General features: G+C 48.8%; 1 protein-coding gene across 2 annotated transcripts; it reads right to left on the reverse strand.

The window, feature by feature from the left end:
• Window positions 1–3470: 3470 nt before the first annotated feature.
• Window positions 3471–44063, reverse strand: RHCG (Rh family C glycoprotein). Of its 2 annotated transcripts, XM_030814999.1 has the most exons (11): window positions 43811–44063; window positions 34274–34460; window positions 30571–30721; window positions 27818–27965; window positions 26822–26988; window positions 25352–25489; window positions 25014–25150; window positions 24579–24703; window positions 24252–24325; window positions 20691–20843; window positions 19378–19827 (listed from the first exon to the last, which is right to left on the reverse strand). In XM_030814999.1, the coding sequence occupies exons 1-10, from the start codon at window positions 43992–43994 to the stop codon at window positions 20715–20717; spliced, it is 1440 nt and encodes a 479-aa protein (XP_030670859.1). In that variant the 5' UTR covers window positions 43995–44063; the 3' UTR covers window positions 19378–19827; window positions 20691–20714. The 2 variants fall into 2 exon arrangements, with proteins under 2 accessions (XP_030670858.1, XP_030670859.1); XM_030814998.1 differs by lacking the exons at window positions 19378–19827; window positions 20691–20843 and adding an exon at window positions 3471–3871.
• Window positions 44064–51216: the final 7153 nt, after the last annotated feature.

Here is a 51216-nt window from a genome sequence, read left to right on the forward strand (position 1 = left end):
TACAGGCAGGCGCCACCACGCCCGGCTAATTTTTGTATTTTTAGTAGAGACGGGGTTTCACCATGCTGGCCAGGCTGGTCTCAAACTCCTGACCTCAGGTGATCTGCCTGCCTTGGCCTCCCAACGTGCTGGGATTACAGGCATGAGCCACCGCGCCTGGCTGGTGGGAGGATCTTTTGTGCCCAGGCATTTGAGGTTGTAGTGAGCTATGATCACACCACTGCACTCCAGCCTAGGCAACAGAGCTCTCGCTCTGTCTCAAAAAATATAAATAAATAAGTTAATTAGAGCAATAGATCTCAAACTTGAGCACATATCAGGATCACCCAGAGGCCCGCTAAAACACAGATGGTCAGGCCCATTCTCAGTGCTTCTGAGTCAACAGGTTCGGAGGCATTCATTCAAGTGTTTGTAGCAAGTAAGTTCCCAGATGATGGTGATGCTGATGGTCCAGACCACACCTGAGAGCCACTGAATTAGAGAATGTTCTAAAACTGATAGAAACACAAGGAGGGTAAGCTGTAAAATTAACATTTTTCAAAAAACAAAAAAAAGACTCTAGAACTAAAATGAAGTCAACATATATATATTTATAGATATAAAATATATATTTATATATAAAAATATATATAAATATCTATAAATATATATAATATATATAAAATATATATATATATATAATATATAAAATTATATATTATATATAATATATAAATATATATAATATATAAATATATATATATATAAATATATAAATATATATATAAATATATATTTATATATATAAATATATATATAAATTCTGCATCAGAATATATATATTTATATATAAATATATGTAAATATATAAAATTATATATTATATATAAAAATATATAAAATTATATGTTATAATTATATATATTTTATATATATAATATATATTATATTATATATATTTATAGATAAATATATTTATATATAAATATATATGTTTATTTATATATAAATATATTTATATATAAATATATATGTTTATTTATATATAAATATATTTATATATAAATATATATGTTTATTTATATATAAATAAATATATTTATATATAAATATATATTATTTTTATATTTATATATAATATACATAAATTTTTATATATATAAAAATATATATATATTCTGCATCAGAATATATATATTTTATATATAAATATATATAAATTCTGCATCAGAATATATATATAAATATATGTAAATATATAAAATTATATATTATATATATATATATAATATATAAAATTATATATAATATATAATATATAAAATTATATATTACATATAAATATATAAATAAATATATATATTTATAATATAAATATATTTATATTATAAATATATTATAAATAAATAAATATATATATTTATATATAAATAAATATATAAAAATATATATAAATATATATAAATATATATAAGTATATTTATATATAAATATATATAATATATTTATATATAAATATATATTTATATATATATATATATTTATTTATATATATAAATATTTATATATATAAATATAAATATATATTACTTATATATTTATATATAATATACATAAATTTATATATAAGATATATATAAATATAATATAAATATATTATATATAAATATAAATATATATCTATATAAATATATAGATATATAAATATATATAAATATATATATAAATATAAATATATATATTTATATATTTATAAATATAAATATATATATTTATATATTTATAGGTATAAATATATATATTTATATATTTATAGGTATAAATATATATATATTTATATATATATATATATTTATAGGTATAAATATATATATATTTATATATTTATAGGTATAAATATATATATATTTATATATTTATAGGTATAAATATATATATATTTATATATTTATAGGTATAAATATATATATATTTATATATAAATATTATATATTTATAGGTATAAATATATATATATATTTATATATTTATAGGTATAAATATATATATATTTATATATTTATAGGTATAAATATATATATATTTATATATTTATAGGTATAAATATATATATTTATATATTTATAGGTATAAATATATATATTATTTATATATTTATAGGTATAAATATATATATTTTATTTTTATATATATATTTATATATTTATAGGTATAAATATATATATATTTATATATTTATAGGTATAAATATATATATATTTATATTTATAGGTATAAATATATATATATTTATATATTTATAGGTATAAATATATATATATTTATATATTTATAGGTATAAATATATATATTTATATATTTATAGGTATAAATATATATATATTTATATATTTATAGGTATAAATATATATATATTTATATATTTATAGGTATAAATATATATATTTATATATTTATATATATAAAATATATAATTTCACTGAAAAACATGTCTGAAAAGAAGAAAGTACACAAAAGGAAGAGATGGTTATTCCTCGTCCCCTGAGCATTGCTAGGTCTGCATGTGATGCCCAGAGCTGCTCACCACCTTTATACTGACCTCAGGTTGAAGCCAATGGCAAGAGGTGTGGAGCCGTAAGACTCACAGGAAAGCAAAACTGTATGGACTCATGAGGCTGGAATGTCCCTGGGGAGATTCTTATAGGAATTCATAAATCCTTTTATGATTTAAGCCATTTTATTGGGCTTTCCCAATAATAATAGTCAAAACTGTCTAACTCATGCAATAATGATTATGCAGGATTGTTTGTAAAGATCAAATAAGGTCATATAAGTGAATGCTCTTTGGGGACCTTTACACATAGTAAGGCTCTCACATGCAGTCACCATTTACTATACTTATTCTGGAAACACCTTCAGAGCTGGGCCATATAGGGACATTATGTGGAAGTTGGCAGATGCTCTGAGCTCCAGGAGCTCAGGGAACACAAGGGGAGCCAGGACAAGCAAACAGAGGAATTTAATGGCTCATGCACCTGGGATATCTAGGGCTGGGCTGGCCTCAGGTGTGGCAGTCTCTGCTAATCACATTATGGCAACCAGCCTTTTTCAATGTGTCTCAGGGCTCCTCTTTGTGAGCCAGTTTTATTCTTTCCTGCTGTGTAGAGTTTCCTCCACGCAGTAGTAGAAGAACATGAATTTCACAACCATAAACTTACTTCATACCATCTGAGCAAGCCCAGAGGAAAGACAAGGCTCCTTTTTCTCTGCCTTTGTTTACAAAATCCCAGGGAAGAAGGCTGATTGGCCTAGCTTTGTCAAGTGCCCTTATCTGTGCCAATCACTGTGGTCAGAGGGATGGGATACCATGCTTGGCCAAACAAATGTGTGATATGTGGTTGTTTACATACATCATTTATGATAGCTAGATATAGATATCTGCAGAACAATATTATCACAAATTCAGAGGCAGGCGATGCACATATGTATTATCTCAGCTTCTGTGGGTCAAGAATCTTGGAATGGCTGAGCTGGGCCCTCTGCAAGCCTGCAATCAAGGTGTGGGTCAGGACTGGGTCCTTATCTGGAAGCTTGACTGAGGAAGGATCTACTTCCAAGCTCATGTAGCTGTTGGCAGAATTCAGTTCCTTGCATTTACAGGACTGAAGGCTCGTTTTCTTGCTGGCTGTCAGCTGCCCTCAGTTTTATAGGCCACTCTCAGTTGGGCCTCAAATGGCCACCTGCTTCATCAAAGCCAGCAAGAGTGTGAAACACTCCAGCAAGACAGGTGCTACAATCTTATCTGACTATTTAATTACGTAACCATGTACACAGAATCACCTCCATCCCATACCTTTGCTGTATTCTGTTGATTAGGAGCAAGTTCCAGGTCCTGCCAAACAAAAAGGAGAAAAGGTTACACAAGGGCAAGAATACCAGAAGGTGGGGGTCATCTATTTTTTTATACCTACGTATTCATAATTAGCATTTGTTGCCCATCTGCTATGTGCTATTTATCCCCTTTAATGCTCACAACTCACTCTGAGATAGATGTTATTTTCCACATTTTACAGGTAAGGAAACCGAGGCTCAAAGAAGTGAGGTGATCTGCCAAAGATCACACATGTAATTATTGGCAAAGATGGATTTCAATCTATCTAACTGCAACACATCTCCTCTTTTCCTTATATCAAGATGCTAATGAGGCCAGGTGCAGTGGCTCATGCCTATAATCCCAGCACTTTGGGAGGCCAAGGTGGGTGGATCATTTGAGGCCAGGAGTTTGAGACCAGCCTAGCCAACACAGTGAACCCCGTCTCTACTAAAGATACAAAAATTAGCTGGGTGTGGTGGTACGCACCTGTAGTCCCAGCTACTTGGGAGGCTGAGGCAGGAGAATCGCTTGAACCCAGGAGGTGGAGGTTGCAGTGAGCCTAGATTATGCCACTGCACTCCAGCCTGGATGACAGAGTGAGGCTCCATCTCAAAAAAAAAAAAATGCTAATGAATAAACCCTCTTGGATGTTGTTTTGTTTAGTGAAGCCAGCTATCTCTGGGCTTGGACACAACTGCATGTCTTTCTTCACTTTGGTGTCCCTGTAGCTGAGACTCTGGGCCCTTCCCTAGTCACACATGTGCCATTGAGCCCAAGTAAATAGCTATCAGTTATGTCCTTCCCCTAAGCCTGTATTTTTCTTTCTTTTGCTGCCATTTGGATAGTCTGCTCTGTACTCACTGCCATCCTGTTGGGATGGGGCTGTCCAGGAAACACAGGTATATTACCACCTTCCTGGCTTCTGCTTCTCAATGCTCAAGCCCCTAGAAAAATTCAGATTTGTGAGCAAAGACACAGTATCTTGGAGCAGCATAGGAAGGCGGGGATTCTCGTTTCTCCAACACCCTTGGAATAGAGAAAAATTCTCCCAGGATGGGGAGGGAAGAAAGGGGTGATAGAATGATCGGGTGTTATTACCTTAATTTACAGACTGAGATTCACAAATCCTCACAACTTTAAGGTGTGTTTCCAACCCACATCCCCTTCTCTGAGCCTTTCCTATCCCTCCTACAATGGGTTGTATATCTGTCAGGATATCAGTCTGGTTGCTGCATGAAAAGACCCAAAAGAATAGGGCTTAAACACAAGTTTACTTTTCTTACATAAAAATCTGGGTGGATGGCCTAGTGCTGGAATGGTGGCCCCATAATTATCAGGGACCCAGACTCTTTCTGTCTTGTTGCTCTGCCTTTGTTAACATGCAACTTCAATTTCATTTGCATGTCAGGGGGCAGGAAGAGAAAAGGGCTTCCGTCCTAGAGCCTGATTTAGGAAGTTGTGTACTCCACTTCCACTCATTGGCCACAATTTGATCATGTGACCACATGCTAGCTGCAAAGGAGTTTGGGAAATGTAGTTTTGTATTGAGAGGTGACATGCCCCTTTATTCTACCAATAGTTATGAAGGGTAGAATACAGAGAGTGGGACAATTAGCAGTCTCTACCAGTGGTCCTATGTGGTCCAGCCCTGTGGCCTTAGCTCTGTTTCCTTGTTGAGGAGAGTTTCAGGCATAAAAGCTTTTAATATGGTGGCTTTGCATCTGTTGGTGCCTTCAGGAAACAAGAAAAGAGTGGACAGGGGCCAAAAGCCATGTCCAAGTGTATCAGCAAGCAAGGAAAGGAGGGTCAGCATGGGGGTCCTGCTAGGTGTTCTGCACCCAAAGCAAGTTCTAAGGGTGACAGCCTTGTCCACTCTTACTGGCTGTCATCCTGATTGGCTGTACTGTGCCCAGACCCCTCACTCTGGTTATCCCCTTCCCCAACTCGAAGAACAACTTTCCAACTTTTTTGGTGTGTAAGGTGGCAGTCTAGGCTGAGGAAAAAATTCTCTAGGTACTATCTGGGTCCTCTGCTCTTATAGTCCATGTTCAAATGAGGGAAGAATGCAGCAGGTGGTAGGTTTAGGTCCTGTAAGTCTTGCATCAGAATTAATTCCCAAGCCCCTCAGTATGTCCATTGTCTTAATTCACATGCCTGCCACCCACATTCACAGCCTGCATGTCGCTGACCTGGGTCAGTCCTAGAAAAGCCTCATAAGTGTTCATAGATGGTATCTCTGCTTGCTAACCTCTACCTCATTATCCCAGTGTAGCCAAAGTGAATGCATGCATTCATTCTTTCACTCATTCATTCGACAAGCAATGTTCAATCCTGCAATGTGCCCAGCTCATCCCTTGGCCGATGGGGTCTCTGCCCTTGTGGAACTGGGGAGACTGGCCATTAGCTAACGGCACAAAGAAGTACACCATCACAGGTGCCTGTAATCCCAGCTACTCAGGAGGCTGAGGCAAGGAGAACCTCTTGAATCCAGGAGGCAGAGGTTGCAGTGAGCTGAGATCACGCCACTGCACTCCAGCCTGGGCGGCAGAGTGAGACTTTGTCTCAAAAAACAAACGAACACAAACAAAAAAGAGAAGTATAGCAACATAAACTTGATTACTGCTATGGAGAAGAAGTACAGGGTACAAAAAAGGCATGTGTAGCAATGGAAAAAAAATGGAATGGGATAGGGTATGTAAAACATTCTAGGCATCAAGCACAGCCTATGCAAAGGCCTTGAGGCAAAACCGAGTGTGACTAATTCCTAGGATTAAATGAAGCCTTGAGGTTGGTATCCCCAACAGCAAGAGGGGAGTGGAGAATGCTGTTCCCAATCCTGTCACCCTTACTGCTTAAAACTCTTCAATGACTCATTCCCATTAGCTTTAGTATAGGATCCACATTTGCCCTTGGTTAGGTCCCTGCCTTCCCCTCTGGCCTCATACCTCTCCACTCCTGACCTGGATGTTCTGTTGCCTCCCAGGCACCGGTCCCTCCATCCCCAATCCTTTGCCTGAGTAACTCCTACCGGTCCTTCAGGACTCAGCTTAGACATCATAGTCTCTAGAAAGCTGGACTGGTTATTCTCCTGTTTGCCCCTTCAAATCTAGGCGCTCTCTGTAGGTTTTGCCAGGAGGCAGGGAAGTGAGGTCAGGGGCCTGCTCTGCAGTTAGCTGTGTGGCTGTGGGTAAGTTACTCAACTTCTCTGTGCTTCAGTTTCTTCATGAGGTAAAATGGAGATAATAACTGCACTGACCTCATAGGATTATTGTGAAGATTAAATGAATTAATAATATATGTAAAGTGCCTAGAGCTGTGCCTGGCACATGGAAGTGCCTTGTGTTTGCTGTTATTGGTCTTTAGTCTTCTCCTGCCCTGGACTGGGTACTATGTCATTGGTTTCAGTCTTGCCTCTCCTCACAGGGCTGGGGAACTTTAGGGTCAGAGTGCCTGGGCCTCCCTGCACTCCTGCCTCCTAGTACTTTGCCCAGTGGAAGTCATATGGTAACTGCCTAACCAGTTGGATTTGCTCCAAGAAGAATGAATTTCTGGCCATCATCCCATATGGAAGTAAACATGAACTCCGGCCTTTTCTCCCAGTTGGGGGATAAAGGGTTCTGATCTCTGAGATCTCTCTCCACACCCTGACTCCCAATAACACCCTGCACCCCAGCCTCCTGCCAGCTGGCAGCAGGGCAGATCCCAATGGCCCTGGAATGGAACAGTGAGGGGCACTGGTGGTGAGGGTAGGGTGGGTGGTGAGGACAGTGGCCTTGTGAACACCTGTGGACAGGGGGCTCTTCACATTCACAGGGAAACTGATAACCCAGGTGGGTCCAGAGGGAAGTGGCCAGGGTGGACAAGGCCTTCAAATCTGAGAAACAGAGTTGTTGGGGGGTGCCACACCCAGGGAAGAGAGGAGGAGTCTTTACATGCTGAAGGGGGACCTGGGGAGGAGAGAAGACCCTTTCTGAGTAGCCCAGGAGGCAGGGAAATGCATGCACTGCAGGTTCTGTGTCTGGACTGATAATAACCATTGTTCCTAATGACCTTTGTCTCTGAGCAATGTGTCTAAGGCTTGACACTGCTGTGTGCCACAGCCCCATGCTGACAGTGACCAAGCACACACCACAGTGTGCTAGTGCTAGCCGTCCCCTGACAGTGCCCTCCCTTGGTCATCTTAGTCTTCTGCATCCTTAATGCATCATACAGAATTGGGGTGCGGGGACAGCCAGTTCCTGTTTGCTGGTTGAAGGAAGGAATAAACCCATATGGTGGGGGCAGGGCCGAAGAGACAGAGGGATCAGATAGAGCTGGGTTCAAAGCTCTGCTCGTCATCTCCTAGCTCTGTGGCATTGGGCAAGTCACTCAGCTTCTCTGACCCTCAGTCTTGTCTGTGAAATGGGATACCCAGTACCTACTTCTCTGCGTTGGTCAGGTTCAGTGATCTACTGTGTAAACAAAGGGGGGCACAGGGATTGGTGCCTCTGCCTAAGGGCTCAGGAAACAAAGCCAGAACTTTTTTCCAAGTCTCTGCTTGTCCCTGAATCTGTGTGTAGTGAGACTCACCCTTTCAGGACCCCGTCTTTCTGGCAACTTTGAGTCCTCTGCTGCTCCCAAACTTCCAGCCTCAGCCTGTCCCACAAGGGAACAGACACAGGGGACAGAGAGCTGCCCACCTTCACCTTGAGGGAGCCTGGAGGTCACCTCTTTTGTCCAGCCCTCCCTCTGGGGGTCCTTGCCTCCTACCCCATCCTTTATCTCAGCCAGCCCAAAGGGACGTCCCAGAGAACAACACAAGCTGGACGGTGCTGGAATTGGTGGGAAAAAAGCCCCATGCTGGTGAGGAATGAGCTCCTGAGGCCTGGGCGCCCCACACCCCCTGGGCCCGCCTGCTCCCTGCAGAAGGGTCCCTGGTACCTTCTATTTTCCCAGCCAGGAGGCCGGCCAGTTCCCACATTACCACATGAATGGGGCACAAGCCCCCCTGTCCACTCGAGCAAACAATTTGGCTAGCAAATTGACATAATTACAAGAGACAGCGAGGCAAGAAAAATGCCCCCACCCCCTTGGCCCCCCAGTGGGCGGCTCCCGCCGAGTTCCTCAGGGCTTTGTGGGCCGGGCGCTCAGGGCTGATTAGAAACCTTGTGGCCTTTTCAAGAGCCCTAAGTGATTGGTCCCTTAATCTGATTACAATTTACAGAGCCCCTCCAACCACCTCTGAAGGGCTGTTCTCAAGCGCCCTGCTAGACGATGTGCGAGTACACACACACACACACACACACACACACACACGCACTTAGCACCCACTTGGGCCTGCTGGGCGGGGGCTCTGCCACGTTCATTCTGCCTCACTCCCTCAGTCAGGCACCTCAGGCTTCATTCCCTGTGCCCCAAACCTCAGACACACAAAGGGCCTGACACTGCCCCTAATACATGGGGTTGCCCATCTTTAGCGGGTCCCACACAGATACAATACCCAGGCCAGGGGCATATGTGCACACACACCCCTGTGAGTGCACCTTCTTCTCATCTCCCATCCCTTCTCAGGGTGGCCACCTCGAGCATCCAGGGTGAGGCTGCCTGACCCCATCAAAGGCAGCCTCTCTCCCCAGCTGCGGTATTTCTGGGGCTCCTTGGGCCGCAGCTCCCACGGGATTAGACCCAGCAGGCTGCCTGGACACCGTTCAGGCACAGGCTGCCCAGGGACAGGACTTGGGCTGCTCCCCCCTTGGGAACTCAGCTCACAGGGACTTCAGTCAATGGCCTCAGCCCTCCACATCCAATTTGTATCTCTTAATCCCTGGGGCTGAGCCACAATGGCTCCTTTTCCTGTACTTGCTGGGGCTCTCATAGGCCCCAGCCTGGCCTCCCACCCCAAACAGAGCTCCCACTGGGCAGCAGCTCAGGATAGGAGTGGGGTAGGGGACAAAGCAGGGGCCAAGGCAGGAGGGGACAGAAGTGGGGGCTCTGCCCTTGTTAACTGTTCCACCCTAGAAGATGCAAGTTGGGCGTGTGTATGAGGATAGGGAACATGTGTAGGGCCTTCCAGAGTAACCCCCTAGCCTGCTGTAACCCCATCTTTTGTGCACCCCAGGCTGGAGGCCCTGGGAAGGGTATTGTCTACTTAGGAACCCCGTCCTTTTGTCAGGCCATCCTAAATGCCTGGAGCCTGGAGCCAGAGAGCAGGGAACACGGAGTCCAGGTTCAGACACTGGAATCAGAAGGATCTGTGACTTTGACTGAGTGACTTATCCGATCTGGGCCTCAGTTTTCCCACGTGTAAGATAGGAATGCTGCAGCCTCTCTCTCTCTCAGGGTTGCTGGGAGGCTAAATGGGCTGAGGCACATAAGACCCTCAGCATGGTGCCCAGCGCAATCAGTGCTCCATGCCAGGCTGTGTCAATGTTCACAAGTCAAGAACAAAGAGGGGACTTGAAGTACAACCATCAAACACACCGATGGTGCAGTCTCTGTGTGCACCCCCTGTATCCCTGTGGAGAGAAACTCAGGCTCTGCAGGGCTCTCTAAGGACCTTCACTTTACAGGTAGGTTTTCCAGGAGGAGCTTCTCAGTTGCCCACGTTTGTCAGATCTACCTGATCATGTGACCCAGTGCTGGTTTTGGAAAGAGGAGCCTCAACCCAGATCTCTCCCAGGGAGGTGAGGCAGGAGAATAGGGTCTGAAAGCAGGGAACCTAAGGCCCAGGCATGCTGACTGGCTATCAGAGGCTACTGACTTCTCAACCCCTCCTTTGTGTGGCAGTTGAAAAATGAAAGTACCTCTGATTGGTCCTCTCCCACAACCAATCAGACTGGTCGTGGGCCTACTCTTCCCCTCCAGCAACCAATCAGACTGGTCGCAGGCCACTACATTTGCATAGAGTGAAACAATGGGAAACCTCTAGAGGGTATTTAAGCCCCAGAAAATTCTGTAACCCATGCTCTTGAACCACTTGCTCCAGGCTGCTCCCACCCTGTGGAGTGTACTTTTGTTTAAGTTAAATCTCTGCTTTTGCTGCCTTGTTTTGTTTGTGTGTTTTGTCTAATTCTTTGTTCAAAACGCCAAGAACCTGGGCAACTACCCTTAACTGGTAACATATGTTGAGGAACCAGCCAGGAGGTAAGCCCAAAGTTTAGGATTTATTTTTCTCTTTTTCCCCTTTCTCTCTCTTTTCCTTTCCAACCCAGGACCCTCAGTGGATAGTGCCTATGCACAGAGGCAACTGCAGGTTTCTGGCCAGGGCTACTCTCTGGTGAAAACAAAAGGTTTCTATGTGGAAGCGCCTACCCCCAACTGCCCGGCTTGGGTGAGGGACCAAGTCCTTTTCTTTTTCAGTCTTTCAGCGGCTGTTTCCTAGCAGCTCCTTAGTAATTGAGGGCAACTGGCCAGGACCACTCTCTGGTGTTACCTGAAGGCCAAGGAGTGAACAGGGATAGCTGCCTGCCTGGAAGGGGGAAGGGCTCTTTTCTGTCTTGTCCAGTTATCATCCCTGAACCCTCCATGTGATGCAGTTGGCAGTGGCAGCCCATCTAGGGTGAACTCACGTCTCAGGCGACTTAAACCTTGTTTCCTTATGCAAAATTCTTCCCTTCCCCTACTCCACTGGCTAAGGACAAGTCAGAGGGTTTGGGCAGATGGTTTGTGTGTGTCGTGCATCATGCGGGGGGATTCATAAAAGGGAATTTATATACAATTTAGTCTTGCCTAAATTTAGAAGGTTAAATAATTGTTTTAAGTGGGATAGGAAAAAATCCAAAGGTTTGACTGAAAATTAATTTCTAGATATCGAGGCCTTCATCCAGGGACAAGAGGGAAAGTTCATAGTGGGCCATCAGTGGTGGAGGAAACTATTCCATAGTGGTGTCGGATCTAAGGTCAGAGACGTCCGACAGACTAAGATGGGGCCCTAAAGAGGGATGCCCCCCATGATCCCAGTCAGGGCCCAGAATTTTTCCAGGGGGATGACCCATGTAAAATTTGGGTCACCTAATGAGCCCTCCACTTTTCAAAGTCCTCTTTTCCAGACCACTATGGGCAACTCTCCGTCGATTCCACCTGATTCCTCTATGGGCAACTCTCCATCTATTTCACCTGGTACCCTGCTTGGCTACATCCTCCACTGTTGAAATCAACTTGACCCTGACAATCTAAAGAGAAAATGTATGATGCTTTTTTTCTGCAATACTGTTTTGCCTCATTATGAGCTGCTCAGCCCGGAACAGCAGGTGGTCAATGGTAGCCTTAATTATGACACCATCCTGCAATTAGACCTATTTTGTAAAAGGCAGGGCACATGGTCAGAAATCCCATATGTACAGGCCTTCATGGCACTATACCAAAACCCAATAATCCCCTCAAAGGAAAGTCCAAAGGCAGAACTAGATATGGACAACCCCTTTTTACAAGGGCCACCTATCTTTCAGGGTGACAGAAACCACCCCCATATAGCCCCTTGTCAAGTGCTCCTGAGGCTAAAACCGAAACACCGGGGACCCTACTAAGTCCCCCTCACACTTGGAGGAGAACACCATATTCAACCCTCCCGCCAGCCCTGCTACCCCTTAGGGAAGTAGCAGGAGCTGAGGGGCCAGTCCTAGTGCAGGCCCCCTTCTCTGTAACTGATATACAACAATGTAAGGAAAAGCAAGGAAGCTATTCTGAGAATCCCGGGAAATTCGCAGATGGGTTCCAAACTTTGACCTTAGCCTTTGATCTCTCATGGAGAGATGTTCAATTCATTCCAGTAACTTGTTGCACCCCTTTTGAAAAGGAATGAATCTTTGAGGCTGCCCACCAGGAAGCAGACAACTTATTTGCCCAAAACCCGCAGGGCAATCACCTGGGCCCAGACACAGTCCCCACTACTGACCCTAATTGGGACTATAACACACCTGTGGGAATGAACAACTGGGCTAAATTTCTTGAGGCTCTCCTTGGAGGAATGAAAAAGGGAATAACTAAGGCAGTAAATTATGATAAAGTAAGTGAGGTTACATAGGGCAAGGAGGAAAATCCAGCCATGTTTTATGGCAGATTGAAGGAAGCCTTTAAAAAATATACTAATCTGGACCCTTCCTCTCCCGAAAGCAAAATATTAATGGCACATTTCATTCACCAATCCGCCCCAAACATTAGACATAAGCTCCAAAAGCTACAGATGGGGCCACAAACTAATCATAATCAGCTCCTTGATACCACCTTTATGGTGTATAACAATGGTGATCTGGTGGAAGGAAAAAGGGAACAGAGTAAAGAAAAATAGCAAGCCAAAATTATGGCAGCCATCACTGGCAATGCCCTGAATGCCCAAGAAGCGTCCAGGGGAAACCCAAAGGCCGTAAGGATGATGCCAGAAAGGGCTCTTGCTTCAAGTGCAAGAAAACTGGGAAATGGGCAAAGGACTGTACTAATCCCCCTCCAGGCCCCTGCTGAAAATGCGAAGGCACCAATTATGACCCCGGCACTGGAGGATTGATTACCTTTGCTCCCACCGAGGAGCTTCAGCAGGCAAAACTCTAGCTGTGCACAAGGAGAAATAAGATGAAGACTGAAGGGACCCTGGGTCTTCCTCACTGCCCCTGTCCAGGAATATCATAATTACTACTGAGAAGCCCCCGGTAACTCTGTATGTCATGGGTGCCCAAATTCAGTTTCTTTTTGATACAGGGGAAAATTATTCTGTTCTTACTGCTTATACAGGAAAACTTTCTTCCCGGTCCACGAGTGTTATGGGAATGGAAAGAAAGCCACAAACAAGATTCTTTGCCCCTCCTTTGACCTGTCAATTTGAGAAATCTTCCAACAGGAATTTCTAGTAGTACCAAGATGCCCAGTCCCCCTGTTGGGAAGAGATACTATGGTTAAAATAGGGGCACTACTACAATTTAAGCATCACCTGGTGAAATTGCTAATAGTAAAAAATATGGACAGTGTCCCAGACCACATTAATAAACAGGTTAACTCACTAGCATGGTATACTGGGAAACCAGGGAAGGCCAAAACAGCAGTGCCAGTCAAAATATGGCTTGAAGACCCCAGCTATTTTCCCAGTTGAAAACAATACCCAATTAAGCTGCAGGCAAGAAAAGGCCTAGCACCCATAGTTGAGGTATTACTTACTCATGGGCTCTTAAAACCTTGCAATTCTCCCTGCAACACCCCCATCTTACCCGTTCTAAAGCTTTTGGGGGAATACTGGCTAGTATAGGTTCTCAGAATAATTAATGAGGCTGTTACCTCTCTCCACCCATTGATGGTGGAGCTATATACCCTACTGGCTCGGGTGCCAGGGGATGCAAAATGGTTCTCAGTCCTACACCTAAAAGATGCTTTCTTCTTCATTCCTCTGGTCCCAGAGTCCCAATACCCTTTTGCCTTTGAATGGGAAAATCCTAATACCAGAGAAAAACAACAATACACTTGGACAGTGCTCCTCCAAGGCTTTTGGGATAGCCCCCACTTCTTTGCCCGACCCTTAGAGAGGGATCTGAGGGGTCTGCAATTGGAGGACGGGAGTATACTCCAGTTTGTGGATCACCTTCTTGTGTGTAGCCCAACCCCAAGAGGCTTCTGACCAAAATACTATAAAAACCTTACATTTCCTGGCTGACAGGTGGTACAAAGTGTCCAAAAAGAAGGCTCAGATTACTGTCCAACAGGCCCACTATTTAGGGTATGTCTTAACACCTGGAACCTGGCAAGTATCCCCAGAACGAGTGCAAGCCATATGTGGTTTAGGCCACTTCACCCCAAGCAGCAGCTTCATTCTTTTTGGGGAATGGCCAGGTTTTGTGGAATATGAGTACCAAATTTAGGGCTCATAGCAAAGCCCCTGTATGAAGCAGCAAGGAGGCCTGAAAATGAGCTAATGGAATGGACCCTGGAAATGAGAGAAGCCTTTGCCAAGCTAAAATAGGCCCTTACCCAGGCTCCAGCTCTTGGGATCCCAGACCCAACTAAGCCCTTCCCTTGTATGTAGCAGAGACGAATGGCATAGCTGTGGGAGTGCTAGTCCAGAAATTAGGATCAGAACCCAGACCAAACACCTACTTTTCAAAGAAGTTGGAGAGAGTGGCCTTGGGATGGCCAAGTTGCCTGTGGGCAACAGCCGCCATTGCTATGTTAGTGGAGGAAGCCACTAAAATCACCCTGAGCCAATCATTGGAAGTTCTAATCCCCCATCAGGTAAAGTCAGTCTTAGAGATAAAGGGGACACATCTGGGTGATGGGGGAAAGGTTAACCAAATACCAGGCCATGCTCCTAGACAATCCAGATGTTACCCTTAAAACCTGTAACACTTTGAATCCAGCTTCATTGATACCCATAGGCCCAATAACGGATCATTCCTGCGAGCCAGTCATTGCACACACATATGTTAGCTGGCCTAATTTAAAAGATCAGCCTCTCCCAGATTCTGAGGACTTGTTCACAGATGGCAGTTCTGTGTCAAATGGGGAACACCGAGCTGTGTATGCAATAGTCAATCACAACACCATTATCAAAGCCCAGCCACTGCCCCTTGGCACATAAGCACAAAAGGCTGAAATCATTGCTCTTACCTGAGCATTAATGTTGGGACAAAAGAAAAAGCTTAACATCTATACAGATTCTAAATATGGCATTCCTTGTGATTCATGCTCATGCTACAATCTAGAAAGAAAGGGAACTACTAGCTAGCAAACACTCCCCCATAAAGCATGGGCCTGAAATTCTTCAGCTATTGGAAGCAATACACCTGCCACAGGTCATAGCTATAATCCACTGTAGGGGGCGTCAAAGGGACTTAACCCCTATAGCACAAGGGAACAGAAAGGCTGATAGAGAAGCCAAACCCACATCCCTCAGGGTGCAATCCCAACAGATCCTAGCACTGATTCCTTTCTATGATTCCCAATGGATCCTGAATACACACTACAGGAAGAATAGCTAATAAAGGAGCAAGGGGGGCAAAAAAAAAAAAAAAAAAAAAAACAACAAAAGGATCCTGGTGGTATATGGGATCAAAAATACATCTCCCTCAAACAGCCCAGTGGAGAATTATAAAAACCCTGGATGATTCCTTCCATATGGGGAGAGACCCCACCCTGGCCGTGGTTAACAGGCTCTTCATTGGGCCTAACTTGGCTTCAGTGGTTAAGCAGGTCTGTCAAGCCTGCTCACTGTGTGCACTTAACCCAGGAAACAAAATGCCTCCTCTAATAGAACCAGACCAGAGGAGAGGACCTTACCCAGGGGAAGACTGGTAATTAGACTTCACCCATATGCCAACTTGCAGAGGATACAAGTTTTTGTTAGTACTAATAGATATCTTTACTGGTTGGGTCAAAGGTTACCCTACCAGAACAGAGAAGGCTAATGAGGCTATAAAGTTTCTCTTAAAAGAAATAATCCCCCAGTTTGGGTTACCTCAGAGCCTCCAAAGTGATAATGGCACATCTTTTATCTCCCATATAACTCAAGGGGTTGCTAAGGCTCTTGGAATCAAATACTATTTACATTCAGCATGGAGGCCTCAATCCTCCAGGAAAGTAGAAATGGCTAACCAAACTCTAAAATGAGTGTTAGCTAAACTATGTCAGGAAACATCAGCTTACTGCCTATAGCCCTCTTAAGGATCCGTAATACCCCTAGAGCAAAAATTAATATAACCCCCTATGAAATGTTATATGGAAGGCCATTCTTAACTAGTGATCTAATTACTGATACAGAAACAGCCAGTTTAGTAAAATACCTAGTTACCTTAAGACAGTTTCAGCAGGCTTTACAAAAGTTTGGAAGTCAAAGGCTCCCCATACCGGGAACTAACCAGCAACCCAAAATCAGCCTAAGGGATAAGGTACTTGTTAAAACATGGAACGAGGGATCACCTGCTCAACAATTGCAACCCCAATGGAAGGGACTGTTTTTAATGGTACTGGCTATGCCTTCTATGGTCAAGGTACTAGGATTAGATAGTTGGATACATCTTTCAAGGATCAAGTCTGTGATACCTGAAGCGTCGGGCCAGGAGCCTGAAGTTCCCATCAGACAGTCAAAAGACAAGTAAATGCCTACAAACTTTCCTTGGTGTTTTTGTTGCATAGTTACTGTAGGCTGGATAATAGCAGCCATGTTCTCAGATTTTTTGCAGTTTAATTGCTTTCTTTCAAACGATTGGAATCACTTCCTTTGTAGTAACTAAGCAGACTGTTGTAATTCATTCCTATAACAAACATTCCTGACAGCATAGGTATCCACTCCCTGAAGTTCCCATTAAATCTTTTAACCAAATTCATTTCCTGTCACCTAGAGACCATCAAGCTTCAGATGATCCTGTGACAAGGTTTCTAGTCTGTTCCAAATGAAGGCAGCACCCCTGGCCATCAAGAAACTACCCAGGCTCCACTCGATAGATCAGGGTGGGAGTTCAGGGATCCGCAATAGGTAGGGACTGTGCCTCAAGTCAGCGTGACACAGTTACAGAAGAAAGACCATCAGTCATTCTGTCTCCCATAAAGATTTCTGGGGATCATGTCTCTCAGGGGTGAAATGAGGCAGGAGAATAGGGTCTGGAGGCAGGGGACCTAAGGCCAATGCATGCTGACTGGATATCAGAGGCTACTCCCTTTCAACCCCTCCTTTTTCTGCATGGCAGTTGCTGCCTGGCAGTTGGAAATGAAAGTACCTCGGGTTGGTTCCCTCACGCAACCAATCAGACTGGTCGTGGGCCACTACTTTATGTGCATAGAGTGAACAGATGGGAAACCCCTGGAGGGTATTTAAACCCCAGAAAATCCTGTAGCCCAGGCTCTTGAGCCTCTTGCTCGAGCCCGCTCCCACCCTGTGGAGTGTACTTTCGTTTAAAATAAATCTCTGCTTTTGCTGCCTTGCTTTGTGCATTTTGTCTAATTCTTTGTTCAAAATGCCAAGAACTTGGACAACTATCCTCAACTGGTAACAGACGCGCTGGGCATAGGCTTTTGGTGCAGCCTGCACATTGCCCAGGAGGGAGTTGAAAGCCAGCGCTGGCCCCCTCCCCTCCCTGTGCAGCCCCCAGGACCCAGGTCATGTGATCAGGAGGAGGGGTGAGCCCCAGAGCCCTGAAAGCCTGGCTCTGGGTTGGGCCCAATACTGTTGGCCTGGCGGTGCCTGGGATTGGGGTGGGAGGTGGGCTTCAGGAACACCCCCAGTAACCCTTCGCACTCCGCCCCCCACGCCCCCCTGCACCCTCTCACGCTGCGGGCCCCTCCCAGGCCCTTCATAGGCGTATGGGGCTGGGCCAGGCAGCTCTGCTGGGGGAGGGAGGCTGGGGCTCAGATCAGCTGAAATCAAAGCCACAGCTCCCTCCCCGCCACGCCGCACCCCTGCCGAGCGCCGCGCACCTCCTCCTTTGTCACAATGTTTTTCAATCCGGTGAAGCAAACTGTCCAATTAGAGCCAGGGCCTCCGGCTTCCATCTTTGCCGACGTTTAATTAACATGCTCCTCTTGGCAGCTGCTGACAAGTTCCAGAAACAGGTTGTAAAGGGTTTTTGTCTTTACCCAGCATGGAAAATGAGGGGTGTTACATCGCGGGAACATGAATAGGTTGCATTTCAGATCCCTCCTTCCCCTCCCCCCGCACTGGTAAGAGGCATGCAGCCGTGTGTGTGTGTGTGTGTGTGTGTGTGTGTGTGTGTGTGTGTGTGTGAATTGCAAGGGGGCGCGGAGGGTGGAGTTGGAGGCTGAGAGACCTCCTTCCTCTTCCCTCACCCCTTCTTCCCAGGAGCCTTTGCTCCACAAAAGATCCGGATTCCAACTCTTATTCTCCAACTGGCACACTTTCGCCTCACCTCTCTTCTAGCCAGTAGCAGACTTTACCGTGTTAATTCCTACCCATGGGTCTGTGCCCATGCTGTTTCTTTGCCATCCTTCTGGTAAACTCCTATTCAGCCTCCAAAACCCTGCTCAGGTGGCCCTGCTTTGAGAAGCCAACTGGGCACAGACTTCCTGTCCAGCCACACCTGTCAGAGTTCAGCATGGATTCTGAGGGTCAGGTCTGTCCCCCAGCCAGACTGTGAGCCCCTGAGGGCAGGAAGGTGTATTACTCTGCCCAGGGTGGTGGTGAGCCTGGGAGATCTACCTTCCTGAAACCCTCTCCCACTGTCCAGGGAGAAGGCTGGCTTGGCAGAGAGAAAGAAGGAAAGGGATGGGGAGGAGGAGATGGGCCCAAAGGAGCCCTCCCTCCCTTCTCCCAGCCCTGCTGGAGTGCCCAGAGCAGGACCACATGGAGGGCACAACAGAGATGCCAGCTTTCTCAAGGGCCGAGTTTCTGGAGTAGCCGATGGAGGGGCCTTGAAGCAAGACCCCAGCCCAGAGCTGAGCCCTGCTGGGTGCCCCAGGCTGAAGGCAGGCTCCAGCACCCAAGTTCTGCCTCTTCAGCCTGGGATGGCTTTCCTTGCAGTGTGGGTGGTACCCTTGGATGAAGGTAAGGGCTGGGGCAGAAGCAGGTCTCTTGGGTCCTTTTCTCTCTCAAACTGGTCCCATTGGAGCATTCACACCCATTTTACAAAGGACAACAAGAATGTTTATTCCTGGAGGCTGCCACCTACACAACACAGAGAGGTCTAGGGGACCCAGGGAGCATAGGAGATGGTGGCTGAGGTGCAGGCACGGGGTAGAAGAGCCTCATAGGTGGTGACTGGCAGCTAAGTTGTCTCCTGGGAGAGCTCAGGTTCACCCACCAGGCCCCAACCCCAATTTGCGCCTGTTTTTCTCCAATGTGGCCGAGACCCCAAGCAGAGGCAGAACTTCTGCAGCCAGAACCTGGCTTGGATGCCCACTTTGTAGCTTCTCCTTCTCCATTCTCAGGAAGACCCCCTGGGATGAAGGGGAGGGCAGGGGTGGAGGCACCTTGAGGCCAAGCCAGCAGGTGGGGGTGCTGCTTGCTCGCTTTTGTGTCCCTAGCTAGGTCAGCACCAGCTCCTCTGGAGCCCCAGGACAGTCTGCGGAGCCTGCAGGGAGACAGCCAAGAGCAGCGGGTCACTGCCAGGTCCTGCCGTAGCCTCTCAGGCACCATTTTCTTTTCTGGATGGGGTGGACATTAAAGGCAATTGGGCATAGCCTCACCTTTCTCTTTCCTGGCACCCTAACATCCTCTTTCGCCACATCCCTCAGGCCCCAGACCCAGCTATTGCCAAGCTCTGGCCTCCAAGGAAGTTAAATAACAATAATAAGAACAGTAACAATGACCAGCAAGGACCCCAGTTTCCCCACTTGCTAGTTGTGTGATCTTGAAGAACCTGAATTTCTCTGAGCCTTAGTTTGCTCATCTATTAAAATGAGGGCAGTAATTCTGCTTGCCTTGTAGAGATCTTAGGAAGGTTAGATGTGAAAGCCATGAGCAAGGGCTTGGTGCATCCCACAGAGGAGGCAAAGTGTTAGTTGACGGAAATAAAGAGGGGAGGGTGGGTCTCATCTGAGCTGAGCAACTGAATACAGCCAGACCTGTCAGCTTCACTTTTATAGGTGAGGAAATCGAGGCCCAGTGTCTGGGGTGAAGAGATTCTCAAAGTCACACACCAGCAGGCACAGTCACAAAGCCAAGTGTGCCCCCAGGTCTCCTTCCATATTCCTTCCAGGCCCTTGTGCCTTCACATGTTCCTGTGTCTGTCCTGGATGCACATTGTCAGACTCTAAGAAGCTCCCCTGCCAACCCCGTGTGCCCACTGCACCTCAGGCAGGGGGAGGTGGAAGCCCTCATTTCTTGACGTTTGCTTTTTGCCTCTTTGCTGGTAGCATCTGATTCTGAGAGCTGGGCCCCCACTGAAATTTACCTCCCTGTCATCCCCACAAACCAAGCCAAGCCCATGCTCACCTGCTCCTCACCTGCCCTGGGAGCCTAGGGTACCAAGGGTACCGAGGAAGCCATGGGTAGTGGGGACACCATGGGTACTGAGGGTACTGAGGCTCCTGAGGACTTGAAGGTGGGGTCCTCAGGGATGTAGACAGTGTTGTTCCCTTCAGGCATCTGCAGAGAGAGGATGCAACTCCGAGGGCCCTGTCCCAGGCCAGGCAAGGGTGTCCCCTGGTGACTAGAACCTCCTGGAGCTGCAAATGGTGTGTGGCGAGCGCCACCTTGTGATCGCCGTGCGGATCACATGCCACGGAGAGCAGGGTGGTCCTTCAACACAGGTGTCCTGCCCCTACCCTATATTAGGCACTGTCCTGGGTGCTGGGGCATGGCAAGGATGAGACAGTGTCCTTGCCCCATGAGAGCGATGGTGAGGCATTCCAGTGAAATGCCCAGTGACAGTAAGAGTTGTAAATGCACATGAGAGGCTTATAACCCAGCCTGGGGGATGCTGAGAAGTTGTGCTGAACCCACTTTTAAAAGATGAGTAAGAGTAAGGGGCAGAGGCGGTAAAAGGCAGTATGGCAAGCTCTGCAAACTGCAGACAGGTCCAAAAGTGGGGTGGGGAAGGTGCAGGGAAGGCCAGAAGTGGGTAGAGAGGTGGAGGGCAGGGAGGGCAGGTCAGCCCTGCCCTTGCCCCATCTGTGGTCCTGGGGAACACTGGTCCAATCCCCATCCTCTGAGAAGCCACCTCACTCCCAAGGTAAACTACTCAGGGCCTCAGGGGCTGCCTGATAGTGTTCCTTCCAATGGCACAGAATTTCATTATTCCCAACCAGGTACAGCCAGCCCTCCATACCCATGGGTTTTGTATCAGCAGGTTACACCTATCACAGGTTAAAAATATTCAGAAAAAGCAACAACAAAAAATGACAATACAACAACAAAAATAATACAAATAAAGAAATACAGCATTTACATTGTGTTAGGTATTATAAGTAATCTGGAGATTACTTAAAATATATGGGAGGATATATGTAGGCTTATATGCAAATACTATGCCATTTTATTTCAGGGACTTGAGCATCCCAGCAAGGGATCCTGTAACCAATCCCCTGAGGTTACTGGGGGACATCTGTACTGCTCAAGGTATATAGAGCTGAGAGGTGTGAACTTGGAATAAATTATAAAGATCAAAACAGAACCAAGAGGGAACTTCTACATGGGGGAACTGATAACATTTTTGATTTATTTCATTAGCATAAAATCTGTTGGTTTCTAATTGTGGTGTCTAAAATAGTTTAAGTTCTGACTTTATTAAATATAGAATAGAAATAATTATCCTGTGAGAAAAGAAAGTTTATTAGGAATGTAATAACACAGAACAATTCTTATGATAGAGTGGTAAGGAGAAAGAGACGGATACTAAATTGGGTGAATAATACACTTTCAACCATGTAAGAAAAATCTATGCAGAGAAAAAAAGAGAGGAAATATACTAGAAAATATTAATATTGCTTGACATAGGGTGATGGGATTTCTATTTTTCTCTATTTCCAGATTTTCTTTAATGAGCACCTAGTCATTTTTAATTAAAAACATTTTTAAAGAGTTAATTTAAGAGACATTCGTTATGTGCATGAAGTTACCTTATAGTAGATATTAGTTAAAATTACCCTTAAAACTTCTGGTATGGTTTTAAAAATACAGAGCTAAGCGAAAGGCATTATGGGTAGCCCCTTGTCCCAGGAGCCACAGACACAGGCCAGTCCTCACCCTTGTCATGAGGGGACAGTGCAGGAGGCATGAGGGGAGTCCTGCCATCCTGCATCATCCAATGGCAGGTGGACACCTCCAATCATGATTCATGGGGAGAGGCCTTCCTGAAGTCACAGAAAGCCCAGATTGTGGCATGTTTTTAAGGAAACTGAGTTCTGTGACATTCTACCACTTTCATATCTAGAACAATGTTCCTCAAGCTGCTGAAAGTGGTGGGATGCTGCAGAACTCAGTTGCCTGCATGCCTGCCTGCCTGCCTGCCTTCTTTCCTTCCTTTTTTCCTTCCTTTCTTTCCTTCCTTTTTTCCTTCCTTTCTTTCCTTCCTTTTTTTCCTTCCTTTTTTGTCTTGCTCTGTCATCCAGGCTGGAGGGCAGTGGCGCAATCACAGCTCGCTGCAACCTCTGCGCCCCGGGGTTCAAGTGATTCTCCTGCCTCAGCCTCCTGAGTAGCTGAGATTATAGGCACGAGACACTGAGCCCGGCTAATTTTTTGTATTTTTAGTAGAGACAGGGTTTTGCCATGTTGGCCAGACTGGTCTCGAACTCCTGACCTCAGGCGATCTGCCCGCCTTGGCCTCCCAAAGTGCTGGGATTATAGGCATGAGCCACTGCGCCCAGTCCAGAACTCAGTTTCTGTATCGGAATCACCTGGGAGCTTGTCAGTTGCAGTTGTCTCGGTCCCTACTGAATCAGAACCTCCGGGGTGGTGCCTGGGAAGGTCTCCAGGTGGTTCTTACAGAGACTGAAGCTGAGCACTGCACTGTGATTCCTAACCCAGGCTGGGTGTTAGAATCCCCGAGGAAGCTTTAAAAAAAATGCTAACGTCTAGACCCTGCCCCAGAGCAGATAAATCCAAGTCTCTGTGGGCTGGGGCCTGGGCTTTGGAATGCTGTCAAAGCTCCCTAGGTGATTCCAGTGTGCATCTTAGTGCTGAAAACCACTGCTCAAATACAGTGGTGCTTAGACTTGTTTGTCATCAGAATCACCTGGGGGCTTGTTAAACCAGAGTGCTGGGCCTGCCCCCTTGTTTTGGAATCAGGATATCTGAGGAACTTAAGACTTTGCATTTCTCTCTCTCTCTTTCTCTCTCTCTCGTTCTCTTCTCCCTTCCCTCCACTTCTCTCTCTCTCTGTCTCTCTCGGGATCTTGCTCTATTGCCCAGGCTGGAGTGCAGTGGTGCCATCATGGCTCACTTTAGCCTCCACCTCCTGGGCTCAAGCGATCCTCCTGCCTCAGCCTCCAGAGTAGCTGGGACTACAGACACATTCCACCATGTCTGACTAAGTTTTCTATTATTTTTTGTAGAGACGGAGTCTCCCTATGTTGTCCAGGTTAGTCTCAAACCCCCAGGCTCAAGCTGTCCTCCTGCATCAGCCTTCCAGTGTGGGAATTACAGTTGTGAGCTACTGCACCCATGAGAATTTGCATTTCTAACCAGTCTGTAGGTGATGCTGATGGTGCTGGGCACTGTACCATGGGGACCACTGCTCTAGAATAAAGCTGACTGAGTCTTTAGGGACAACAGTAAACTCCAGCTGCAGCCCTGACTATAGGTTGCTTCTGTCACCTCCCCCTAGGATGTGCAGAAAGAGAGGTACACATCACCCACTCCAAGCCCTGGGGTCTAGAGGGAAGAGTCTTCAACCTCCATGAGACACAGCCTCCCCTGATGAAGAAGTAGGGTAATGTAGGCTCTGACCCCCACCCCCGGCATCTGGGTCCCCAGGCCCCAGCCCAGCTGATGCAGATGGAGGCGGGGAGGGAACGCAGCTGCCCTCCTTCAGGGGACCAAGTCCCTAGAACTCACCTCCCAGTAGACCGCATCCTCAAAACAGTTCTCATCTGAAGGTTGTCCCCAGAATGGTAATCTCAAAATGAGCCCTACAGAAAGTTGGAGATTACAGGATGTCAGGAAGTGCCTTCTCTCTGCTCACCCCAGCCGTTTCCCTCAGCTGGGAAAATCCTCCTGGGGCCCTTGGGCTGAGGTCCAAATTGTCCCAGTCCTGTAGCCAGAAGTGCAGAGATCAGGGATTCCTGCGGGGTCCAGGCTGACCTGTGCTGCACGCCCTTCGCTTCCCCACCCAGGGAGCCCCACAGCAGCCCCCCGTTTTCTGGCTCAGCCATTCCTGCTCACCCACAATGATGCCACCCATCAGGGCCATGGCCAGGGTCACCAAGAGACCATAAATCTGGAACTTTCCCTGTGTTCTTGCGGTCCAGTCCCCCTTGGAACCTTGAAAGTCAAAGGAATGGACAAGCCTGGGGTGGAGACAGGGGGCAGGTCAGGGCCCCATGGAAAGGCAAGTAACTGCTTGCTGCCACCCCAAAAATGTGACCAGGTACCATGGGCCTCAGCCTTCCCACCCACAACATGGGGACACCGGACATATCAGTTGGCCTCTAAAACTCTAAGGGACAGAGTTTGGGGAGAGAGACCCATGAAACAATTGGTCCAGAGTGTGGAAGGAAAGTGAGAAAGATGCAGTCGGGTCCCAGAGGGAATAGCAGGAAGAAGGGATGGGAGAAGGAAGGGGGAAGCTCCATCCCACTGCACCTCCTCTACATTTACCCTTCTCTTCCATAGACTTCAAGGCTGGCGGAGGCTGCTGTCACAGCACCCACGATGCCACCTATGATGCCAGGAATGCCATGCAGATTGTTAATGCCACATGTGTCCTGGATGTGCAGCCGGGACTCCAGGAATGGCTGGAGAGGGGAGGTGGGTGCTGCTCAGGCTGGGGGCTGCATCAAGGGTGTGGGGAGGCTGGGATTCCAGAGGCCCTCAAATACACAGAGACCCAGTATTCTCTAGCCCTCAGCCCCCTCCCTAGGAACCCTCAGCTCACTGTCAGGAACACAAAGATCTCAGCATTCTCCAGCCCCCAGCCCCTTGCCTGGGGCACTTACGGTCAGGTATACAAAACCCAGGGTGGAGATGATGCCGCAGACGAAGCCGACGATGAGGGCGCCGTAAGGCATGAGCATCATCTCAGCAGCGGTACCCACGGCCACCCCTCCTGCGAGCGTAGCATTCTGGATGTGCACCTGGGCAGGGCAGGCAGAGCAGGCAGGAACTCAGTCCTCTCCCTGGAGCACCGGGCCTGGAGGAGCTCACTTGCTGGCTGCGCAAGGGTGCAGCCTGGGTCCTGGGAGCCAGGGATGGCTAGGAGTTCCCCTCAGCAAGCCAGGAGGGTGCAGAGGACTTCAGCCCCACCCAGGCTTGCTACAGCCTGGTCTCTCTGCACATGCCACCCATCCCACCTAGCAGGTCTGGGCATTTTCCACGTGCTGGTGCACCTGCCAGTGAGCCCTGACAACAAGTATGCAGTTGTTTTATGTGCACCATGTATACCTGTGTGCCCAGACTAGCATGTCTGAATGTTTTTGCCATGGATGCAAGTCCACTTCAAGTGCCTATGGGGTCTAGACATATACACGCACCAGCTGCTGCTGTCTGAATGCTAACCTGTACTGGGTACCATGCTGCTGGCTGTAGGGGTTAGCGCTTTCCATCTCTACAACAAATCTGCAAGGTGAGGACAGTTATCTTGCAACATTTGCAGATGAGGAAACTGAGGTGAGGGGGGTTAAATGACTTGTCCAAGACCACAGAGCTAGCAAGAGGCAGAAAGGTGTCTTGATCCAGGTTGTGTGGCCCCAGAGTCCCTGTCTTTGACCCTATTCCATGTCCCTCCCTGCAGGTGGGTGTAGATACACACAGGTGTGCCAGTCTGTTTGTCTGATTCTCTTCCCCAGGTGCCTGAATCCCCACCTCTCTACATGGTGATAGTGTCCCCAAATAATGGATACTCCAGACAGTGTCTCAGCACACATATGCCCATGTCAAGATGCTTGTGTCAGATTATAAGATAGGCTGGGCACAGTGGCTTACACCTGTAATCCCAGCACTTTGGGAGGCTGAGGTGGGTGGATCACCTGAGGTCAGGAATTTGAGACCAGCCTGACAAATATGGTGAAACCCCATCTCTACTAAAAATACAAAAATTAGCTAACTTAGCTGGACGTGGTGGCCTGCACTTGTAGTCCCAGCTAGTCAGGAAGCTAAGACAAGAGAATTGCTTAAACCTGGGAGGCAGAGGTTGCAGTGAGCCGAGATAGCGCCACTGTACTGCAGCCTGGGTGACAGAGTGAGACTCCATCTCAAAAAAAAAAAAAAAAAAAAAACCCAAGATAAAGAATATCCTTGCTCTGGGTGCTGCTGAAGACTGGCCATGTGCTCAAAACAAATCATTTCTCCCCCAGCCTCATCTGCAAGATGGGTGTGGTGATCCCCTTAGAGCTATTGGCAGGGCATGGTGATCAGCGCCCTCCAGGCCCAGGCAGTCAGAGCCACACCCCCAATGCCCTCATGCTCACCATGTCCAGCTTGCCCTTCTTGTGCAGGGCACTGGATATTGCCACCGAGGTAAGCACGCAGGCTGCCAAGGAGCAGTAGGTGTTGATGGCGGCTCGGTGCTGGCTGTCCCCGTGGTAGGATATGGCTGAATTGAAGCTGGGCCAGTACATCCACAGGAAGAGGGTGCCTGGTCAGACCAGACAGGCCCAATGGGCCCGGAAGGAGAGGCATTAGATACAGCCCCACAGCTCAGGCAGGCATCCTGTCCTTTAGCTCTAGAGATGACCCCACACCCAGCTGTTTCCACCTCTGCAGCTTTAGTCATGCAGGGGCTCTTCCTGGAAGGCCCTCCCTGCCTTCCTTACCCCCCACTTAGCCTTCCACACCACTCCAGGAAGTCTACCCTGACCCCCATTTCTGGGCTAAATGCCCCCACCCTGTTCCCACAGCGCCAGGAGGGAGAATCTTTTCCCTACTGTAGGGAGATCCTCCAGGTGGCACTGCTCTCTCTTCCACTACACTGTGAGGAGCTCCTGGAGGGCAGGGCTGGGTTTTGAGAGACCAGAATGGGTGTGGTCAGTGTCTTCTCTGGAATGAATGGACACAGGAAGTGGAAATGCACATCTTGCCCTAGCCCAGGGGATGGAGTGAGCAGCTCCTGGTTACCACTGTGTCTGCCTTGGGGCATTCTAGGGGAAATACAGGATGAGTGACCAACTTCTTTCAGCTTCATGGGGAAGAGGGACAGACATATGGGATTCTAGAAGTATCTACAGGCAAACTCTGTCTGCCCTTCCCCCAAAGAGAACTGGCAGCCACCCACCATACCATGTGGGGATCAGGTCTGATCTTGGTGGCCTTCACCCATCATGGCCACCTTCACCCATCATGGCCGCCTTCACCCATCATGGCCGCATTCACCCATCATGGCCGCCTTCACCCATCGTGGCCGCCTTCACCCATCATGGCCACATTCACCCATCATGGTGGCCCTCGGTCATCATGGCAGTTCTCACCAATCATGGCAAAGAGGTCTGACTGGTACACAGAACTCTGTCTCTCCTTGCTCTGCTCTAGGTTGCGTCGGTAGAGGATCCGGGTCACTGTGAGCCCAAAGTAGGCGCCAAATGTGTGGATGGTCATGGAGCCCCCTGCATCCTTCACCTGGGGTGCAAGGGGCCTGTCAGACTCTGGCACCTTCTCTCCCTCCCTCCTCATAGCCATCCCTGTCTTGCCACACACACACATGCCCAGAGCTCCAGCCTTCTCGGACTCTTCAGGGTGCAGGATGGAGCCCGGGGCCTTCACAGACCAATCAACTGGTAATGGGGAGAAGGTAGGGATTCCCATCAGCAAAATGCCAGGGTGTCCTCACCCAGCAGATTTGGTTGTTCCCAGATGGGGAAACCCAGGCCTGGTGAGGGACTTGCTCATACCGTCGGAGGAGGTAAGGCAGAGGCAGAATTGAGGGAAACGACCTACCTGCTTTGTCACCCACTGGTTTCCACCTCTGTGCCTCTCATTTGACAAGCTCTGCATTTACACCACCTGCTAGTGCTGTAGCAGGGCTGTTGTCAGGATTCATGCAGGCGACTTGCCCCTGGTGAGGGCCTGGCACTTAACAGGTGCCCGATTGATGTTGGTCCCCCTCACACTCACCTCCCCTTCTCTTTAACCTCCTCCTTCCTCCCCACCCAAAACCAATCTCAGATGAATAGAATCACAGACTCACTCCTTCACTTTAGATGGGGGAAACCCAGCCAGAGAGGTAAGTGTGTCATCCAAGGTCATAGAGCTGGTTGTTAACAGGGCTGGGATTCTCGACTCCCAGCCTAGTGGATGCCTCTACTAGTTGTGTGACCTTAGGTGAGCCCCTTAATCTCTCTGAGCCTCAGCTTTCTCATCTATAAAATAGGGGTAAGCCAGACGCAGTGGTGGCTCATGCCTGTAATACCAGCACTTTGGGAGGCCAAGGCAGGCGAATCACCTGAGGTCAGGAGTTCAAGACCAGCCTGGCCAACATGGCGAAACCCCGTCTCTATTTAAAATACAAAAATTAGCTGAGCATGGTGGTGTGCACCTGTAATTCCAGGTACTCGGGAGGCTGAGGCATGAGAATCGCTTGAACCTAGGAGGCAGAGGTTGCAGTGAGCTGAGATCATGCTACTGCACTCCAGCCTGGGCAACAGAGTGAGACTCCGTCTCAGGAAAAAAAAAAAAAAGAGAGGATATGCATACTGAGATTCAGTAATGCAAAGGACTGAGAGATGACCCTTGGAGGCAAAGGGAACAGCAATTGCAAAGGCCTTGAGGTGGGACCAAGTTTTGTGCCTGAAGAGCAGACAGCACACTATGACAAAGCACAGGAAGATGGGGAGAGAGTAGACAATACATGGAGAGAAAAGTTGGTGCCAGAACAGGAAAGGCCTTATGACAAGTTTGGATTGTCTCCTGAATGAAGTGTTAAAACGGCTGATAGATTTTCAGTGGGTGAATGGTCTTCTATGCATTATTTATTTATTTGTTTATTTTTTTTGAGACGGAGTTTTACTCTTGTTGCCCAGGCTGGAGTGCAATGGCATGATCTAGGCTCACCACAACCTCTGCCTCCGGGGTTCAAGCAATTCTCCTGCCTCAGCCTCCCAAATAGCTGAGAGTACAGGCACACGCCACCGTGCCTGGCTAATTTTTGTATTTTAAGTAGAGACAGGGTTTTGCCATGTTGGCCAGGCTGGTCTCGAACTCCTGACCTCAGGTGATCTGCCCGCCTCGGCCTCCCAAAGTGCTGGGATTACAGGCGTGAGCCACCACGCTTGGCCTAATTTTGTATTTTTAGTAGAGATGGGGTTTCTCCATGTTGGTCAGGCTGGTCTTGAACCCCTGACCTCAGGTGATCCGCCTGTCTCGGCCTCTCAAAGTGCTGGGATTACAGGCATGGGCCACAGTGCCTGGGCTCTTCTCTATGTATTATTTATAGGCCACTCTGGCTGCTGGAGATGACTTTCCTTAGGGGTAAAGAAGGCAAGAATGCAGCCAGGGAGATGAGTCAGGAGGAAGAGATATGGTAGCTTGGACTAATCTGGTAGCTGAAAAAAGTTACAAAATGAATGACTGAATTTAGGGTGACCTAAATCACTCCCTGCCAAGGAGGGGGAGTTCCAGACAGAGTCCAAATGTAGAAGAGGAGGGTGCTAAGAAAGGGGTGCAGTTTCTACGTGAGATCCCCTACTGTCCAAAGGCACCAAGGAGGCTCCTGAGATACAGTCAAAGGTCTACGGTACCTCTTATCTGAGCCACTGAATTGACCTCCCCCAGGGAGCAGCACTCCTGTCATGGCCCACAGAATGGTGCTGTGTCGTACACACCATGGCCACCTTGGCCATTCACCTGGGATCCTGCCCTACAGATTTGCCCCCTCAATACACTGGATTTCTTTTCTTGGCAGAGCAATCTGGAAATGTGGTATGCGTGCAAGAGTGTGCGCAGGGATCTCCTATTCATTCCATCTGATGTGTGGGAAAGAAAGGAGGGGGAAGAACAACATTGAAGGAAGCCTTGCTCTGCCCGGGTGCTGGACTGATCTGCTAGGTGGACTATGGTACCTGCCTGGTGGATATTATTACTCCCACTTTAGAGATGAGAAAACTGAGTGATGTTCAGGAGGTTGAGTGACTCACCGGGCTGGCATGTCTCCCCACCTCTCTATTTCTCCATACCCTGCTGTCCCCCAAAGCATCCCCACCACCTCATCCTTCTGAGCCCTGCTCACCTTTAGCAGGTTAAGGAGAATGAACTCGTTCACAGCGAAGAGGGTCACTTGGAAGAAAGTCATGATGAGCAGCTGAATGGGGCTGACTTTACCCAGAACTGCCCCAAAGGCCACGCAGACAGAGGCCACGCAGAAGTCAGCGTTGATGAGGCTGTGGGGAGACAGGCCAGTGGTGAAGCTGGGCAACAGCAAAAAGTGGCACTGGAAGCCCTGGACTTTGGTCATATATGGATTTGGGCTTGTGGCTTAACCTTTCTGAGACTCAGTTTCATCACCTACACTAATGGGCACCTAACATTTAGAGCTACTCCAGGAATGCAAAGAAACCACACATGAGCGAGGACCAGTACAGCAGCACACACTAGATGCCCGCCTCCCATGCAGCCCATCTCAGGCCCCCACTGCTTGCAGAGAGCTTGGGCTCAGGGTACCACGTGGTCTGGTTGCTATTGTTGAACATGCCCCATATTTGGGGTCCTGCCCTGCCCTGTAGCTTCTACCTGCTTTTCCAGAACCTCCTTTTACTGCCTCCTCTTTCAGGAAGTTTTCCTGTTTCCTCCAACCAGATGCAGTTTTTGCCTCCAGATCCTTATCTCTCACTCTGCACACACCTCTTCTGCTGGTGACCAGGGCCTTGCTATTGGGATCTTTCCTTTACCTTACCCATGAGAGAGGATCTGTGTCCAGGGAAGAGACAGGGGGGCCTTCCTGCAGGAAGGAGGGAGCTGGGGTGGTACTGGATGGAAGGAGGGAGCAGGAAGGCCAGCAGGGAGGATGGAGGCAAAGGGGCAGGTACATAGGTCCTGCTCAAGCCTGGACCCTGAACGCCCTGCCAGCCCAGCAGAGGGCTGAAGAAGAGGCAGACAGCTGGGTGGACATTGTGTAGACCCTGGTTCCATCCACGTGCCCACTTTGCCCAAGCCTGGCCTCCTTGTACCCTGCCAGCAGCAAAGCTGTCCTCTGGATTCCAAGGCAAGACCCTCAGTGTGGCTCTTAGGCTGGGAGAGTTGTTGATGGGGTCTGTAGGGATAAAAGGGGCTACTTCCTCAAGGCTGTCACATCTAGAGGGGACTCCCTTCCCCTTCCATGCGCAGGGCTGTGTGTGTGAGAGAGAGAATGGGGTGAGGAGTGAGAATGAACTAATTGTAGGGCCAGTTCACTGGACTGTCCACTCCACTGTTGCCTCATTCACTGCTGTGTCCCCAGGGCCTAGTGCAGGGCCTGGCTAAATGAGCAATGGCAGTTCCTAAGTGCTAGGCTCTGGGGTACCTACTAAGTACTGTAAATGCCCTCCTGTGCCATCCCTGAGCCATACAAGACAGGCACTGTCATTAGCCACATCATTTAGATGAGACATGGAGAATTAGAGAGGCTAAGTTATTTGCCCAAGATCCCATAACTGCAGCTGGAAGATTCATCTTGATAGAAGTGACCATTAGAAAGGAGAGAGAGAGAGGCTGGCCATGTTGGCTCACACCTGTAATCCCAGCACTTTGGGAGGCCAAGGCAGGTGGATCACGGGGTAAGGAGTTCAAGACCATCCTGGCCAACATGGTGAAACCCCATCTCTACTAAAAATACAAAAATTAGCTGGGCTTGGTGGCAGGTGCCTGTAATCCTAGCTACTCAGGAGGCTGAAGCATGAGAATTGCTTGAACTCGGGAAGCGGAGGTTGCAGTGAGCCAAGATCGCACCACTGCATTCCAGCCTTGGTGATAGAGCAAAACTCAGTCTCAAAAAAAAAAAAAAAAAAAGGGAGAGAGAGAACAGGAGAAGAGAAAGGCCCATCCCTTGGGCTATGAGCATTTGGAAGATGGAGATCCAGATGCCACATCTCAGGAGGGCCGAGGAGGCTTGGGCAGGGCCTGAAGAGGGGCACTTTCTACAGTGACAGGTGGGACTTGGAGGACTCTTCATCAGAGACAGGCCAGAAGCCAGAGGGAGGGTCCACATCTCTGGATCCACAAGGTCAGGTCTGGGGACAACATGCTCATCCCAGCCCTGGGCACCAGAAATCAGCTCCAAGTCAGGTGCTGAAAAATCAATCTCCTGGGAGCCAGTTTGTCCAAACTCAGTTTTTCAAGTGACCAACTTGCTGAACAACTGCTTCACCAAAAACCTGTTAACTCACGGTTTGTAATAATTCCCTTTGAATTTTTTTTGAGATTAAAAAAATTCATTTAGCCATAGCTATTTTGCTGTAGTGGCCAATTATATATATTACAGGTGTTTTTATACTTTGGATCTATGGCTTTGGGAATGATAATTTCTTGTGCATTTTGAACTTCAGGGTGATATGCGTGTCAAGGGTCTTATACACAAAAAGACTCATTTATTGGTTCCAACACATATCCAGTCAACTATCTTTCCTGTTTCTCTTAATTCATGGATTAATTATCTGGCTTGGATGAAGTAATTTTTTGCAAATATTTGACACGTGTCCTAGATTTCAGACACCTGGCTATCATACCTGGTTGGTATCCTAAAAGTAACAGCAGGGATTTGCCCTTTAAAGGTGGTTTATACCAGTTTGCCTCTAAGCCCTTTCTGTGGACAGTTTATGAGTGAGCTAATAAATGTTCATTTTCACATACCAATGATTACTTTTCTCAAATTAATTTTTTTTTCTTGAAGGATGGGAGAATGGAGGAAAACATTTTTTTCTTTAGCCAACTTTGTCATATGTCTACAGAAATAAAAGTCTGTCTAAACTGGACTTAAAGAAGAACCTCCAATAAACTAAAACTTGGCTAAAGCGGGAAAAATCTCCCAAAGGCTCTTGATTAGGACCTGAGCAACACAAATTGCTATAGGTTTCATAAGTTGCCATGGGATAGAGAGTTTGATAAATGAGTCATTCAGTGAGCTGACCACTTTGTCCATTTATTTTTTTTGGCAAGTTGGCTTTGGGTGAATTTATTTTATAACTTGTTGGTGGTGTTGTGGGTTGGGGAGGTGTGTTGAGGCTTAGGAGGTCACCGCAGAACAGAGGGAGGGGCTGAGTCACCTGACAAGATGGGGTGGTGCTCATCAGGCCAAGTCATCATAGAGAAGTCATGAGAAGGACGGAGCTGAGAAGTGACAGCAGGGTGCTCCACCCTTGGAGGCTGAGGCAAGGGGAGGGGGGGCTTCAGCCCTAATACTCCACACCCACACCTGTCTCACAGCTGTTTTTGGCACCTGTTCCCTGGGGTGGGTGGGGGCGGTGAGGCAAGGCAGGGAGAGAGGTACCTCCATTTGGCTGGACTCCCCATTTGGTGTTTCCTTCACAAGGAGCCTCTGAGGCTGGCGCAGACATCCCAGCTCTCCCACCAGAGTCCCATGGGCTGCGGTCTCTCAGGACACAGGGCTGGGCGATTTTGATGTGCCCAGCCCAGCCGGACCCTGCCCCCAGAGGAAAGTCTAGCCTCAAGTCCCTGCAGCGTTTGTCGTAGGGGAAGGGAGACTCTCCTATGTATGACCCCTGGACGACGCCCACCCTGGAGAATCGCTGATCAGGAAGCCAAGTGTGTGGTGTGTGTGTGTGTGGTGTGTGTGTGTGTGTGTGTGTCTCTCTCGCAAGCCCAGTGTGGCTCGAAGGAGGAGTTACCCTCCAGCCCCAAGCCCCGGCCCCGCCAATGGGCACGCCCTCCTCCCGCAGGCTCACCTGCCCAGCCCCACCCCGCCCAGTCCGTCCCGCCCCCGGGGCCCGCCCCGCGCTCACTTCTCCACGCCCACGACGATGTAGCGGTCTTCTAAGAAGTGGAACCAGCCCTGCATGAGCAGCGCCCACTGGATGCCGAAAGCCGCCAACAGGAAGTTGAAGCCGACGGCGCTGAAGCCGTAGCGCTGCAGGAAAGTCATGAGGAAGCCGAAGCCCACGAAGAGCATCACGTGCACGTCCTGGAAGCCTGCGGGGACAGTGCAGCCCGGGACTCGGTGGTCTAGCAAAGGTTCATCCCAGCTCTGGGTCTGAGCCAGGAAGGCCGGGGCAGCGCCTCAGTCTTCACCGCCACTGGCCCGTCTCCCTGCTCCACCATCCCAACCCGGTTCTCCCACCCCCACGTCTGAACCCTGGGGCTGGGCGCGATAACGCTGCGGGCAGAGCCTCCAGTCCCTTCTTAAGGGCCTCTCTAGAAACGGAGGCGCTGGGGGAGGGACCTGAGGTGAGCCCCCGCCTTAGCCTATTTAAACCACTGGGCAGTAATGCCAAGAGATTCCCAAGCACCCTCCTTGAGAGATGGCAGCTCCTTGGTTCTACCCTCCTCCCTGAGTGGCTCTGCTGGCCCAGGCTGGAAGTGGCAGCTGGGCATCGGAATTTGGGGCCAGGTGTGGGTTACATGCAGGGTCTAAGGTCTATAGCCCAGACCATCTGAGGCTATGATGCCCTGCCCTCTCCACCACAATCCTGTTCCTTTGCTATGGAGAATCAATGCTCATCTGGCCAAGGAGTAGCCTGGACAGGCCAAGCACATCAGTCATAGCTGATCACATCCCCATATCCCACCACTGACTCCAGCAGATACACATCCCCGCATCACTGAGACTTGAATATGGACCCCGGTTACTCCATCTCCTGGGTGGATGACTCTGGGAAAGTTAAGTATTTTAACTCAGGGTTTGGCACCTGCTTCTGCAATGCTTACACCACAGATGTTGTCGGGATTAAACGCAGATGTGTATGTAAAGAAGCATCTAGCACAGTGTCTACCCCGCAGTAGGTGATCTAAATGGGCAGATGTCATCGTTTATTTTCACTCAGGCATGGCCTAATTCTGAGTTCTGACCCAAGTCTTCTCCAACTCACAATGTGGCCTTGGCAAGCCACTTCCCTTCTCAGAGCCTCAGTTTTCTCAACGACCAAACTAAAGGGATGTATTAGGATGATCTTAACTGCCCTCTCAGCGCTTATGTTGCATGGTTCTCAACTCTAAGAAAATAACAGAAGACAAAGAGCTTTGAGAGGCAAAGAGAACTGCAGAAGCATAACACACTAATAGGAACCGCAGATGTCACAGGACACAGGGGCCAGATGGAAGGGCTCCCACTGGCCAAATCTGGGACAATTTGAGCACCAAAGTAATTATGTGTTATAATGAATTAACACCATTAAAAAAGGAACTCATGAGATCATACTGATAATAAGTTGGTAAACAAATAAATGAGGTAGCAGACAGGGCTCTTGCCTACAGTAGAATGCTGAGGCTACACTGTTAAATATGGAAAAAGTGCTAAAGTTGGAAAATCATCATTTTCATGGTAAAGATTCAATCAGTGGATGCTAAATGCAGGGGGAAATTTTGAGTATGCACAGGACATTTGCATTGTCTTAAAGGGTTTCCTTATAGACTGCTTATTAGTTGCAGGGGAAGAAAATAACAGTAATTATACTGGGCAACATATTGACTGGGTGATCAAAATTAATATCACTCATGCCTCCACATGTGATACCCTGAAAAGGACCTATCCCCTAGGTGGGATTCTAGCTGAGACTGCAGAACCCAATCTAATCATGAGAAAACTTCAGACAAACACAAAATGAGGAACACGCTATTAAAAAGGGGAAAGGCTGTATTCTTGAAAAGTATCAGTCATAAAAGATCTTTGAAATGTTCCAGATTAAAAGACATGACAAAAGATATTAAAGTCAATACCTTACTCTAGACTGGATTCTGTATTTGGTGGGGCTGGGAGAATGGGGGGGGGGAGTGCTATAAAGGTCATTATTGGGTCCATTGAGAAAATCAGATATAAACAGATTAAGATATTATATTAATAAGTTACAAACAGGTGAAGATAATGCATTAACGGAAATTTACAAAGCTGATTACTATGGTTATGGAAGAGAATATCCCTATTCTTAGGAAATATACTGGACTAGTTAAGGGTAGAGGGCCATGACGTATGTGACTGACTCTCAAATGGTTCAGAAAAACAAAGCACACATGTGTATGTGTGCATGTGTGTATGTGCATGTGCATCTGTGTAGAGAAAGAGTGAGCAAATAGCTGAGTCTGAGTTAGAGTATACGGTGTTCTTTTATTGTTGTTATTGTTGAGACATAGTCTCACTTAATCGCCCTGGCTGGAGTGCAGTGGCGCAATCTCAGCTCACCGAAACCTCTGCCTCCTGGGGTTCGAGCGATCCTCTCACCTCAGCCTCTGCAGCAGCTGGGATTACAGGCATGTGCCACCACATCCAGCTATTTTTTTTTTTTTTTAATTTTTAGTAGAGACAGGGTTTTGCTATGTGGGCCAGGCTGGTCTCAAACTCCAGGCCTCAAATGATCTGCCCATCTTGGGCTCCCAGAGTGCTGGGATTACAGATGTGAACCACTGCACCCGGCCAGAGTGTAGCACTCTTTGTGCTATTTCTGTTTGAGCAACTTTTTGTAAATTTGGAATTATTTCCAACTAAAAAGTCAAAAGGAAAAGAGACTTCAGGGCCCTGACAGGCCTGTCCCAGCCCCGCCCACCTGTCTCCTGGGGGATTCCTACTCCCTCACCCACCTGCCTCCCAAGGGATCTCTGTCTCCCCACATCTTCACCTCCCCTGGTGCTCCAGCTGCTCTGGCCTCCCTTCTGCTTCTCAGTCCCACACTCCAGGGTCTTTGCCTATGGTGTTCCCGCCACTTGGGATGCTGTTCCTGCAGAATGGCCAGCAGATCTCAGCAAATTGTCACCTCATTAAAGAGGCCTTCCTGACCACCCATTTAAGATAGGTTCTCTCCCTATGGCATCCTGTTTTCTTTCCTAGGTTCTCTCCCTTATGGCATCCTTTTTTCTTTCACGGTTCTTGTTATAATTTGAAGTTACACATTTGTTTGTCTATCCCACTCCGCTATAAAACTCCAAGAAGGCAGAGCCATGCCTGTTTTCTTCACTGTGGTATTCCCAGCACCTAGGAGAGTGCCAGCGTCGACTCTCAGTTAATAGCTGTGGATGAATGAATGATTGTTATTGTCTCAGAAGCACCCAGGTGTGCCAGCTGAGCAGTGGTCCAGGAGCTCAGGTGGGATTTCACAGGAAGGGCTGCAGCCCCCCTCCAGTCTAACACCTCCCACCAGGAGGGCTGACAGGTTCTGGTGCCCGCTGCAGCCTGGCCAAGGTTGTAGGAGCAATGCTTACGGCACAGCTGCCTGGACCTTGCCTGCCCTCATCTGTTTCCCCTCCAGGCTTCCCTGAGGCCCAGGCCAAGGCCACAGACCCCTCAGCTAGCAGCTACCTGGAGGAGGCTTAGGGGGCTTGGGACGCTGAAGGGCAGGGGTACAAGCCAATGTGAGAGAGCTGTGGGTCCTGCCCCAGGGTGGTGTTCTGAACTTCCCTCTGAATTTAGCGTTGGTGCTGAATTTACATGAACAAACACACCTCGGCTTAGGTTTCTCAATGTGTACAGCTGATTTCATGTATGATCGTGTTGCAGGGTTTATCACATTTCTAACTGTTGTGGAAGAAATTGAGCTGATGTATGTGAAGCACCACAAATGGTATTATGGTTATTCTGGGAAGAACTGATGGGTGACAGACTGGAAGAGAGGTGTGAAAGAGAGGGAGGTGACAAATTCAGATGACAATTCCAGAAGCGGGGAGGGGAGTTGGCAGGATGACAGGATGGCAGTGCTGTTGACAAACACGAGGCAGTGGGAAGAGGTTGCTGCGTGGGAGGGAGGTGCTGGGTCTGGCCTGGCCGTGGTGAATTTCAGATGACCAGGGGGTTGAGGGCTGGGCTGGTGGGCGGGGGGTAGGGAGAGAAATGGAGCCTGGCTGTGGAGGCTTGGAGCTGAGGTCTGAGATTGGGCAGGCCTGCAAATAGAGCTGTGAGTTGCAATGTGGGAATGAAGGGAGAGAGAGACACAAGCTGAGAACTGGCTGTGCCTTGAAGCTAGCAGAGAAGAGGAAGGACGCGCTGGCAGGGAGTGGGAGGAGCCCCTGGGGAAAGACAGCATCACCGCAAGTGGGGTCCTTTCGATGAGAAGGGTGTTAGTTGCTTGGTGGTATAGAGGGGCCATGCTGGCAGGGGTGAAGCTGAAGAGGACCAAGGGAGCGGCTGCTGCAGGGGAAGGTGTGTGTGGTTTCAGGGCTGCCTTGGCCTCTGTGTGGCCTGAGGGCAGGAGCAGGGAGCCCTCACTTTCCTGGTCCATCCTCCCTGCTTGTCCCCTCTCACCCTGCTCTTCTCCCTGCTCTGGTGGGTACCCTGTCTCTCCTTTTCACCCTGTCTAGGGGTGTCTCTTTTTTTCTCTTCCCTCAGTCAGGAACACAGACACCCACTTCCTTCTCCTTGGGCACCTCCCTGATTTGTCCTCTTGCTTCCCATCTTTTATCTGTCAAACTGGTCTTAATTCAGCGTCAAAATATATCCATTTATTAATTTCTGTTTCATAAAGTTTGATGCTACCTAAAATTATTTTTAGGCTGGGCGCGGTGGCTCATGGCTGTAATCCCAGCACTTTGGGAGGCCGAGGTGGGTAGATCACTTGAGGTCAGGAGTTCAAGACCAGCCTGGCCAACATGGGGAAACGCCATCTCTGCTAAAAATACAAAAATTAGCTGGGCATGGTAGTGCACGCCTGTAATCCCAGCTACTCGAGAGGCAGAGGCAGGAGAATCACTTGAACCCGGGAGGCAGAGGTTACAGTGAGCTGAGATTGCGCCATTGCACTCAGCCTGGGCAACAGAGTGAGACTTCGTCTCAAAAAAATAAAGATTTTTAATAGTGACGATTTGAGGGTCCAAACTGTATGGACCCTCAGCAAAGGACAGAACCTCTCAGATCTATCTACAGGTTCTTTGTCAGTCAAATAAGAGATAGTAACAGCCCCTGGACAGTGCTCACTGCAGAGCTTTGTAGCACACATGTAATGGGATAAAACAATCAAAGCCCTGTGCGAAGGCAGCTGGCTCTTTAGCAATTGCCCCATCATATAAGTTATTATTTCTCTTTTTCTCTTTCAAGACTGACAAAGTTGAATTGGGTTGGCAACTTGCTGAGGGTCAAGAGAAGCTGACCTTCAGTCTCCCTCCCCAGCTTTGGTGACTCCAGCTGTCCTGCCCAGAACTGGCTTCCTCAACCTGGAGGTCCCTGATGGGGCGGGGCTGGCACTCTGGCCTCCAGGGGGCACCAGTACCCAGCTGTTCTCCCTCTCCCCTTACTCCCAGCCCCCAGCCCCATTCTAGCTCCTGCTGCTTCCCTCTGTAGATGAGTCCCCCACCAGGCTGGCTGAGTCTAGGGGAACAAAGTGTCCCACACTAATGGGCCTCTGCAGCCCTCCCCTCTGCTGCATCAGCACAGGAAGGATGGTGCCCTCCAGGGGCTGGGTGCCGCCCCCCTCCCCCTCCCGTTTGCAGCCCAGCCTGTTTTCTTTGAGACCTACTGTCCAGTTCCCCAATTCCCCCAAGACTCCATGCCCACCTCTTCCACATCAACACTGCAAAATCTCCTGGGGAGATGGTGAGGGGCAGCAATACCACAGAAGACCCTGGAAAGCAGGTAGGCCCTGGGGCAGGGGGGCTTGGCTCTGACCCTGCCTGTGCCACTGGCTGGCTGAGAGTGTCCAGCTCCTCTCGAACCTCCATTACCTCCATCATAAAATGGAAATTATAAATGCCCCACCTGACAGGGCAGGCATAAAGCATTTTGTGATTGGGAAGTGCACAAAAGAATTTAAATGCTGTAACAGTTCCAACTAATATTCAGGGAGACATGTCTCCACCATGTTTCTAACCAGGTGCTGATACTTACACACCTTCATGGAAGGAGCACTTACTCCCTTCTGGGGAAGCCCAGTGGCAGCATTTACTGTCCTCTCCCTTTATGCCAGGAGATGAGTGCCCTACCAGTCACCTGTCATCTTGAATCTTCTTAGAGATCCTGTACTTTATAACATTCTACCTTACGATGGGCTCGCTGAGGCTCACTGTGGCGAGGTGGTTGGCTCCTCCATGCAGTGATGCACCCAAATGGGATCTGTTTAATTCTAAAGTTCCACTGCTTTCTGCCTGTGGGTAAGCTCGTCCTTTATCAAATGGAGCCTGCTTCGGCCTCATGACACAGTCCTTCCGGTGTTTGAAACCAGAGCTTCCTCTGCCCTGGGTTATCTCCCAAAATGTGTCCCACTCCTCCCTTGGTCTTCCAGGGAGCTTCTGGAGTCCAGGCCCTGGTGGCTTCTCCTTGGGCCAGCCTCCCTGAAGCCACTGCCCTCAGCGGTTCACCCAGACCCTGGAGCACCAGCCCATAGGGAAGCTGCGCGTTCAGCAGCCACAGCCACTGCCTGCATCACGGGCCTCCAAGGGCACTGCCAGGTGAGTCCCCAGCTGGCTCCATGCCTGCTGCCTGCTGCAGGGCCCATGCCTGGGGAGCCATCCCCAGGCCAAGCCAACTGGAGCTGGACTCCTCTGGAAACTGGAGATGCCCAGCAGGCTTCACTAATCCCCAGTAGAAACGAGGCTAGCACAGCTGCTGATGGCCTGGATCCAGGAACAGGGAAGGCACCTCAGGGCCTGCCCTCACCCCAATCCCCTAGGAATCACCTCACTGCCCAGGAACCCAGGCTTGGGGACTTACATGGGCCAGGAAGCCTTGTGCCCTCTAACTCCTAACCACAGCCACCGTGAGTGGAGCGGGGGAAAGGGGGAAGGTTGAGACTAGGGAGGAGAGTGGGCCAGGAGTGTGGGCTCAGACCCCAGGGCTGCTCCTCTCGCTCCCTGGTTTCTCAGCTGAGTGACCTTTGCAAGACACTTCTCTCTGGCCTTAGTTTCCTCATCTGTAGAATGGGGGTCGTCACAGCGCCTCCCTCACAGGTGGTGGTGATGATTAAAGGAGAGAATGCATGTGCGGTTGGAGGGGTGGCCACTACTTCTTGCCAAGATTCTTTCCCTATACCCCTCTCCTCTGTTGCTTCCTGCTCCAGTGGCCAAGAGCTCCCCAGGAGAACTAGCAGGGGAAACTCAAGGCCCTCCTTGATGCTGGGGCTCTCCCCCTGTTAGCATCCTTACCCCATCCCTTTCACAAACCCTACTCTCGGGCCACACAGAACCACTCCCCCTCCTTGCAACACTACCCCCTTTTAGTGGCCCCCTTGGCTGCTCGGCTTCTCCCCTCCTCACCATCCACCATTTGCCAGGAAGCCATCACTGATCCCTTCTGCTCGGAGCACTTGGTCCCACTGAGGCTCTGGGTGCCACGGTGCCCCTCTCTGCTTCCAAAAAGTCTGGGGACAGAGACCCAGGATATTCAACTTATTTATCCAGAGTGACCATAGCCCTGGTTTGCCGGGACAGTCATGGCTTATCCCTGGGTCCCAGCAAATTGCTACCAGCACCACCTTCACTCTCAGAGATGTCCTCTGATGATGATAAATTATATGATCACACTACAGATAAGCGCTTGTTGCATGAACACATGAATGGTGGGGTGTGAAAGGTGGGTGGGAGAGTGTGGTGGGAGGAGGATAAGAGCTGGGGAGATGTAAGGACTGTACCTCCCCACTGGTGAGGTTCTGCAGCTCCTATTACAGGGTCTCTCTCTCTCTCTCTCTCTTTTTTTTTTGAAAGGGAGAGAGATAGAGATTCACTCTGTCACCTAGGCTGGAGTGCAGTGGTGCTGTCATAGCTCACTGTAGCTTCAAACTCCCAAGCTCAAACGATCCTCCCACCTCGGCCTCCCAAAGTGTGCTGGGATTACAGGTGTGAGCCATCGCACCCAGCCTATTTAAGGTCTTGAGGTCCTCCACTCCCCAGACACACTGAGGACCTGTGAATGCCGGTGGGAGGCTTTGCCCCTTACACTCTGGGGTCAAGTGGGAAGCAGGAGCGGGAGGGAGGGAGAAGAACAGGCAAAGGAGGGTCTCAAGCTTGCCTGCCTCACTGTTTGCTGGAAAGTCCCCCCTCTGAGGAGAGGAAAGGTGGACAGTGTGAACAGTGGATTTGGAGCCTGAATCCCAAGGCTGCATGCAACTGTCTAAGATATCTTTTAAAAAACAGCCCTAAATGGAGCCCAGGAGAAACTGTGGTCTCCCCAGCAGGGGGCGCACCCCTTGTCTGTTACTTCCCTTCTAGGCACCATATAACTATTAATGCAGCCCATGATAGCCCTAACTTTTTGGCAGCCACTTAATATGGCTGGCTCCCACCAAGCCTGCAGCCCCCCAAACTCAGTCTTTTTTCATGCAGGCTGCCATTCTGAAAGTGTGCAGTTGTTTTCTTGGAGATAGAGAATCCCCTGTTGCCGAGAATGTCTAAGGTGTGGAGGGAACACCAGCTGATACAGGCGGCTGCTAGAGAGGGGCTTTAGGGTCCCTTTCGAAGCTAACAGTCAATGAATACATGAACACCACTGCCTAGAATAATTGTCATTGGCTGATGGCAGATGGAGTGGGAAATCAGAAAGAACAAGGGCATTCTGATTTTGGGAAGAGCCCCGGGCTGGGACTCCAGAGGTCGGTCAGCTCAGAGTGACCTTGGGTTAGCTCTCCCTGCCCCTGAGTCCTAGGGCACCTGTGTTTGGTGCTCTTGTAGCAATTGCTCCATTATAAAGAAAGGATCCCACCCCCAACTCTGTGGCAGAACTTTACATGCACCGCCTCGCCACAGCCTCACCCCAACCCCTGTGAGGGAGGTCCTACCACTATCTTCATTCTGTAGATAAGGAAATTGAGGTTTAGGAAGGTTGGCATTTGCCTGAGGCCACCCACCTGGTTTATGGCAAGAGCCATGAGAGCACGAGAGAAAGGGAGGTATGTGATTGTAGGGTCATGCTCTTAACCACAGCACCGCTGACATCAGAAAATTCAGGGGCGCTTGTTTTCCCTCTCCAAGCTAAAAGGGGGTGGGTGTCCTGGCCTCCTGGCCCACCAGTGGCCCCACAACCCCTCTGCCCGCAGCAGGGCTGGCGCTTATTTGGAGTAAGCGCTCCTCTGGACAAGGGAGCCAGGTCATCCACTGGTTGGTAATGGAGCGAGAGGACTCGGGTCTTTTTTAGGATACCAAGCAGGGCTCTCTGACAGGGATGTTGGGGGCCTCTGACGGCTGGGAGGGCGGTCAAATAAAAGCCTCATCCCGGTGTTTTCCCTACTAGTTTGTCACGCGGAAAAGGAGTTTGTGCACATCTGACAATTTCCCACGCATGCCCTGCAGAGGCCGGCGAGATGGGGAGTCCGCGGCTGCAGGGCAGATCCTCTCCTCTGCCCCGCTCTGGGCCGAGCCCTTGGCCAGGTGGCGACCGGCGCGGATATGCCTCGGCAGGGCCTGCAGGCGGCGGGACTTACTTGGGTAGCGATAGTAGAATTCGTTCTCCACGTCGCTCGAGTTCTTGTGCTTCCTGTCTGTCCACCAGTGGGCGTCGGCGTCGAAGTCGTAGCGCACGAACACCCCGAAGAGAATCACCATAGCCACCTGCAGGAGCAGGCAAGTGAGCGGCAGCCGCCAGCGGAGGTTGGTGTTCCAGGCCATGCTGCAGGGGTGCCTGGCCGGGCGGGCAGCGGGCGGTTCGGACGCTCGGAGGCCGGCGGGGCTTTTGAGACCCGGGCAGGGGGGCGGGGCGGCCACGTGGGGCGCGGAGCAGCTGACTCGGGCACCACCCGCGCGCTCGCCCAACTGGCGGGGGCCCAGCCCGAGCCGAGGGCCCCAAAAGATTCCCCGCGTTGGGCTGGGGAACAGTGGCAGGAGCAGAGGCTGATAAGGCACTGGGCAGGAGGATCAGGGTGCCCCAACTTCTGTGTGTCCCGTTGATACTGGGGCCTTTCTCCTTTTGTTCTGCTGAATAGAGAAACAGGGGGATCATTGGCCTCCCAACGAGATCAGAAGGAATTCCCAGACCTAAGTCATCATCATCATCATCATCATCATCATCATCATCTGTCGTTTCTTTTTCTGATTATGAAATTCACACAGGGCACATGAAAAACAAGGAATGTTTGGGACACTGTCACAAAACAGAGCGGCCTGGGGAGACATCTGTGATGTGCTACCCCAGACTTAACCCTGGAACAGAAAAAGGATGTTAATGGGAAAACTGGTAAAATCCAAATAAAGCCTGAAAATTAGTTAATAGTGCGTTCCCATGTTGTTTTCTTAGTTGGGACAAATGTCATGGTTATGTAAAATGTTAACAGTTGGGTAAACTGAGTAAGGGCTATATGGGGACTGTCTTTGCCACTTTTCTGTAAATCTAAAATTATTCCAAAATACAAGGGTTTTAAGAAAAAAAAAACACGTATGAAGGATTGTAAGAACAATTTAAGAGTTTTTCACAAGTTCATCGATCTATAATCAGAAACTGTCTTTTGGTTAAGATCTGTGATCTTGACATGAGTTAACCATAATATTTAGGTAAAATCTATGCTTAGTCTGTATATTGTCAAAATAAATTTGATTTTCTTATTTTTCTTTAAAAATACAGAGATAATTGTAGAGATTTGGAAAATACAGAAAAACACAACGAAGAAAGTAAAAATCACTCCTAATCCGACCACCCAGAGGCAATACTAATATTTTGGTGTATGTACTCTAGTCTTTTTCTAGCTCATTGAAGAGGGGCTGGAGGGGAGCAGGGGGAGTGTTTCAAACGACCATACTAATTTATAGCCTTTTTAACTCCTTTCATATTTTGTAAACACCTTCCCATATTATACTTCTACAACTTTTTTTCTTTTTCTTTTGAGATGGGGTCTTGCTCTGATGCCCAGGCTGGAGGGCAGTGGCTTGATCATGGTTCACTGCAGCCTTGACCTCCTGGGCTCAAGTGATCCTCCCACTTCAGCCTCAAAAGTAGCTGAAACCACAGGCATGTGCCACCAGGCCCAACTAATTTTTTTTTTTTTTTTTTGAGACAGTCTCGCTCTGTCACCCAGGCTGGAGTGCAGTGACGTGATCTCGGCTCACTGCAAGCTCCGCCTCCCGGGTTCACGCCATTCTCTGGCCTCAGCCTCCTGAGTAGCTGGGACTACAGGCACCCGCCACCATGCCCGGCTAATTTTTTTTTTTTTTTTTTTTTTTTGTAGAGATGGGGTCTCCCTATGTTGCCCAGGGTCATCTTGAACTTCTGGGCTCAAGTGATCCTCCCACCTCAGCCTCTCAAAATGCTGGGATTGCAGGCATGAGCCACCACACCCAGCCTGCCACAACATCACTTTTATAGCAGGATATACTGTGCCTTATCTAGACAATCCCTAGTGTTAGGTGACGAGCAATGAGGTCATTTTTTATTTGTTTAGTGTTACAAATCATGCTGTCATGAACATCCAGATATGTAAGTCTTTGCACAACTTTCTGTGAACTCCTGGAGGCAGAGTTGTTTTAATACATATCTCTAGATGTTCCCCTAGAAAGATTTACCAGACAAAGCATGCACTCTGTGAGCCAGGGGTCAGTGACTTTTCCCATGCACTCTTGCCAATGCTGGCTTTAAAAAATCTTGCCAGTTGAAACCCCAGATTTGTAAAAGCCACTAATGCCATGCATAACATCTGAGGCTAAGCACCTAATCAGGGAGCTTGGAACTTGAGTGTGGCCATACCGTGCCAGCATGGGGCCATACTGTGCCAGCATGGGGTACCAGGTTATCCCCACTCCCTTGGCAAAGAAGCAGCCAGACACTGCATGAGCAATACCAGCAATAGGGACCATTTATTAAGTGCCTGCAGTTGCCAGATCCTTTAGATATATATTTAAATTCTCAACTAAACACTTGTGAAGTGGACATCGTAGGTACATCCTACAGTTGAAAAACCTGAGTTCTCAGATTGGCTAAGGAACTTGCTGGAGATTCAAACCCCGGGCTGTCTGATTTCAAAGGCTGTAGTCTTTCTACTGCACCATTCTGCTTGTCCCCTCTGGAAGGAGCTAGAAGGAGGGTTTGACTTCAGACACGTGCATTCACTGCTGGGGAGAAAAACATCTAAATACACGGCAATGGGAGTAAGCGGAGGGAGGGAGACAAGGGCTGGGATGGGGGAGGCTGCTGCAAGTAGATTCATGAGCGTCTAGGTTCCACACAGGAGCGGTGGCATTATGGGATAGAGGGCAGTGGGTGGCGTGGTCCCTGAAGCCTGGGCCAGGAGGGGGTAGGTGGAAGACCTGCTCGCCAGACTGGCCTGCTTTAAGGATAGGGAAGCCGGGGTGTCTTGCTCATTGTAAGAACTGCCCTCCCATCCAGACCTCCTCCAGAGTCCCCTAGCACACCTGTGGTGCTGGAACCAGGGCTCCCCTTGGGGGACTCCTTGCTGGGGCAGGGTACATGGTCCAGGAGAGAGAGGCTGACTCACGAGCCCTGCAGAGGCTCAGTGGGACAGACCTGGAGCCACAGCCAAGCACAGTCACTACCCACAGCCAGCACAAGAAGGCCGTTTGCCCTTGAATTTCATATTTGGTAGACTAAAGGTACAAATGATGGGCTTCAGACTACCAAGGGGATACAAGGTTGAAGGGAGACACTGTCATCAGATGGTTTTTTTCTTGGGTTACATTTCTGGGCCACTCAACTATAGGTCATCATGAATTAACATTCAAAAACAAATCCTGGCCGGGCACAGTGGTTCATGCTTGTAATCCCAGCACTTTGGGAGACTGAGGCGGGTGGATCATTTGAGGCCAAGAGTTTGAGACCAGCCTGGCCAACATGGTGAAACCCTGTCTCTACTAAAAATACAAAAATTAGCTGGGTGTGGTGGTGGGCACCTGTAATCCAGCTACTCGGGAGGCTGAGGCAGGAGAATCTCTTGAACCCGGGAGGTGGAGGTTGCAGTGAACTCCAGCCTGGGCGACAGAGCAAGACTCTGTCTCGAAAAAAAAAATTATTTGTTTATAGTATATCAACATACCATAGTATTCAACCCTTTATGGTATTTCTCCCTTTGTTTTATTCCAGGAAGCTGCTAGGTCTCTCTTGATCTCAGTAAGCCCCAGCAATCACCAACCAGGGAAGGGGCCCAGGGAGCCTCTTCCAGTCCAGAAGTCTTCTCTTCATCCCTTTCTCTGTGGCAAAACCAACTGTCAGAGCCTCCACAGCCTGAGGGCCTGGGTGGTGTGACCCCTGCAGAACAGGGAGAGCAGAGGGAAAGCTAGGCATTGACGTCCCTGCCTTCACTTCTGCTTCTTGAGTAGTTGTGTGAACCTGGGCAAATTGTTAACCTCTCTGAGTCTCTACTCTCTCATCTGTAAAATCGAGACAGTTATGTCCCCCCGGGTCTTGGTGAGACTTATTCTGAGTAGCTGGGACTACAGGTCTGTGCCACCACGCCCATCTAATTTTTTTTTTTTGTATTTTTTTGTAGGGGTGGAGTTTTGCTATATTGCCCAGGCTGGTCTTGAACTTCTGGCCTTAAGTCATCCTCCGACTTCGGCCTCCCCAAGTGTTGGGATTACAGGTATGAGCCACTGCACCCAGCTGGTGAGACTTATTCTGAGATACAGCATGGTGAAGAGCCCAGCACAGTGCCTGGCATATGACATGCCCTCAGTTCCTGTTCGTTTTTTCCCTAGTGCCTGGAACAATTAAAAATTATGTGCCACTTGAGATTGTCCAGAGAAAGATAGGTAATCGAGATTGAAGAATTGAGGCAGGCACATGTGGAATGGTAGAAGGAGTCCTGGCCTGGTCTGGGTCGTTTCTGTCTCCCTCTGCTGGTGATCTCAGGCGAATTCTTAGCCTCTCTGGGCTTGCGTCCTCACCTGTGAAATGAAGAGTGTGAATGGGTCATTTCCAAAGCTGCTTCTAGTTGCAAGGTGCCCCCCAGCCCAGAGGAGCTAGCCCCTCTGTTGCTTTTCCCCACTCACATGCAGCCTTCTCTCTGGTGGGACAAGCAGAGTGCATTGCTTCACAGCCTCTTGCAGCCCTGCCAGGACATAAGTCACCCAGGAAAGGCCTCACCCTTGATCCTGGGGTGACCTCAACGCATTCACTGTGTCTCATCCTGTGTTGGGTTTGCGGGCTGCCCTCTTTGGCTTCCTCCACCTCTCCTCCCAGCATGCCCTCTTCCTCCTTTCCACATTTTCCTCTCTTTCCCACACCCAGCATCCTCCCAGCCACACTGATCATGGCACATGTCCCCTGCATGAGGTCCTACCACCCTGAGACAGTGGGGCCCTCTCCTAGTGCCCCCTGCATAATATTTGAGAAGATGAGACCACAGACAGCAGCAGCAACTGCTAACACCAGCTCTGCAGGCTCTACAGGCCCAGTTACTGGAGGTCCAAGTTGAAAGTTGGGCTAGGACAGAGAGCTTTTGGGATGAGGTGGGCGGGGAGCACACCACCCTCTGAAGTCATTCATTCCTGAGAGGGGCCATGAACTCTGTTAAGACAGGGGTAACATCTTATTTATAAATATGTCCCCTGTTCACAGTACAGTGTGGGGCACAGAAGAGGCACTTGGGGAGTGTTCTGTAAGGATGGAGGAAGGAAGGAATATTCTTTGAACACCTAGTGTGTGCCAGGCACTGTTCTAGGTGCTGAGACAGGGCAGTGAACAAATGAAGCAACAATCCCAGTCCTGGTGGAGCTGGCATTCTAGGAATGGTGGGGAAGGTTGGCAAACAATCTGGTAGTATGTACCTTACTTATCTACTGTGTTTAACAATAGATAGGTAAAGCAGACAGCATGTGGGAGGGTGATACATACTGTGTGGAGCAGAGGCGAGGAAAGCAGGAGAGAGGAGGCCAGGAGTACAATGTACACTGAGCGGCCAAGGAAGGCTCCATGAAGGGAGGCAGGGAAAATCAGTTCATCTGCCGGTGCCCCAGTCCCAGCCTGCCGCATTTTGATGTGACTGCCCGTTTTCTTTTTCTTTTCTTTTCTCTTCTCTTCTCTTTTTTCTTTGCTTTGCTTTGCTTTGCTTTTCTGAGACTGAGTCTGACTCTGTTGCCCAGGCTGGAATGCAATGGCATGATCTTGGCTCACTGCAACCTCCACCTCCCGGGTTCAAGCGATTCTTCCACCTCAGCCTCCCGACTAACTGGGACTACAGGCACCCGCCACCATGCCCAGCTAATTTTTGTATTTGTGTAGAGACAGGGTTTCACCATGTTGGCCAGGCTGGTCTTGAACTCCTGACCTCAGGTGATCCGCCAGCCTTGGCCTCCCAAAGTGCTGGGATTACAGGCGTGAGCCACCACACCCAGCTGTGACTGCCCTTTTCTGAACACCCCAGGCAGCTGTCCCCTTCCTCAACTGCTCTTGGTATTAGTAAGGGCCAAGCTCTCAGTTTCTCCCCTGGGTGGCCGGCAGTTTTATTTCTGGTGCTCCTGGGAGAAAAAATGGCCACTATTCCAGAAGCCTAGGAAAAATATCCCCTCCCAGAACATTCTGTCTCCAGCTCACATAAGGCATGGCCAGCAGCCTGCCCGTCCACCTCAGGCAAGGCCCAGGTGCTCTGCGGAGTGTCTGTCCTTGTGGGTAAAGGGGGCTGGGGCTAGAGGGGCTTGATGAGATCGTGGGAGGGTGGAGGTCTGTCTCCCCACTCTCTCCTATCCCAACCTCCACGCCATGCATTCATACACTGTTTCTTCCTAGCGCTTCTCGTATCTGTCTATGGTGTCTTCCTACATTAGAACATCAGCACCCAAGGGCAAGGACACCTAGAAGAGATCCTAGCTTGCGGTTGTTGCCCATTAATTATTTTTCCAATGGAATGAATGGACGAATGGATTCTTTCAATTTATTCAGTTATTTAAAACATGTACAGAGCACCCACTGCACACAGCTCCGTATCAGGCCCAAATAACTGTATAAGCATGCCCCCCCAGATTTGCACTATAGAAGAGGCAGGTACAAGTTTGCCCCAGTGGTTAAAGCAGAATGAGCACTTTCCTGTGTACCTGAGGAGAGCTTGATGGGCCCTGGGGTGATCAGGGTGGACTTCATGGAAGAGGTGGACTTTGATCTAGGATTTGCAGGGCAGATAATAGGTAGACCTTCACCCTCTGCCCTCTGGCTTTTCTTGTCTCATGTATGCCCTACCACATGATTCCAGGCTACCTCCGTCTCCCCACCCAAGCTTGGTACTTCAGATAACAACCCAGAGGTGGGATTCCTGCCTTGTCCTCTGAGACGGGGGTAAGAAACCTGCTGCTCAAGTCTATCAGGCCAGGCAGGGGTTTTCCTAAGGAACCAGCCTCTTCCTCCTAAAATGTGTGTGCCTTGACAAGCAGGGATGACTGGCGACTGGGACACGATGGTTCTTTCCCCAGCCAGGGAGAGGCAGGGTGTGGTAGCCACGTTGGCAGGCAGGGAGATGGATTTCGAGGCAAAGGTGGTTCAGGCTGTCTTTCTTCCAGGTGAGGTGGAGTCTCCCCTGCTCTGGTGTGGCTGTGTTGAGGGCGTGGTGCTGGGACTGTCCCTGCTCTCACCCTTCTCTCTACTCATCCCTCTTGATAGATGACTGTTCGCATCCTTGACATCTCTGGCCTTGGTCCCACACGCAGCCCGAGGCTGTGGCAAGACACTAGGCCAGGACTCAGAAGTTCTTGGGGCTGGTCCCAGTTTCACAAATTTTGTCAGATCACACCCCCTGTCTGGGCCTGATTTGCTTGATTTGCAAATGGGTGCCTCCGTGTCTGCGCTGCTCAGCTCTCATTTTGCTGTGATGCTCAAAGACCATGCAGCTTGGTGCTTAACACAGTGACCCAGAGGCTCTAGGAGGCCCGGGCTCCAGTCCCAGCCCTGCCACTTCCTAGC

This window comes from Nomascus leucogenys, chromosome 6 (assembly GCF_006542625.1).
Source record: "Nomascus leucogenys isolate Asia chromosome 6, Asia_NLE_v1, whole genome shotgun sequence".
NCBI lineage: Eukaryota > Metazoa > Chordata > Mammalia > Primates > Hylobatidae > Nomascus > Nomascus leucogenys.

Excerpts from the sequence above, each read along its gene's own strand:
- RHCG (XM_030814999.1), bottom strand. The coding sequence starts at position 43,994 with ATGGCCTGGAACACCAACCTCCGCTGGCGGCTGCCGCTCACTTGCCTG. Across the intron at positions 30,722-34,273 it reads ATCGTCGTGGGCGTGGAGAA|CCTCATCAACGCTGACTTCT; the intron begins GTGAGCGCGGGG and ends GTCTCCCCACAG. Across the intron at positions 25,151-25,351 it reads TGGGTTTTGTATACCTGACC|CCATTCCTGGAGTCCCGGCT; the intron begins GTAAGTGCCCCA and ends TCCCCTCTCCAG.